Below are 71,303 nucleotides of genomic sequence, written 5' to 3' on the forward strand. Positions count from 1 at the left end.
CAAAATGGCTGGGATACAGTCGGTTACAACCAAACCTGATCTTCCGAGCCAATTGACTCCTTAACTTGGCTCGAAACTGTTTGTGGGAAGATCGGTAATTCACGCATTGGCGAACTGGATGCTCGTTCATTGTCACTACCGTCATTACCTGAAATATGCTTGTACAAGAGAAGTTCATAACTCCACCTCAGATGGAGCTATAAACTTCGGGTACAAGCACATTACACAATCTTTCAAGTCTTTGCGAAACATAATTATTTGCTCAGTTGGTGAAAAGTCGGAAGAAACTTTGGTCGAAGCCGAGAAGTTTACGTGCTAGAACTCAACTTGCTTTACATAGAGTTAACCTCAGAAAAATCTTGTCTATAGAAATTCATTCTTGAAAGCCATCCAAGAATCAAATTGTTTACATTTCAAATAGAATAAAAAGAGTGACTCGAACACCTAACGCTCCTCTCACAATCCTTGTCCAGGAAATGACGCTGTTTTGCATCTATTTTGTGAATGTTGACATTTGAGCGATTGTTAGAGAATGTGCAAAGAAGAAGCGAAGGCCTTGGAAAAATAGAACATAACATAGAAATATAGAAATGCGATCAATCTCTAATGAGCTCAGCTTTTGTAATCACAAAAAACCGAGATGAAGAATTATAAATGATCAACTTTTCCTTGCGTGGTCAACTGAAGGAATGCCAAGGCCCATTGTATGATCATTGATACCGAGTTACTAGTCACTTACTGGTAAAGTTTGTTCCACTTGAGTCGAACTCTCTTGAACTTCTGGCGGAGTTTAAATAGCTTCAACTGGGCTGGAAGAGAAAATAAAAATTAATTGCAAACCGAAGAAATCTTCAGCCGACTTCAAAACTTTCTCTGTAAGAATTCAGTGGCTTTCGAGAGGGTGAGATGTGATTTATCTTTGGCAATACAAAATTAATCAAACAAGCGACTTTTGGGAAATCTCGAAGGATGCGGCTGAAAACAATCTGAGATATTTCTAACGTGAGCTACGTAGATATTATCTCTAAGCTTAAGTCTGCTGCTCACAATTAATAACTAATGGAATGCCTTACTTACTACATGGCATTGTAATATTCCCTTATTTTTCCCATTTCAGCGACTCTTTCTGCATCAAAGGAGACAATCAGTGAGAAAGAATAAAAAATCAAACAGCTTACTTCTTCTCAGATTTTTAATGAGATCTTTATGTGTCTCTCTGAGAGAGACACGTATAAAGATCTGATTAAAAAATCTGACGATAGATACACGACATTTTCACAAGAGCCTGCAGAAAGCTGCAGACGATGTTGACAAAATCAGTGTAAGACCGGAGGTTTCTCTAGGTATGTGTAACATAGCAGGTTAATATTTGGTAACGCAAAATTAATCAAAACACGATTCTGAACAAAGGTAACTTATTCCTTTTTATTATTTATTATAATTCCTTATTATTAAGCCCATCAATAAAAAGAAAGAAAATTCAAACGAACAGGAAGAGACACCCAGAAAAGATAAAATAAAATCGGTGAAAAAACTGATCTTTGTTTATTTAAAGACTAACCGAACTAGCCGCTCGTGCATTCTCTCTAATTAAATTTGTCCTCAAAATCAGTTTCGCTATCGGGTAATTTCCTTTGTATTTCCTATGTATTTCCGGGAACTTTGAGGGTTGGAGCATGTATCTCGCCCGTTGAGTGGCTGTTTCAGTTGATAGAAGGCCTTTCGTGAAGGTTAAACTGTATTGAACATTTAGATCTTTTTAAACTAATAATGCATTTGATGAAAAATAGATTAAAGGTTAACATAGGTATAGCATGACTAGAATAGGAGTCATTCACCATATTAATGTACAAATCTGTTTAAATATAAAATATTTGTATTTGAAATTTCTTTGATAATCGGCAGAATTAGAAGAGCTGGCAATAACGAATTCCTCCCATAAACAGTGAGTGAACCAACAACTAGAAGAGCTAGCTCGTTAAAAGGCCGTTGTGAGGAGAAACTACTGATTTTAAAAATCAGAGTTTATGCACCAACTCAATGTGATAGCCACTAAAAAGCAAGCTGAATGGACGAGAGCGATACTATGTAAGCGGACCGATTTCATGTCTCAGCATGCTTAACATAGTTCCTAGGAGCATATAACTTCCTGGCATGACTTTTATGACTCAATAAACTTGCAACAAGAGGTAAAAGGTTTAACGTTCATATCAATCTATGAATGGCTTAATCAGCTTGGGTTCAACTCTGAAATCAGATCAATCATCAAGATTAAAATGTTTTTGCTTGTGGTGGGAAACTTTTTACTCCAATTGTTGCTAGTGCGCTCTGATGAAATTTTGAAAGCAGCTTAACTAACACAGAAATTCACATCCATTTTCATCTACCTATCGATAGAGCAATTCAATTCGGAAAAGCCGGACAAATTTCTGATTTGTTGTGATTTGCTTGTTGGCACTAACCAACAAATTCAACTGATTTTAGAAAAAAATAGTTTTCTAAGTAGCAAGGAGATGGAAACAGACATTCACATCCATTTTATCTACCCGTCGATAGAGCGATTCAAATCGGAAAAGTCGGACCAATTTCTGATTTATTCTGATTTACTTGTTGGCACTTACAAACAACTACAACTGATTTTAGAAAAAATAGTTTTCTACGTAGCAAGGAGACGGATATCTTACACCCTATCCCTAAAAAAAGTCGAGACTTTTCTCTTCTTTTTTTTCTTTTGGCAATATCTCAAATACATTGATTCAATTTGGATGTTAATGCCTTCAACTCTTCAGCTTTTCTCTCTGATTTACGGTCACTGTTTATGACGTTTTTGAGCTCTGTGCAAATGTATTGAATTTGGTGCAACGGACCATCAAATTTAAACGTTATAGTGTGGTTTTAACAAAGTGTAGCGAGCGAAAAGTAAAAAATTGTAATGCCAAATAAAACCATTGTACCTCCATTTCATTGTTTGAATTCCTGCTTCTTTCCAGAGATTTTGAATCCAATTTCATCGACTTTCCTCTCCAGATTACTAAGGCTCTAAAACGAAATAAAATGTTGGAAACTTCAATTCAGCTTTCTTCGCAAAGAGATCAATTAAATTCTCCAAATATGAATCCAAATACTCTAGACAAACTGCAGATGACAGCGAAAAATATAACCTTATGATTAATTTTGCTTAAGAGGCGCAATTTAACTTCAACAGCCAAAAAGTCAGTTTTTTCTCAAACCAACTAAAGAAAGTTCGCCTTTTTGGTATGCGCGAGTAAATTCAGTCGTGATCAGATTTGAAAAGTTTTCGATTAGCGACCGTTACAATCCATCATATATTCTTGCTCGCGCGCACATCTCGTGATCGAATATGCCCCGCTAAAACTGGGAATGTCCGAGGACATGCACTGAGTGACATTCGCCAATTATCAAACGTATAACTACCCCAATAAAAGAGTTCGTTGAAAATTTTATTACGGACGTAAGAGCTTTTAGCTATTATTACAAATGAAGGGACAAATTGGTTTGTTCATACCGTGGTACCAGAGAACACGGACAACTGTTCGTATTTCGGACCGGCTAATGCCCTCAAAATAAATCGCGGCTTTGGTTGTTTGCTTAAGATTCAGTTTCGGGCTAAGCCAGCTGAACTATCGTTTCTTGGCTCAAGATAAAAATTTGCATAGAACGAAATACATCTGCAGTGGTTTTGAGTGAATGAGTCGTTTTTTGAGAAGAAAGCTGATTTTCAAGTTTCCAACCATTCACTTCCTTTTAAGAGCGTTAGATATTCGGAGAGAAAGAGTCGATGAGATCGGGAAATAATGAAGTGGGTAACTCTGAGTGAAGTAAATTAAATTCTTGCGCGCAAAATTCTTGGCTGCGATCCAGGCTTCTCGCATATCTTTACTAAGTAATAGTATTGTTATGTTACGACATCGTGACGATACAATTGTTTACCGCACGTAACCATAGCAACTTCTCAGACAGAAATCATTTGCAATTTCGAGTGAAACGTGTATATCTTCGAGGGGAAAACATGAGCAATTCGTGGATAAACTACGTGTACAAACAGTTCACTGGAGAAGAAGACAATGAATGCGCAACCAGCTCATTGGATGTCCTTTCTAAAGCCAATATCTGGTTCACAGATCTTCCAACAAATAACTTAGGTCCGATTGAGGAATCACTCGGGGCGCGCAAGATGACTAAAAAGGTAGGTGCCTAACTTACACTTCTTTTCTTTTAATATATTATTTGAAGACTGTTTAGAGTTGAGGAGACTGATGAGACAATATGTCAATCAGTTTTTAAGTTTAGGACTTTGCCTTTTTCTTTCTTTCTTTCTTTTGTATTCAATTTTGAGATGAATCAAGCGCGCGGAAATGCCCTTCAACTACGACGCACCAATTTCGTTTTCTTTTGAACAACGTTATTGAAGGAAAAAGTTGAAAAAATTTCTCCCAACTATAACAAGTAAACAAAACAGGCTCTAAAGACTAGTTTGGTGATCATTTTGGTATGAAGAGTATTTAACCGTTTAACAAATCAGACTAAATTATAGCTGATTTTGCAACACACCAAACTATGTACATCCTTGTTCTTTGAAAACTAAAATTTCGTTTATTGTGTATTATGCCCCTTTGCAGAGTTCTCATGGTCGGCGTGCTTTAAAACGTCCTGGCTCCATATGTAATGTTCTTGCCGAAGACAAAAAAACAGTGACACAAAAAAATACTCGGAGTGCTTCTCTAAAAGAGGGATTTCATTAAGCTGTGCGGGATATGTGAAGAATTGTCTACTGGATGGCTGCTTACTTTGGTTTAGTGTTTAATACAAGAGAAAGATTAAAAGTTGTTATTGCCCGGTGTTACCAATTTCCAAACACAATGTTTTGTATGTAAAACGTCAAATGTACTTAATCTTATTGAACTAGGGTAAGAAGGAGAAAGAATTGGAGGAGAAGGTGGCAGTCCTTGAACAACAATACCTAGGTAAGATATCTATTTTTTCCAACTTTAATCCAGGCTGGTGGTAAGTGCGGACCAACGCAATAGTGAGTGGGCGAAGAAAACGCTGGAAACAGCAGAGATTGTTCCTCATATTTCTTAGCGCAACTCTCGCCGTTTTTTGACACCTCCCCCCCCCCCCTTCGACCTTTTTGCCTCCACTGACTGAGAACTCATTAAAGGTGATTGCTCTCAACAAAGTGGATAATCATCCAATATGCAGGCCTTTGTCTGTTTTTGTCGTCAAATCCGCGAAAAAAGAAAATAAAGTGGTGAGGGTGTATAACTATAGATTATTTGAAAGCTTAGTCACTTGCCGACTGAAATACATCAAGGTATTCGTGAATGATGTGCTGGTTATATTGAAACAACTGATTTGTCATTAAATAAGACTGACTGAGTCACTGACTGACCAAGTGACTGACTGAGTAACTGCCTGACTGACTGAGTCACTGCCTGACTGACTGACCAAGTGACTGAGTTACTGAATGACTGACCGAGTGACTGACCGATCGACTTACTGACTGACTGACTGACTGACCAACCAACATATGGTTTGACTTATCGACCGGATGACTTAAGAAAGGACCATGCTTATTGACTGTCTGTTTGTCTGTCTGTCTGTCTTTCTGTCCGTCTGTCTGTCTGTCTATTCAGCCGTGATCCCCGATTGGTATGACATGTGAGACATCAGAGCTTAGTCAGTTGACTATTGGCTCGTTGCTTATACTGACCATCTAACTTTCTAAAGCATATCAGAGCACCATTCCCTGAATTCGGTTTGCTTTAGACAATCTAAGACAATCATACTTTCAGAGGATATTTGAGACAAAAGTGCGGTTATTCACCACTGAGCTAAGCTTTTATAACTACATTAGAGAGAGAGAAAGAACTCCTAAAAAGGAACTCTGCCTTGGAAAATCAACTGAAAGAATCACGTGACAAAATGGACGATCTACGCATTCAGCATGAAAAGGAAAACGAGTCCCTCCAGACTGAAATTAAAGACTTGAAGTACACTCTCGGTATGAGAGAAAAGAGTCATACAAGACAAAAAGATCTTTTCAAAAAGATGGCAGCTAATGCCCAGAGTGAACTGGACAAAGCTCGGGCGGTCATTTCAAATCTCTCTGAAGGGATAAAGGCCTGTGAAGGTAAGTCTTATGCATAAGGTAAACTATTTATTCATTTTTTTTTTTCCATATAGAACTGATCATAAACCGTGCTTATGAACTAAATATTGTTGCGTTCAATCAAAAGTTTTGTAGATAAGCACAGAAAAGCAAAAAAAAAAAACGTTAGAAACGAGCAAACAACAACCTGTAAAAAGATATTTTATACTTCCCCTACATAATATGTAATAATTCACAACGTACGATACATGACAAAATGGCTTGGATACAGTCGGTGCCACCCCTCCCTGATCTTCCCACAAACAATTACGAGCCAATTGATTCCTCAATCGGTTCTAAATTGTTTGTGGGAAGATCGGTGACCCACACGTTGGCTTTAGAAAGGACATCCAATGAACCGAATGCTCGTTCACTTCTTGTACAAGCACATTACAGGCGAAGAAGACAACTTGTCCTCTTCTCCAGTAATCTGTTTGTACCAGAAGTTTATAACTCTACCTGACTTTTATGGTATCCACAAAGTACTCATGTTTACACCCGTAGCTATAATCGTTTCATTCGAAATCGCAAATCTTTCCAGTCTGAGCAGTTATAGTTACTCGCGGTAAACAGATGGCGTCGTCACTGTGTCGTAACATGATTATTTAATCACATCATGAGGACAATCGAGAAACCTGGGTGGCAGCCATGAAGTTTGCATCCCAGAATTCAATTTGCTTGACTTAAACTTTACCTAAACAAAATCATATTTTAAAAATATCATTCTTGAAAGCCATCTCTGAGTTAAATTATTTACGTTTTAAATAAAATGATCAAAACGATGGCGAACACACAGCGCTCCTTTGACAATCCTTGTCCAAGGAATGAAGCTGTTTGCGTCTATTTTGTGAACGTTAACATTTGGAAGATCGTTAGAGAATGTGCAAAGAAGAAGAGGAAGCGAAGGAGTCAATAAAATGGAAATATAGAAATACAAGTGATCTCTGATGAGCTAAGCCTTTACAATCACCAGAAACCGAGATAAAGAATTATTATAAATGATCAACTCTTCCCTGCGTGGTCAACAAAAGAAGATTTCATTGAGCTGAAAGAGAAAATAAAAAGTGATTGAACATACTGAAGAAATCTTCATTCGACGTCAAATCTTTCTCTGTTGGACTTGGCTTTCATTGTGGGAGATATGTTTATTTTTGGCAATACGAAATTAATCAAATATACGGTTTTATGAAAACTCGAAGGATGTGGCTGAAAACAATCTGAGATATTTCAACGTGAGCGACGTTTGTATTTTCTCTGAGGAGCTTTTAAATTCTGTGCCTGACTACTAGTAATAATTAAATGTCTTACTTACTAAATGGCGTTGTAATATTCCCGTATTTTTTGTTCATTTCAGCGACTCTTTCTGTATCAAAGGAGACAATCAGTGAGAAAGATCAAAAAATTCAACAGCTTACATCTCAGCTAAACAAATATGAAGATCTCCTTAAAAAATTAACGGTTGATACGAGAAATTATCACAAGAGCCTGCAGAAGGCTGCAGATGATGTTGACAAAATCAGTGAAAGACTGGAGGTTTCTCTAGGTATGTGTAACATAGCGGGTTAATATTTGGCAACACAAAATTAAGCAAAACACGATTTTTAACAGAGGTAGCTGGTAATTTATTTTGTTGCGTCCATCAAAAAAAAAAAAAAAAAAAAGAAAACCCAGACAAACAGAATTGTTAACAAAGAACACTTGCCCTGAGAACCAAATTGCTGAAATGGAAGAAGTCGTTTTTTCCATGTTAACTATTTGGTCCTCATGGCGGTGGCTGATGCCGATGAAAGAAATATAGGAATTCGCTTTTTACCAGTTGAAAAAGCGTTTTCTGTTCGTTAAGTTTGATTTGTTTGTTTTATTGCCATTTTCAGCCGTTAAGAAGAAACTGTTGAGGAAAAACAGATGCCTCGAGGAAAAAGTTGTCATTATGGAAGAAACAATGACTAATGCCGAAGCAAAAGTGAAGGAATTGTCAGGTGACTTTTTGTTTTCGTTTTTAGTACTTCCTGAAGTAATTTAAACTGTCTGTTTTGATGACATTTTTCAGACGATAAGTCCGATTTATTAACGAAGAACGCTTGCCTTGAGGACCAAATTGCTGAAATGGAAGAGACCATTTCTTCCTTGTTAACAGTTTTGTCCTCAAGGCGGCGGCTAATACCGAAGCAAACATGGACGAATTGTTTGGTGACAATTTATTTAACTCATTACTACTTGAAAGAGTGTCTTCTGTTCTTGAAGTTTGAATGATTTATTTTCTTTCTCCTTGCAGAAGTCAACTCTAAGTTGGTTGAGAAGATCAGTTTCCTTCAGGATGAGGACAAAAAGATGCAGTTTGATCTTCAAGAAAGAAGAAACAAGGAGAGGCTAAACGACAAAATGGGTATGATGAACCATTTAAAGGAAGATCTGAAAACAAAACGTACTGATGTGACAGTAGAAACACTAGGTTCGTGAAGCCATCTTATGAATAGATAAACGTAGCATAACTTCATTAATGAGACATGAGATATTTTCCGCGTGCGATTGGCATAACGTGACCGAGTTAAAGTGATGAATATCTATTGGTATTACGAGGGGGTGGTACCAAATTTTAAGAGAACGTCCAGTGCAATGAAGTTCGTTCTATAATTGTTGATTCAATCAGAAAGTTTTTGTCCTTGACACTAATAAGGGGATGAGCTTATTTGTTGACAAAATTGCTTTAAAATTTCAATCCCCGTTTTATAAAAGGAGTTGTTGGTAAACCCTTTGTGTCGAGAAAGTCTCTATTGGACTTAAAAATATGAAGGTTTATTTTTCCTTTCAGTGACAATATCTAAAACTCACAGTCTTCCTCAAAATTTGCTTCTAGCTTGAATATTTGCCCTTTGTAATGGATGATATCCGTGAATTAATATTCTGGTGCATTTTCGCACCAAATAGAGGATGAGATTTATAGTGGAGCTCGCAGAGCGTAGCCCCATAATTATACAAAATAGTAGTAATCCATTGAGCGGAAAAAATTTGGATGTACGACCGTACGACCGTACAGCCTTACGACCGTACGACCGTACGACCGTACGACCGTACAGCCTTACGACCGTACGACCGTACGACCGTACGACCGTACAGCCTTACGACCGTACGACCGTACGACCGTACGACCGTACGACCGTAGAAGGTGCTAATTTTAACATGCGTGGTCAATTGTACCGCGGGCACGTCAACGCCACGGCTTTGTTCAGTAGTCCAGTCGTCAGTGCACTGGGCTCCGAGTCGGACGACCCGGGTTTTAGTCCTGGCCGAGGCAAGGCGTTGTGCCCCTGAGACGTGCGGGAAAAAAATGCCAGCTTCGCTTTTAGGCTTGGCTAAATCTATATATTATAATTCATAAACTGGTACGCGTGGAACAGACTCCGATGAACATATGGGCATATTCGATGTTGGAAGGGAAGTTGTTGCATACGATATCTGTTAAAACTTAAAGAAGGGGTTTGTGTCGGAAATATGTCCAAGTTTTAATACGTTCAATTTTTTTTTCTCTAGCCGGTGTCTACGACGACCTGCAACCTACAGAGCTCAATGTGAAAAGCGGGGACTGTTTTCTCCCAGAACAAAAAAGTACTGTGCTTACAAAAGAGACAGAAACGCCTAAAGGCGATGAAGCAAATGTAAAGAAGACAGTAAAAGGTGTTGATAATTTAACATTTTGTTTTAATTGTAGTAACTTGTACTTTAGTTATTACGTAAGATATCATTGACGCCTCTTATCTCTTGTGGGGAGGGAGGGGAGGGAGGGGAGGGTGTGGGATGAGAATGTTGTCAGCATAGACTAGCCAAGTATTTATCGAGTAATATTGTTACAGGATTATTTCATTTCTCGTCATTTCAGTCAAAGAGAACAGCGAGCCTCGCCCGTCAATGTTATCATCTGCAGCCAGAGTCTCAACGAGTGGAACTTTAGTGCAGGACACCTGTCTGAGAAAAAGGCATAGAAGTGATCAAAGGAAGGGATTCAGTTACGACAGCAAAACAGCTGATCCGTTGTCCATGTCTACCGCAGGTAAGAGCAGTGAAACACATTACCAAAAAATAAACGAAGAAACAAAGCAAATGGAAAACGGGTTTTGTAAAAATCTACTAATCTCATTGGCGTCTCTTTCAGACAAAGGTGGCCCCATCAGGCACCATCAATCACCCCTCCCTCCCATATTTGCACGACTATCTACATCTGAAGTAGGCCGAGCTAAAAAGGATGACGACTGGCTGGTTAGGAACCAAGGAAACTTTCTACCTTTCTCCCAAAAGGGTAAGTGACATTTCTATGAAAATGCTATCTTCATATATTTTCCAGTTTACTACAAAAGTTGTCAGAGTTTTGAGGTTTTTGGATGCCTTTCTTTCTTTGCAGCCGGTGGCTTTGATTACGATCCTGATCGAACTCTGCATGAAAGCCATTTAGAAGAAAAAGATGAAAAATATTTTGCAATGAAAGGAAACTCATCCTTCGAGGCGGAAAAAGGTATAAAATGTTTTGATAATATGTACTTATACGTTTTTTAGTATGTCCCATGACAGTGAGTAAGAGACGGGTCATTATTCATCGCCTGAAGGGGTGGGAGCGGAGGATTTTGGTTGTAAATTTTAATTTTAAATACCCTAACTTTTACTCTGTTAGTGACGACTGATCCCCCTCCCCTCCCCCTCTAAAAAAATCCATGTGATTCCTGGAAAATCTTCCGAAACTCGGAGAAGAAGAAAGCATCAGCACGTCAAAGTTTTTTAATGTTTTATTGACTTTCAATTTTTGTAGACGGAGCCTGTCGATTAGTAGAAGAAGACCATTCTAAGTATGATGAAAAGTCGCATGATGAGTCCTCTGTTAAGAAAATGTCCTCTGCTAAGATACGAAACTCATCCTTTGAGGCAGAAAAAGGTAAGAATTCTTTGAAAATATCTTGTTATAGTTTTCATTTAGTATGTTCCATATCAGTGATATCAGTGACTTGGTGAGAAAAAATTTATACCTTGTGGAATAACTATAAGGTTGTTTGAAAATTTTGAAAACCCTGAAAAAGAGTTACGTTTTTCTTTCTTCCTATATTGCCTTTAAAAAATGTAACTCAATGGTGTAGTGTGAAACTTTTGAGAGAGTTTTATCTCGCGGATTAGTCATGTTTTATGTCTTCTCGCCTTTTTAGTGGGTTTAGAAAAGTGTGCATGGATATACTGACAAATTAGATTTACCTGACCCATTTGAAAAGTCAAAAGCAAGAGAATCTTGTCAAAAGTCATCCCCGTTGGTTCAAATTGTTTCACAATGTTGGTGGGAAAGTTTTCGGTCACAAATCTTCCAAAACTCAGAGGAGAATACAGCATCAGCACGTCAGAGTCTTAATGTCTTTCGATTTTTGTAGCCGATGCTTGTCGATCAAAAGAAGAAAGCCATCCGTCATGTAAGACAAATGATGAAAAGTCCTCTGCTAAGAAAGGCAACTCATCCTTGGAGATGGCAAAAGGTATGAATACTGAAACAGTGGTCTGTTAAAGAAGAAGAAAACAAAATTAAACCCTAGTTGTGTAACAATCGGAAGTCCTTGTTCGAACCTAATCTCGTTCCCAGATTTTCTCTTTCTCTTGTAAAGGAAAAGTGGACTTCAAGTGTAGGAGCGTTAGTGTATGTTAGTGTATGTGAGCCGAGTGCACTTCTGAACAAGCTGCGGAAATAATTTCAGTTATACGAAGAATTAATCGAACCTTAGACCTTCGGATTCCACGCTCCGACATTCTACCTAAGCTTCAGAGAACTTTATGCTTGTGTACTTATAAGTTCATATGTGACGCGCAAATCAGTAAGAATACTTCCAATTATGGCATAAACACTATATCTTTTACCGGTGTCAGAGCGAGAAACTTTCTCTAGATGAGTTGCGTCCCTCTACTGTGGAACGAAACTTTCGTTGAGGTGCGTCACTTTTTCGCATGTAAAAGATCTTTGGCTATTTTTAAGATTTGGGATTGTTTGATTCTTCTTGACAGAAACAATTTTTTCCAAATTTTTTATTGTTGTTATTTTGCACTGAACAATATAATGGTTCGTTTATAGTATTTTTTTTAAGGTTACCATTACCACTCCGTGTGTTTAGGGAAGTAGCTTTAAGTATCACAGTACCGTACAGTTGCCTGAGATCCTCTTAATTACTTATTCCTTTCTTTGTTTATGCAGAAGAGCAAGGATTCTTTGGCAAAGTATTTTTGGCATTTTTACATCACGCTTCCTCAAACCTATAGTTTTGTCCGCCTGTGTTTAAAACAACCTTCGTCCCCCTCAGGTACATCATCTTTTATTTTACTCTGGTATTCATCTATCTTCCCATATTTGTATTTCGTGGTTTCCCTCATTTCTATATGCTTTAAATGGCTCTTGAACACTTATTTGACAGGCTCCTCGACTACAGTTATTAGATACAGTAGTTGATTTCTAACATATGCTGTAATTTACGACGGTCGATTTCGGCTAATTCAGGTGATTGAGGGAAATACCTAAAAATACTTTAATTTGCTGCTTTTGATTCTTCGGGTCGTTTTGTTCACAGTTAGATAACATAACAAAAGTCTCACTTATTTTGGTTTTGTGTATAGCCTCGAGTGATCTGGTGGGTTTTGAAACGGTTCATTACCTTCTGCCCTCTTTCACTAAACTGTCACTCCTCCAGATACAAATGAATCATTTCCTTTAAGACATGCTGCTGATCACAGCTCATGTATCTATTTCCTTCTCTTTTGTGCAGGTTTTCTTGCTCCAGGACTCGTCCTTGCAATTATCAATTGCAACTCAGTTAATATTGTAAATAGTTGTAAAAATTTTGTGATATGAGGATTTGCAATCAGTATATATTGTAAATATTTATATAATATGATGGAAAATATGGGCATACACTTACATGCCATTCATGCAAATAAATTCTTTTCTTGTTTCATGATCTGTTTGATATGTGTTAAGTGGCAACATTCCGATGGTCTGGGTATAACAACCATTTTCTTTTCCGGGTTGAAAACAAGATGAACTTCTTCGTGTCATCAAGGCGATGTACTCTTCTGTCAAAATGATAAGCTTCAGTTTTTAGTCGAAATGTTGTGTTTTGATCAGTAGTGACGAGTAAGGAGCCAAGAAAGCATACATGTACTCCACTGGTCAGAGTTAATTTTGGGGTCGCCTTTACTACCCTTTACTGATACCGAAGGGGTCAAAACGTCCTATCTTGGAGACGGTGTAAGATAAGAAGTGGCTGGGACCTTCTGTTTATCCTGCTGAACTGGGTTCTCCTCTTCCCCTCCCCTCCCCCCCTTCAACACATTAATAGGAGAACATGGTATTCATGGACCTATGGGCGACACCACTGTTGATAATATGATAATACTTCATTTATATAGCGCCATTACCAGCGATGTCCAAGAGCGCTTTACAAAAATGTTTAAAATGTTACAGATATCACAAGTATTGTTCATAGGAATATTTAAAGATTACATTGCACCGAAACGGCTAAAATATAAAACAACCATTTAATAAAAACTTAAAATATAAAGCTGAAATATCAAAGGACTAATATATATAAAAACGACTAAAATATAAAAGGACTAATTTGAAAACGCTTTCCTGAAAAGATAAGTCTTCAGTTTTTTCTTCAAATCGTTCAGACTATCACAAGATCTTATTCCTAGTGGCATGTCATTCCACAACAGTGGTGACGCTACTGAAAAAGAACGAAAGCCATAGTTGCGCAGATTATATTTAAGATCAAACAGGCGATGGCCATTAGGAGATCTTAAGTTGCGCCTAGGAATATACATCGTAATTAGGTCAGACAAATATGAAGGTGCTATGCCATTTAGACATTTAAAAGTCATCAAAAGAAGTTTAAAAATTATGCGCTGTTCTACAGGAAGCCAATGCAGTTCCTGTAATACCGGTGATATATGTTCATGTTTGTGTATAAGCGCAACCATTCTGGTAGCTGCATTTTGAACATGCTGAAGGCGCTCGGTAGTTTGTTTCGGCAGTCCATACAAAAGTGAATTACAGAAGTCCAGTCTGGAAGTAATGAAAGCGTGCACAAGTATTTCTGCTGTATAGCGACTGATATATTTCCTTATACGGCTAATATTTCGACGGTGGAAGAAGCCAGCCTTACATACAGCTGTGACAGGATGTTCCATCGACATGACTGTATCGTACAGAAGACCAATATTTCTAGCTGTCGATGTCTTGCTTATCAACTCATCACAAACCGAAATTGACGTCAGGGGCGGAGGTGGGCGATGGCTGGAATTTAAGACAACTAGGTCTGTTTTGTCCCTGTTCATCTTAAGCATGTTTACTGTCATCCAAGCATCGATATCTCGCACACAGTCTTCTATCACTAATTTGGCCAGGTCAGCAGTGGATGATTTGAAGGTGAGGTATAATTGCGTATCATCGGCATACAAATGGAAATTAACTTTATGGTGTCTCATAATATCACCCAAGGGTGAGGTATGGAGCAGAAATAAGATAGGTCCAAGGACACTACCTTGACTGACTGACTGACTGACTGACTGACGGACAGATTGGCTGGCTAGCTGGTTGACTGACTGACGTACGTGACTGACCACATGATGGGGTCAATTTAATACTCGCTCATTGCTCACGTCTGGCTCTATAACTTTCTAAAGCCTATCGAAGCTTCATTCCCTAAATTTGGTTGGCTTTGGACAATTTAAAAAAAACATTCTCTAAGAGGGTATTTCATAAACAACGATGCGATTGTCCGCTTCTCAGCTTTGCTTTTATAATTACTTTAGAGAGAGAAAAAGAACTCCTAAAAAAGAACCCTACCTTAGAAAATCAGCTGAAAGAATCCTGTGACAAAATGAACGATCTACTCATCCACGGCAAGAAAATGTCAACGAGTCTCTCCAGACTGAAATTAAATAAATTTGCATAAAATGTACGGGCGGCTGACGTCAGTTTCATCTTTTTTAGAAAAATAGTGCCTTGCATGACACTATCTCTTATAACCAGAGTCTCCTTGAAGGAGACTCCGCTTACCAGAGAAATTGTCATGCAAGACAAAAAGATCTTTTAAAAAATAATAAATTACAAACAATAAATTAAATAAACAGTCGGTTACAACCAAACCCGATCTTTTGAGCCAATTGACTCCTTAACTTGGCTCGTAACTGTTTGTGGGAAGATCGGTAATCCACGCATTGGCGAACTGGATGCTCGTTCATCGTCATTACCTGAAATATGCTTGTACAAGAAGTTTATAACTCCACCTCAGATGGAGTTTTAAACTGCATGTAAAAGCACATTACACAATCTTTCAAGTCTTTGCGTAACATAATTATTTGCTCAGTTGGTGAAAAGACGGGAGAAACTTCGGTCGAAGCCTTAAGTTTACGCGCTAGAATTCAACTTGCTTTACTTAGAGTTAGCCTCAGAAAAATCTTGTCTATCGAAGTTCATTCTTGAAAGCCATCCCTTAATCAAATTGTTTACATTTCAAATAGAATAATAAAAAAAATGAGTCGAACACCTAGCGCTCCTCTCATAATCTTTGTCCAGGAAATGACGCTGTTTTGCATCTATTTTGTGAATGTTGACATTTGAGCGATTGTTAGAGAATGTGCAAAGAAGAAGAGGAAGCGAAGGCCTTGAAAAAATAGAACATAACATAGAAATATAGAAATGCGATCAATCTCTAATGAGCTCAGCTTTTATAATCACAAAAAACCGAGATGAAGAATTATAAATGATCAACTTTTCCTTGCGTAGTCAACTGGAGGAATGTCAAGGCCAACTGTATGATCAATTGATACCGAATTGCAAGTCACTTACTGGTAAAGCTTGTTCCATTAAAGTCGAACTCTCTTGAACTTCTGGCGGAGTTTAAATAGCTTCAACTGGGCTGGAAGAGAAAACAAAAATTAATTGCAAACCGAAGAAATCTTCAGCCGACTTCAAAACTTTCTCTGTAAGAATTCAATGGCTTTTGAGAGGGGGAAATGTGGTTTATCTCTGGCAATACAAAATTAATCAAACATGCGACTTTTGGGAAATCTCGAACGATGCGGCTGAAAAAAATCTGAGATATTTCTAACGTGAGCTACGTAGGTATTATCTCTAAGCTTAAGTCTGCTGCTCACAACTAATAACTAATGGAATGCCTTACTTACTAAATGGCATGGTAACATTCCCTTATTTTTTCCCATTTCAGTGACTGTTTCTGCATCAAAGGAGACAATTAGAGAGAAAGAACAAAAAAATCAAACAGCTAACGTCTCAGAAAAACACATATAAAGATCTCATTAAAAAAATCTGACGATAGATACACGACATTCTCACAAGAGACTGCAAAAAGCTGCAGAAGAGGTTGAAAAATCAGCCCAAGACTGAAGTTTTGTTTAGGTATGTGTAGCATATCGGGTTAACACGATTCTGAACAAAGGTAGCTGGTAATTCATTATTATTATTATGCCCATCAATGAAAAGAAAGAAAATTCAAACGAACAGGAAAAGACATCCAAAAGAGATCGAATAAAATCGGTGAAAAAACTGATCTTTGTTTATTTAAAGACTAACCGAACTAGCCGCTCGTTCATTCTCTCTAATTAAATTTGTTCTCAAAATTGATTTCGTTACCGGGCAGTTTTCTTTGTTCGCTCAACGTTAATGTACAATAGAAGTGATACGTGAATAATTTGGTCAGTGGGAACACTTGAACCGCACCCAACAAAAGTCACAAAAGTACAAGCCACACACACATTACCTCTATAAAGCAAACATAGATCTTACCAGTCCCATTCACATCCATGATAGCACTACAACAAATAACCTTTTTTTGTTCCTTGTAGAGATACTTTAAATACTTTAAGTTTGAATCGAGTGAAGGGTGGCGAATGCCGAAACAAAGCTTAAGGAATAGTCAGGTGATAGTTTTTTCCTTTTTTTTGACTACTTACAGGAAGAATTTAAACTGTTTGTGTTGTTGCCATTTTCAGCCGAGAAGTTGGTGAGGCAAAACAGTTTCCCTCAACTGAACAGGGTGCATTGATTGCAAGACTACTTAGTCCTGCAATCGATCTACCTGGTTTTTAAGGAGACGAATCAAAACTTAGAAAAATTGTAAGGAGACAATTTATTTCGCTTTTTTCTACTTGAGAGAAAGTTTTCTGTTCTTAAAGTATGACTTATTTGTTTTATTGCTATTTACGGTGTCTATGACGACCTGCAACTTACACAGCTCATTGTGCAAAGTTGGACTTGTCTTGTCCCAGAACAAAGAAATTCTGCGGTAATAGGGGAGAAAGAAGAAACAAAATAAAGGTTTACAAAAAAAAAACGGAAAAATGTGTTGATCGTGTAATATTTTGTTGTACTTGTAGTATCTTATACGTCAGTTATTACGTAAGAAATCATTGATGCCTCTTATTTCTTGTGGGAGGGGAGGAACGCTTTCTGCACAGACAAACCAGGCACATGTCGAGTGAAAATCTTACAAGACTATTTTATTTCTTATCATTTCAGTCAAAGAGTACAGCGCGCCTCGCCCGTCAGTGTTATCTGTCTGATTGAATGCGTGATTTACTCAGTGAAACACAAATTTGTAAAAGTTAAACTGTATTGAAAATTCAGGTCTTTTTGAACTAATAATGCATTTGATGAAAAATATATTTAAGATAAACATGAATATAAAATGACTAGAATGGGAGTCATTCACCATATATATGTACTAATCCGTTTGAATATAAAATGCCCGTATCTGAGATTTCTTTGATGATCCACAGAATTAGAACAGCTGGCAATAACGAATTCCTCCCTTAAACAGTGGGTGAATCAACAAATAGAAGACCTAGCCCGTTAAAAGGCCGCTGTGAGGAGATTTTAAAAATCAGAGTTCATGCACCAACTCAATGCGATGACCACTAAAAAGCAAGCTGAATGGACGACAGCGATACTATATATGTAAGCAGACCAATATCATGTCTCAGTATGCTTAACATAGCTCCTATGAGCATACAACTTCCTGGCATGACTTTTGTAACTCAATAAACTTGCAACTAAAGGTAAAAGGTTTAACGTCAATATCAATCTATGAATAGCTTAATCAGTTTGGGTTTAACTCTAAAATCAGATTAATCATCAAGATTAAAAAGTTTCTGCTTTTAGTGGGAAACTTTTTATTCCAATTGTTGCTAGGGCGCTCTGATGAAATTTTGAAAGCAGCCTAACTAAAACAGACATTCACATCCATTTTCATCTACCCGTCGATAGAGCGATTCAATTCGGAAAAGTCGGACCAATTTCTGATTTGTTGTGATTTACTTGTTGGCACTTACCAACAACTACAACTGGTTTTAGAAAAAATAGTTTTCTAAGTAGCAAGGAGACGGATATCTTACACCCTATCCCTAAAAAAAAGTCGAGACGTTTCTCTTTTTTTATCTTTTGCAAAATCTCAAAGTTGATTCAATCTGGATATTAATGCCTTCAACTCCTAAGCTTTTCTCCCTGATTTACGGTCACTGATTGTGACTTTTTTGAGCTCTGTGGGGAAGAAGACAATGAACGCGCAACCAGCTCATTGGATGTCCTTTCTAAAGCCAATATTTGGTTTTCAGATCTTCCAACAAATAACTTAGGTCCGATTGAGGAATCATACGGGGCGCGCAAGATGACTAAAAAGGTAGGTGCCTAACTTACATTTCTCTTCTTTTAATACATTATTTGAAGACTGTTTAGAGTTGAGGAGACCGATGGGACAATATGCCATTCAGTATTTAAGTTTAGGACTTTGCCTTTTTCTTTCTTTCTTACTTTTGTACTCAATTTTGAGATGAATCAAGCGCGCGGAAATGCTCTTCAACTACGACGCACCGATTTCGTTTTCTTTTGAACAACATTATTGAAGGAAAAAGTGAAAAAAAATTCCCCCATCTATAACAAGTAAACAAAACAGGCTCTAAAGGTTAGTTTGGTGATGATTTTGTTATGAAGAGTATTTAACCATTTAAGAAATCAGACTAAATTATAGCTGATTTTGCAACACACCCGATCTTTGTTGTTTGAAAACTCAAATTTCATTTATTTTGTGTTATGTACCTTTGCAGAGTTCTCATGGTCGGCGTGCTTTAAATTAAAACGTCCTGGCTCGATATGTTATGTTATAATATTATATCTTACAATGTTTTGTATATAAAATGTCAAATGTACTCGCTGAAAATGACTCGCTTATTAAATATAGGGCTGAACTTCAGAATACCCCGCAACTGAAATGAACTTTCAAATCCTGCTACCGCAGTCCCGCAGTCGACATAATTTACATACTATGTATATATAAACCTCACGAAATATACCGCTTTTTGCTTTGTTTACTTTGTTGGTACCTTGTTCTATTATCCATGAGCCGCAACGCAAAGCGTGCTACACATGAATATTCCTCGTTCTTTTATCCATGTGCTGAAACAAGCAAGTTAAACATGTATATACCTTGTTCTATTATCCATGAGCCGCAACGCAAAGCGTGCTACACATGAATATTCCTCGTTCTTTTATCCATGTGCCGAAACAAGCAAGTTAAACATGTATATACCTTGTTCTATTATCCATGAGCCGAAACAAGCATCTGCATATTTCTCGTTTTACGCAATACCAATTTTTCGAACGCTTTGAAAAATAATATATTACAACTTTTTTGCCTTATTAACATCATAAATTTCACAACAACAAATTTATACAACTTCTTGGCCTTATTTACATCATCTTATTTAACTTCAACCACAATTTATAACAGAAACCGGTGCAAGAATAATAACGAAGCTCATCGAGGCACGATTAACGCTTCAAAACTTTGTCGAAAATTGTCTATTACGCTTTAAGGAGGTAATGTTCTACACTTTTTCGAATATTGTCTAATACACTTAAAAGAATTAATGTTCTCTTGTATTGATGGCATACACTTTCTTTACATCGTTCAAAAAAACCCTAAAGAAATCTTCATCGCGATGCATGTATCGCCAAATGAATTCCGCCAAATACGTGGAGAAAAGGTGCTTTCGAACACCAAACTTAGGCAGATTCGACTTTGCATGCCTCCAGTGTCCTTCAATTTTATTGGTATGATCACCGTCTTTGTTCACGAATTCTACAGAGTGGTTCACTGTTCGGTGTTCATAGCCATGCGCCTCGAGTTTGGAGTACGCTTTCCAGCAGTCCCACACTATAATTGTTCCCGGTTCAATCCAGTCTTGAATAATGGCCAACAGTGTGTCTTCGTCTCGCTTCTCGACTGCCACCAGAAAACATTTCCTGCTTTCCTCCTCTATACCTCCAAACACCCACTGCCCTTCAACGTGATGTCCTCTGTGGTACTTTCTTTTGCCAAATTTACTTTCGTCTATCTGAACAACCTTTCCTTTTCCGCCTAGTTTTTCGCTATTTTCAAGAAGTGTTATTTGGCATACTTCAAGACAGAAACTGTCCCAGTCCACCCCCGTGCTTTCTCCAAGTCCAAGTTCATGTTTAATTTGTCTCTGATCGAGATCCTGGCACCACCAATAAGTCAACTTCAGAATTTCTTCTAAGGTCATCCTGCTCTTTTCGAACCAGCTATCCTTCCGTATCGACAACTCTGCTCTGTGTTTCTTAAAGTTAACTTGTTTTCTGCATTCCCACTTGAAACCATCCGATCGATCCTCGCACCTACTCAAACTCATTTCTCCAGCGCAAATCGGGCGCAAACGTCGCCATAACACCATTTTTGGTGTTCGCGGTTGCGTCCATAGCTGCAACTTAACGCCGTTCCACATTGCGTCCCTCGATCCTCTGTCTTTATTTGTGATGTTGTCTCGGTTTCACCACCAGCACTGGTTTCTCTACGTTTTGATCCAATTGCAACTTGAACCCCTTTATCGTTCATGACTGCGCAAAAAATTTAACACTACTCTTAACGCCCTTTTTCACTTTAACACATAACATCGCTCAAAATAATGCCATGTCAGCTTAAAAGAGCTCATACATTGAAAATGCGAAAACGCTTTCAATTAACAATAAAAAACTTAGCCGCCCTTTCAATTTACTCTCACAGAAAAAATCCCGCCCTGCACAACAAATCAAAACACGAATTTGTTGCCATCATTGAAATCGGCACGCTTCTTTTACGATTATTTCAATAGCCTTAACATGACAATTTCAATCATTTGTATCACACTTTCCCTGTAACGTTGACATCAATAGTGCTGTCAATTACCCTGTAACTGGAACACAATAACCTGTTTCTAAACAATTGATTTCGCAAACAAAGCCCAGATTTGCAGTACCGCCTTTGCCACAATTGCTCATATTTTGAATATAAATGAATGCCGCACCGCCATTGATTGGTTGAATCTGTATTTCCACCAACACTACTCCCTAAGGACTATTCCCTGCTCATTTCAGTTTACTTTCAGTCGATACTTATCAGTCTAACAGTGAGCATCAAAATGTATGCAGTAACAAAACTCAACAAACAACACGAACAAACGTGGATCAACCTTCAAAAACGACTCAACACTGTGCAGTTTCAGTATCAGAAGCTATTTCACGACTCAGACGTGTACGATTTTGTTAAGAATAAGGCAATCTCGGTTGGAAGCTGCGAAGGATACTTTGTACCGTCGTTGTTAACTACAACGAGCTTCATACTTGCCTGCAACAACGCAAAGGTCAATGAAACAACTCACAAGCAGCCACTTAATATATATACTATATTTGTTGGATATCCTGGGACGGGTAAGTTCAACCAAAATCAATTTTAAATATCTTTTTACTTCCCCTTGTATCTCGCATACGGCGCGCCAGTGCTTCCCGCACTTACACTCACTCACAGACAAAAGCAAACAACCTTCAATTAAATACGCTGCAATTCGGATTTTAATATCTTAATCTTCTCTCATACAGACAAGTCTTCTGCAATCCAATATGCTGCCCAGGATCCACTGGAGCAACTAGACCTCACAAACGCCATTATCAGCAAGACGACCTCGTCCGGACTGGTCAAACTGCTGGCGAACACGAAAAAGGCCATGATTCTCTCACCGGAGGTGTTTGACATCTTGCACAAGCTACTTAAATCCGATGAGGAGACCGCATCTGGCGACGTGCAGCTACTCTGCAAACTGTTCTCAGGGGAACGCTGCAGCTACCACTACTCTACCGAAGAAAGCAGGGTGATCCCTTCGAATACGCCTTTCTGCCTCCTTGGATCCACGCAACTGGTGAACGCGGCCAAATTGATCGCTCGCATGGACAAAGGACACGGCCTGGTCGACAGAATTCTTCTCGCAACCCCACTTGCCCTTCGCCCGACCCTTACCCAAATGGAGAACGCCACCGATCAGCTATCAACCGAAGTAGTGTCTGACTACACTGAACTGTTCAAAAACATTAATGGAGTGGACGAGAACGTGGAATTCGTCTTTGATGATGAAGGCAAAGAACTTCTGAGGGAGAAAATGGACCAGTTTGTCGCGGAGGTAAACGAAGCCATACGAGAGGGCAAAGTGCCGCCTAAATCGAAGACTTCGGAACTCATTCCCAGAGTAGCCTGCGCCCTGCACGTGTTTAACCACGCCATGACAGCTGTTGGCCGGTGTTCCAGCGACGCAACCAGACCCTACCATTACGAAAGCAACCCTGGAGAACGCTGCATCCTACGTAACTCACCTAGAGACGCAGAAGGAAATACTATGTCAGGTACGCATTCGTAAAAAACAACAAACTTCCTTTCTGGATTAATTACCTTTATTGCGCATACATAACAATCATGTTCTAATTATTAGCACCAGATACTTGCCGTGTTCTAATCGCTGATAGAAATTGCGCGCGCAAAGACCAACAATCTATTTAGTCATAACTTAGACAACTTTGCACATTTCGGTTTGCTTTGAGTTTGGACTTGTATTTATTTTTATTTTAGTGCAAAACAAAACCAAAACGAATCAGAAATCGCTGGCCAATTTTTCACATGCAAATTTCAACGGCTATACAGCTACATTTACCTGTTTCCCCGTTATTTTGGTTTTTAATTAGTTTCTTTCTTTTTTTTTTCAGTTTCTTAAAGAAGTCACCACCTCAGCATGTGACAAAACCATCGAACAACCCACTACACAAATGGTCCGTGACAACGTTTCAATCTCCCAAGGCCCAGTGGTGTCATATCGCTCCTTTAAACATGGAAAAAGATCAGCCCGAGAAATTGCCGAAGATGAATTCAATGCCGCCACGGAATCTTTGATGCAGAATGGTTTTGGAAGAATTGTTGAGTTCCGCGTTCCGCGCGCAAGAAGCACCTGCAAGGTATTTATAAAGAGCAAGCCAAATCCTTGGCCGAACAGTACCAATGTCAATTCAACCGAATTCGACACGGCATTTGCAAAGCCATTGCATAATGACATTACGGCACCAATGAGAGATTATCTGCAAACGAACAATTACATAACAAATTAACTGTAGCAGTAACAACTCCGTTTCATTACGAAAACGAACATGGACATATATCTTTCATTCATTTTCTTTACATTGTTCATCAATTAATTCCGGTAGAACACCATTAGTATTATAAGGAAATGTTCTAACATTTTAACTCATAGTAAAGAAACTATAGTTTTACAAATAGCTTGTACTAAATGAGCGATGAATCACAATTCCACAAACATGTTATGTCAATCTTTTTTGTACTAATTAATTAGGCGCCAATCATGGCGGCCACGTTTAGAGTAGCTCTAGTTTCTATCACTATTCTATCCTGTTTAAGCGCTGCATTTCTAAACCATTTATTATCCTTCGAGGCTACTTTTAAATCAAGGTGGGAACCCCTGCACACTGCTGTTCAACTCAAGAAGAAATGCACCTGTATCGTCAAAGATGGGTTTCATCGATCAAGAGTTCCAATGCAGAAGCACACTAAACACGGGTTTGTCTCCTTAGTCATCCCTGGCCACGACCCTCCATTGGACATCACGGTATACGTTGATATTTCGACCAACCCCGGTCCTGCTCAATCTATTATCGCCATTGGTAGCCGGCAGAGAGCCACTCGAGATTTAATTCGGCAGCTTGATTCTCCAATTCGCCAAACAACGACCCTACAGTACTCTCGGCGCGAACTGGTGTCGCTCCGGAAAAATTACAGCCTTCAGGAGAGACGGTCAGTTTTATTTAAGAACATTCGAGCGGATGGAATTTTTAAGTACCGAGGGAAACGGTCCGGAAGACTTACTAAAACAAAATTAAATACAGGCCGAAGCAAATATTCTTCAGAAACGAATGAATTTTCAACCTTGAATAATTATTCACAGTCGAACAATCACACCTTACCGGGGCTTTCAGTAATTCCCGTGAGAACAACCACACGCGCCATCTCCAGTAGTTACATAAGACCAAGAACTGTTAATTGCTATAACTCTTCCATCTTGAATGAATCTTTACGGTTCAATAATCACGCTTTACCGAGACTTTCAACAATTCCCGTGAGAGTAACTACGCGTGTTTCCTCGAGCCGTTACACAGAAGAAAGAGCCGTCAATTTCAATAATCTGGCTATTATCAAGCCTAAGAGAAACATCGACGCAAAGAAAAACACCTTGCAGTTCGTACCGTCAATAGCTGTGTCTAATGTAATGAGTTTGGCACCAAAAATAGACGAACTTCGTATTTTTTTGAACACCCACGAGTTTGATCTTTGTTGTATAACGGAGACATGGCTCAAAGATTCTATTGACGACAGCGTAGTTGACATTAGTGGCTACAACATCATACGCAAAGATAGGACCCACAAGCTACATGGGGGTGTGGCTCTATATGTAAAAGATTCCATCAAATTCTCAATTCTACGGGACTATGAGTTTCCTGACCCCGAGGGCCCTGAGGTTTTGTGGGCCAAAATCACGCCCAACCGATTGCCCCGGGGTTATAGCTGCCTTATCATTGGTACAGTATACCATCCTCCACCGCCTGCCAAAGATGAGCCCCTCCTTGATTACATGATGGATTCTCTCTCTAGGATAGAGAGTGATATCCCTGGCGCAGGTATAATTCTCGCTGGCGACTGGAACAGGGCGAATGTTTCACCAGTTATTAAGCAGTTCCGCCTCACGCAAGTCGTCCATTTTCCAACAAGAGGGGATCGTACACTCGACAAAGTGCTAACTAATCTTACAGAACACTACGAGAAACCTTCTCCATTCCCGCCCTTCGGACTATCCGATCATTGTACTGTTGGTTTGTTTCCAAAAATTAGATCGAAGGCCAATATTCCTGCAAACAGAACGGTTACTACACGTGCTGTTAACGCTGAGTCCAAACAGGCTTTTGGTCGTTATATGACGGGGGTCGACTGGTCATTAATCGACACTATAGATAGCGTCCAAGAACAGTATGCTCACTTCAGTGACCTCATTCACATAGGGTTAGATTCTATCCTTCCCAAAAAGCGAGTTAAGTTCCACCGAAACGACGCACCATGGATTTCACCCAAACTCAAGGCACTTATAGCACACCGTCAAAGAGCATATTACCAAGACAACAAACCATTGTTCCACTACTACCGGAACAAAGTAAACAGGGAACGGAAGCTCTGCAAACGCTCTTATTACAACACTAAAGTCAGCGTTTTGACCGAAAACAATCCTAAAATGTGGTGGTCCGAATGTAGGCGGTTATGTGGAATGAACAAAACATCTACAAGTGTCGCAAATCAGCTCCTAGCAAGTAAACCAGCTACCTCAATCAACCTTAAGATCTTGGCTAATGAAATCAACACAGCTCTGCTAGAACCTCAAGCTTCGTTTGACCCACTTTTAGATAATATCGAAACTGTGAGCACTGAGGGTTTTAAAACTCCCATTATTTCACTGGAAGCTACCTTCAAATGCCTTAGTACGGTCAGCTCCTCCAAAGCCGGGGGCCCAGATAATATCCCAAACTGGGTCTTGCGTGAATTCGCTCCTGAGCTCGCTCAACCTCTTCGTTGTATCATCAATTCCTCGATTAGTCAAGGGACTTTACCGGACTTTTGGAAATGTGCAAACATCACCCCTCTTCCCAAAACAAAGATAGTTGAGGATGCGGCGAAAGATTTGAGACCTATTTCACTGACACCAACGTTGTCCAAAATTGCCGAGCACTACGTCGTCCATGAACATGTGAAACCAGCACTTCTGAAACGCCTGGAACCCGATCAATTTGGGTGTATTCCAGGATCCTCCACTGCGCATGCATTGATAAACCTGATGCACAATTGGGCGCAAGCAACAGACGGAACGGGGAACACCGTGCGGATCTTTGCGTTGGACTATAAAAAAGCCTTCGATCTGATAGATCACAGCCTCTTGCTATCGAAACTCTCGACCTACAACATCAACCCTTACATCATTAATTGGATAATAGCCTTTCTTAAAGATAGGAAACAAAGGGTCAAACTTGCACATGATTGTCTCTCAGAGTGGGGATCGGTCCGAGCAGGAGTACCGCAGGGAACAAAATTGGGACCGTGGCTATTCTTGGTTATGATAAATGATTTGAAAGTACCATCAGCCAGTGATTGTATAAAATATGTACTAGACTTTGTAGTATCGTTTTATGACTGATTTCTCGACTGAAAATTACTTTTGCTTATAACAGGTTCAACTCGAAGACATTGTGTGCGAACTGTGCCACAAGAAATGCAAAAGCAAGAGCGGACTGAAACGACACAAGACAGTTAAACACAGAGATACGAGAGAAGATGTTGAGAAGCAAAAAGAAGGAGGACAAGAAAGCTATTTAACTTTTGTAGCTTACTCAAGAATTGTAGAAAAAGCTAAACACAAAATTGCTGACAACAAAATTTATCCAAAAACAATCAGAGACGAGCTAAGATGCTACACCCACAACAACGGTCTACAAGACATACCGGCTGAATTCTGCGACATTGAAGACCTATATAAACGCTTGACAAAGTCTGGAAATGCTGAAAGATTTTATTCTTGCTTCTACTCAACCATAGCTCTGAATGCAGTTAAGCATTTTAAGGGATTATCAAGGAACGCTGCTACTCTACTGTCTACCAAGGTTGCTGATTGTATGTTGGTACACAGCAAGGAGAAAATTGAAAGCACTTATACTTGCGCCACATTAACTAAACTTTCGGATGAAGAAAAAGCTGGACTACAGTATATTGGCGGTTATGTGCTTCATAAACTTCATACCAAGCATGTCGGTAAATCATTAGAAAGTGAGCAGGCAATCTCCATCCTTAAGGCTGGCAAATTAGAAGACCAGAATGCTATTGAATGCCAGAAGTTAACTTCATCCTTAAATCGTAGTGGTTTGTGGGCAATTACAAAAAGTGCTCAATCAATTTTTGAGAGAACTGAACATTATTTCAGGGATACCACTTCAAATACTACTGTGCAGAATATAGCTTTTGCTAGTATTATATCAAGATCTGTTCATGATGTTGAAGTTGTCTCAGCATACAATTCACTGTTATCCAATTATCAACTGATAATCAACAGTAGTGTTGCGAAAGATGTTTTGCACAACATCATACAATTGTATGTCAAAGTGCGGTCATTTTCTTTTGCGAAAGATATCATCCAGAAACATAAGATTAGACTGAAACAAATGAAATCCAAAGTACTTCGTAAGGATATTAGCAGAGCCTCCCATGAGTTTGATCAACTAAGGCAAAGCTAAACTCTAAAAATCATCATGCGAGAAACAATTTAATTTATTGACCCCTAGAACATATTTGTATATTCCTAATCATTTCTAATAAGTTGCTGTTGCATTTGTTGTTAAAAATTTTAAAACAATAACTGATTAAGAATAAAAAATATTTACATCCGCATGTGTTCGAAATATTTGCATAGAAAAATTACATGTCTACATAATAAACAATGTTTTCTTGTTTTCTTATAGAATACTGGAGTAAAACTGGGCTTAGTTCAGGGACAACAGCAGTAGCTGGTCAATCGACATACATGTCACAATGTAGATCTTGCATATCAGGGAGAGAGCCTATTTTCAACTTGCGGGGGGGGGGGGGGGAGAGGGGCTAAAACCCTCCGCTGGTTTCACTGTCCCTGAAACAATGTTATCCAGCCAATTCCGTATGCATATTATATTGTCCCCTCGATTAACTATGGTCACATTCAAAACTGTAATTGGCTTGTGTTATTTCTCACCTTTGCCATGAACACAACTCAAGTGAGTTTCGAGTCTTTGTTTCCTCGACAACTTTCGGCCACAAATCGTGCATTTATAGTACGATCGATTCTTGTCGGTTCTTTCTAGACAGAGTGAGCTCACATCATTGTTTATATCACCAAGGTATCCATCGTCCAGAAGCAGAGAACTGGTCGGAGAAGTCAGAATAAAGTTGTGCAGTCCATCGGCAAGCCAGGGGATTCATATTGCTAGCCAATGACAAGTCCTAAAAGATCCACGTGATCATGCCCTTGATCGGAAACAAAGAAGACTCCATTTGGCGCTTATTTTTGAATGTACTTTTCATCGGTTGATCGCTTTCCTCAACTGTTTTGCTTAATATAACATTTCTAAAGATAGCTTTTATTATGGTTCAATGGGAAAACGAGAACGCATGAATGTTGTAAAAGAAAAGAAAGTCGTTGGCACCGTGGAGTTAAAAGAAGGAACAACAATTGACATATTGACTAGTACAAACAAGGGTCGAGTGGCCATCTGTTAAGCTACGATTTTGAAAGTTTGTGGTGAGTAAAAATTGCGACATTCGTTACGTGATCAAAATCTTATAAAAGATTAGATGTAAAGGGTTGAATTAAGCTTACATAACGCTCGGCGCAACTGAAACTAGAATAATTCTGATAATCGAATCGGTCACTTGCATGCCGCAGTTTCTTAAGCTTATGCTTTACAATGAAATAAATCTATCAGTAAGGTTACAAGATTCCTTTACTCAGGTTTGGGAACATTCAAGATTCATAATAGGAACTGTTATTAAACAAACCTTATTACATGAAGAAGCCCTCCTTGGTAAAAACAAAATAATGTATTCTGCCCTTTTTTTAGTAAAATCTATGAGAGAGATGCACTAACTCCAATATAAAAGTCACTCAATATAACAGAGATTTCTCAGTTTGAGAATCCAATGAATGCCCTTTTCCTTATAGCTATCTAAAGGCCTATTTAAAGGCCTGGTCTGAGCTTTATATATAATTATACATATATATTTTATGTAATTTTTTTTTTTCAAATTCAGATGTCATGGAATCCAGATACAAAATGGTCAAGCTTCTTGTAGACAACCTCATTCAAGGCCAACTTATTGTGAGCCCAGGGGAAAAAATACAAACAGCAGCTAAGTTTGCAGTTTAGGATAACTTCATTCCAATTTATTGTTACAGTTACAAGATTTTAATTAAAAAATCAATTCTATTTAACTGCAATTAACCCTTTCACTCCTAAGAGTGCTTGGTTTTCAAATATAATTTAAGATATTGTATTTTATGGAAAAGAATCAACAGATTTTATTCACAATTTGTGTCAAACCAAATTTAATGATTGATTAGGACTATTTCATATGAATAACTGCAATTGAGGATTAATCCGTATGAAGTTTTCAAGAAAAGAAAAATATCCTTATTTATCCTAATATTACCACATGTTGATGTTAATAATTAATCAAAAATATTTTACATGTAAGCCTTCATTAAGCTTGTTAATAAATTTCATTGAATACTTGAATTTTAGCCAAGTTTTTTTAATTTAAAGTATTTATTTTATATCATTAGCCTCAAATTTTTGCTTAAAATTCCCAGTAATTCTTAAACATTCCTAGAAATTCCTAAAATTCCCAGAAATTCCTAGGAATTTTTTAGATTTACAGCTTTTCAGGGAAAGCTATTGGTTCTCTGAGTTGGAATTCCTAGGAATTCCAAGTCTTGTTGGCTATAAACTTGGAATTTCTGGGAATTTCTGGGAATTTCTAGGAATTTCTAGGTTTTTAGAACCAGAGTTGTTATGGTTGGAAATTCCCAGTCTAAATTTACCATGAAAATTCACACCTTTATTCCTATGAATTCCTATCAATTCCAAAATCCATTTTGCAAGGGATCTATTGTATCCGTGAATACTACTTGCATACTACTTAGGCAGGCCTTTGTGTCATGGATGTAAAAACTTTTCACCAAATTTGTTTATCAATAGTACAACTATATCCAGGGCTCGAAATTAGCACTCGCAAACTCGCGAAATGCAAGTGGTTTTTCGAAGTTGCGAGTCTAAAAAGTATCCTCAAGCAAACATTTGCTAGTTAGGTTCCTTCTTTTACTAGTAAAAAAAATCTTACGAGCAAAACTTTGCTGGTAGACAAAAAAGTTAAGTTCAAGCCCTGATATCCATCTCTTAAATCTGCAAAGGGCATATACATTTTAAGTTATAATAAGTCTAGAGGGATTTAGTCATAAAGATTAGTTCCTGAATAGACAACTGTTTGTTTTCCAGAGTTATTGCGCACTTAAGGTTTACACAAATTTTGTTGGGAAGCATATCTGGTGTTGCATTTAACCTACATATTGAAAATGGTTTTGGAAGGGATCCACTTAAGCGGGCCTTTGTGCTGTAGATGAAAAGCCTTTAAAGCATTGTGTTGATACACATTTACTGTTCGAATTTCTAGAGTGTTAAGCAAATGAAGGGTGTATCTGTTTGGTTATGAAATGTATCAATAACAGTGAGGTAAAACTCCCTCACGTTTGTTTTAAAGTGAGCAATCAATAATTGCTAAGAAGATGCACATGTAAAATACATCTTCTGCTCTTCTTTATCAACCAGTGTTTAGTTGGCAATGTGGCTGTCACTTAGGATTGAGATTAACAGAGTATTCTAAGGTTAATCACCATTATTCTCTGGAGGGAAATGGTAGGTAAGTGGGCACAACTCTTGCATCCCCAGCACCTGGATAAGTCAGGTAAAATACCATCTTTCTTTCGTTGTATTGTGAACCTCTCAGCACCTGGCTAGTTAATGGGTTGATAAAGGATTATGTTAAGTGAGAAGACGGCATTAAAAGAAAAAATGGCAATTTTTTCCCTCAAAAACTAACAGAACTCCTTATAAAGGTCTTTTGTAAGTAGATAGTGATTGAAATAAAATATTCTGATGGATGTGATCTTTTGGTTAGGTTGAGTAAGGAGTACTGTATGTGGCAGTGGGGGCAGATGGTGCGCCATTTGGCAAGGATGACACAGTCACTGCATACTTAGTTAGCTTTCTCAACCCGCTGAACAGAGTACAAAGTTGTGATAATAATTTACTCCTTGGGGCCAACTGTGAAGAAGATCATCCACTCATGAAATCTTACTCAAATCACTTGAGGGAAGAAATGGAACAGATTGAAGAGAAGACATTGACCACTAAGATAGGAGAGCAGGTTGTATTCAAATTTGAACTGATACCATCTGACATGAAATAGATTTCGTCCCACTTACGAGAACTAAACAATTGTGCAACCTACTTTCCACCTTTTGCCAATGTTTATCAAACACACAAGGGAGTCATGGTTTTATTGGTGGCCCTAAAGCAACATGGTAACCATGGCAGTACGCTGAGAGACTGGCCATTGCAGAGAAAGTGGAAAAGTCAAAGGAAAGACTTAAAGATCCCATGGGCAAACAAAGAAGTCATATTACAAATTTATTGCTCAAAACAAGTTGAGACAAGAATTTGTTCCTCTGTCGGGGAAGTATGTTGATTTACTCAAGGTGGAGCCTCTACATAGCACAAACAATGCTTGGCAGAACTGGTTTTCAGCTGCACTCTCTTGTAATGCAGTACACAAACCAGAGTCACCTCAAGGCAGAAACAACAGTCTCTGATCTTCTAGACAGTTCCCCTCTGCTAGCAGTTTTGAAGTGCCTGGAAGACAAGGTCAAGTATGGGAGATTACACAAGGCCTTTCTTTGGTGGTTCACTGAGAAGCAAAAGAAAAGTATTACATTCTCATATGGATTCACAAGGCTTGAATCAGTACTTTTGGTGGCATTTTGCCTCTTTGATATAGGAACTTCTGAAGATCAACTCTCTTTCAAAGGGGTCAGTTGTGAAACTTCACACTGGCATTTGTTGTCGTCGAATTCAGATGCAGTTTCTATTTACTCAACAGTCGAGGTGCACATTGAGCAAGTGGAAAAGCTAAAGACCTCATGCCAACACTTTTTCAATGCCAACTGTTTGTTGCTTAATGGTGTCACTTCTACTGTGAGGACAATTGGACACGAAGGGTAACATCTGGACAGGAAGTTCAACATCTGAGGCTTTGCTATGGATTAGGCCTCAATTCAATGCAGGGTAGAGAGACAAAGCATGTTAAGCTGGCTTAGTATGTGGAAAACAAATGCAATGCCAAAAAGAGCTTACAGTGGTGGAGAGTGTTTAAACACAAATTTGTCCACATGATGTGCCTGAGAGAGAGGGACCCCAACAGCATTGCTTATTGCATCAAAAAGAGGAATATCAGCGATTCTTACATTCCTAGGATAGTTTGAGATTGTGACCACAGGTTTTGCTATTGTGGACTTTCAAAGTCAACTGTTGATAATGAAGGGTGAGATTTGCTCAAGTGATGTCATGAAGGCCATTAAGCAGAGTGTTGCTAGTGGAAAAATTAGTCAAAACTAAAACTAAACTTGTTACTCAAACAATTTCTTTAGAATTAGATGTTGGTTATACAACGTTTCTACCATTATGGTGCAGTATCTAAACAAAGTGTCACTTAATTTCCACCAACATAACATTAAACTTGATTACAAAATTATTTCTACACATACATGTATGATCCAAAAAGAGACTTGACACAACAGGAACTGCTGTGGATTGCTGTAAAGCTATTGACAGTTATCTCTGTAACAGTAGGATGGCTGAACAGGCATGCACTAATAGTATCTAATAAAACTCTGTTTGTTTCGTTTCAAAACTTTTATAGCTAACTTCTTATTGAGTTTGATTTTCTATTGTCAAATAAACAATGTTGTAATGCGAATAAAATATTTGGGTTGTTGCCAGACTTGAAATTTGTGAGGGTGTTCTGAAAGACCTTCAAATTCTTGACAGATGCTTCCATAACATGATAATGAGCCATAGTCTGTTGAAGCATTTTTGGTTTTCGGATGAATTCTCGTCTTTGTCATGGCTAATTCCTATAACTTGACATGCTCTGCATACAATCAAATCATCATGAGTGATTTGAAATGAAACTGTTTACATTCCGATACATACACACTGATCAGAACACTGGATCAGAGGTAACTTGAGTGTTTTCTACTTTAAAAAGCTCAAACCACTTGAAATTGGTAACCTCAATTCTCAAGCCTTTTTTTTAAATACTCTTGTAATGTAGTAGTTACTGATAATTTTTCCTTAATTCTTATTCTTTCTTTATTATATCTTCAGAATAACTTTTTCCCTGACTGATTTATTTTTTAACACAACCTAAAACGATTTGATGATCGATAAAGAATATCCTTTTGATCAAACACAACCTTATTTCACTTATATAATTAACCTTTGTTTTGTCAGTGCTACACAACAAGTATAACAAGTGCTACACAACAAGTATAGAGTTCACAGATCTCAGGCGAAAGTCCAATTTTGGAAACCAGTCAGAACAAACTGTCCACAGTTGAACAAAAACTGGATAGTGGCATAGAACAAAAGTACATTATTCTATGATGATGTACTACTGCACATTTCAAATAACCCCTTATAGTTGAAAATACTTGGCTTGATTCGCAAGCATTACATCAGCTTTGAATAGTGATGAGGATCTTCACAATCTTATGAGGGTGATTCTATTAATATACTAATACAATCATGCATAGTCATGGTCTCCATACATCAAAAAATGGGCAAGGAAGAGATATCTTCAAAATCACAATGTAGGGAAAATTTAACAAAAGAATTGTCACCAAGTGTTATGGTCCAAACTTTGAGAAGATTAATGAATGAACAAAGGCATTTTTATCGTCGTTTTTACATTTGTAACTGTTCATAAAACATTGGACTCCAACTTGAAAGCATTTTGTGTGAACAATGTGTACTTCTTTGACAGCTCCTATCGGAAAAACTTCAAATTTCAATTATGGTTTTTGATCCAAAATTCAATAAATCTACATGTGCCAAGGGATGCTTCTTAGGCACTGAATATACCCCTCATGGGAGGTGGCAACTTTTCCAGCAGTGAGGCAGTCATGATGCATAGAAACATAGCTTCAATGACCTCAAATCATCTGAAGTCAAATTTTCCAAGCTACTTTTAGGGGAAATTTTATTGAAGGTTCATAAGAATGCAACTGATGTAAACCAATGTGGTAAAACATGGATTCAGCTTCCTCACAAATTCAGTCAACCCAGCCAAAAGACCACATCCATCTGAATATTTTATTTCAATTATTATTCACTTATAAAATACCTTTATAGGGAGTTCTGTTAGTCTTTGAGAGAAACCTTTCAGGATTTGCAAACTGCCATTCTTCCTTTCAATACTGTCTTCCCACTTAACATAATCTTTATCAACTCAGTTACTCCCCGAGTAATTAGTGGTTCACAATACAACAAAAGAAAGATGGTATTTTACATGATTTGTTCTGACGCTGGAGATGCAAGAGTTGTGCCAACTCACTTACCATTTCCCCCAAGAGAATAGTTGTGATTGATCATGGAATACTCTGTCAATCTCAATCCCAAGTGACTGCCAACTAAACACTGGTTGACAAAGAAGAGCAGAAGATGCATTTTACATGTGTATCTTCTTGGCAATTATTGATCGATCACTTTAGGACAAAGATGAGGAAGTTTTGCCACACTGTTATTGGTATAAACAAACAGATAGCACCCTCCATCTGCTCAACATTCTAGATACTCTAACAGTAAATAATTTGTATCAACACAATGCTTTAAAGTTTTTGCATCTATGGCAGAAAGGCCTGCTTAAGTCGATCTACTCCAAAGTCATTTTCAATATGTAAGCAGTATTCATGGATACAACACCAGATATGCTCTCAAAAAATTTATGTAAACCTTGAGTGTGCAATAACTCTGGAGAACAAACAATTGCAAAGAAAATAAAAACTGACCTTGACAAAACAATAGAGAATCTCGATAAGGGAACATCGAAGTCATCACTGAAAGTCCCACTCTGAAACCAGAAGTGCCAGCGCCCATCCAAGCAGAAATGGAAAAAGTTATAATCAAAAACAAAGCCTGCTTTTCTGAACATGGTACTCCTTATGCTGACCAATACATATTGCCCAGTCACAAAATCCCAATCCAACTTTAGTGGCTATTTAGCCTCCTGCTCTTCATTTGAACTATTCTTCAGTATTCTAAGTATTTTTTATTTTAAATTTGTAATGTACAACAGTGTATAAAGTATTACATTTATGCGTAAAAAATGGTCACTGAGTCACCAGGAACTGAGACCAATAATTTCAAACCTTAAATACAACTACCAGCCAGAAAAAGGAAACAAAAATTTGCTTCATATGCAATTTAGGCAGCAATCTGAAGGTCAGTACATCAAAGTAAACAAGTGAAAAAAACTTTGTAAAAGTGAACAAAGAGAACTAGATGATGTGTGCCATACATTGTCAGTAATGCATATGTCCCTTGGAAATTTAATGGAATGACACAGTTGCAGTAATGATAAACAAATTTAATGAAAATTAGACACCTAGGCCTAGAGAAAAACACTGTCTGGGCTATGTAAGTAGATTTTAAATCGATACTTTGAACTATTTTTATTCGACCAAAGAATTCTTTTTACTGGTCTTGATATCTTGATATTTACATGTTTGCAATGAAGATAAAGTCATACCAAGGGGTTAGACTTGTCTTTGTATAGATATTCCAGACTGTATTTTGATTTTCTCTACCATAATTTTAGCTTTTATCAATTTTTTACTTTCTTATTTGTAATGGATAATGATATAATTGTACATGGATGACATACATGAGTAGCACCATGCACAAAAACTTGCCATGCTGACAAACACTAAGAAGTTCAACACATCTCCCCAGCCCTGCAGGGACAAGGTTTCTCCTATTTTAAGAGACAGCTGCTAGTATGCAATGCCACACAGTTGCATAATGCTATGAACAGTCTTGAGCCCTCATATAATAAACATTTTGCTTTTAAATTCAAACATTTTCTTTAAGGAGGCATACTTTGCCTTAACTATTTAGGTCACCTCTAAAATATGTTATGAAGCCCAGATGTTAGTGTATAATCTCCTTTTTTTGCCATCTTTTCATCCCCTGAATTTCTGTTATTCCCATAAATGCCAAAGTAAACCACAAGGAATATATTCGTAATATGCATATCCACACCTTTTATTTAAATCTGCAAATAGGCCTCATGGTAAATTTCAATTCTCTGTTTAATTGTTACATAGTAGACAACTTCATTACCTTTCTTGAGTGATGATAATTCAGGTTGGTGGAAGACAAGTAATATTTCTTTGAAGCAGAGGTTGCATCTTTTGCTTGTGCTGTTGTAGGGTGATCTTCATGAAAGGATGTGCCATGAAATAAAGTGGTCAATGTTATTTTCTTGAAGGGTCCAGATATTTTTGCTGAGTTTGGTAGAGTTTCTGTGTTTTGTGTGTTAGAACGATGCAGTGTGGTTTCTGTATCTAGTCTTGAAGTCGTTTCCTGTAAGTCTGATGTATGTCTCAGTGGTGGTGTTCTCCTCACATGCGACAGTGGCTTGGTAGATTGGTGATGACTGGAGGCAGTTTCCGTTAAGTGGACATGTGATCTTCTGTCGGCAGCTGCAAGTTTTGCTGTCTTTTGTGTTAGTGTTATCTATGGTGTCATTGATGTGTTTGGATGAATTTACAATACATTTGTTGTGGTTGTCAATGATCTCTTAAGTGTTATTCATGCAACTGTAACTGATTTTGATTGTGTTACGATTAAAGATTCTTCTGAGTTTGTGGTATTTTGGGAAATACTTGTCTACTAGGGCAAAGAATTGGTGTCCAATATTGGTGCTGACAATTTTGCTGAATGGGGGGTGTACCTGAGTATGTTGTTCCGTTGTCAGCTTTTTTGTTGTGGGTGGTTCGTAGTGTAGAGTGTACCAGTATCTGCATTCTTCGAGTGCTTATTGATATGGAGCCGCCCCTCCATATCAAAAAGCATTCATCAAGTGCTTTTTGATATGGAGGAGCGGCTCCATATCAAAAAGCACTCAACAAATGCAGATACCAGTCCACTCTACATTATGAACCACCCATAACTAACAAACGAAAAGACAGTCAACAGAACAACATACTCTGGTACAACCCCCAATTCAGCAAAAATGTCAGCACCAATATCAGACACAGATTCCTTGCCATAGAAGACAAGCACTTCCCAAAAGACCACAAACTTAAAAGAATCTTTAATCATAACAAAATCAAAATCTGCTACAGCTGCATGAATAACACTAAGCAGACCATCCACAACCACAACAAACACATTTTAAATTAATCCAAACCCTTCAATGACACCGCAAATAACACCAACACAAAAGACACCAAAACTTGCAGCTGCCAACAGAAGAACACACGCCCACTTAACGGAAACTGCCTCCAGTTATCACTAATCTACTGAGCCACCGTCACACGTAAGGACAACAGCACCACTGAGACGTACATCAGACTTACAGAAAACGACTTCAAGACTAGATACAGAAACCACACCACATCCTTCCAACACACAAAACACAGAAACTCTACTGAACTCAGCAAACATATCTGAACCCTTAAAGAAAATAACAATGACCACTTTATTTTATGGCACATCCTTTCATCAAGATCACCCTACAACAACACAAGCAAAAGATGCAACCTCTGCCTCCAAGAAAAATTACTTATCTACCAACCTGAATTATCATCACTCAATAAACGTAGTGAACACGTGTCCTACAGTTTCTGTTTGACTGTGTGTATAAGACAGTAGGTACATAGTAGTTGATTTATTGTTTGGCAATGTTTGCTCTACTATAAATTACTTTAGTAATTCAATCAATAATTTTTTGCTTTCTGTTTGTTCTGTATATTTAATGCCCTACAATTTCCTTGAGGCAAGTGTTTTTCACATGAAAAAGCCAGTTGGAGGGCATGGCCACCTCAGAAAAACAAGTAAAGAAGATTCAGAGATACCGTGGTCTAACCCTTACACATAACATTCTGTCAACCTCAAATCCATCCCATAGTGACATAAATGTAGCTGTTTACACCATGAAAAAGAACTTGATAGCCATCTTACACCACTCTATCCAAGCTGGAGATTCAGAGAAACACAGATTTTGTCCCCCTGACAAAAAATCCTGGTTTGACTGGCAACAAGAACATTGACCGATAAAGAGATAACTGCTTGCCCCAGGTTTTTGTGGAGTTGTTGCACCCCACCCTCATAATGTTAAGTTACACAGAACTGAAATGAATGCATCAATTCTCTGGTTTGGGTTCAGTGCCCAAAGCATAAATGTCATGATGTGAACATGATTCCCTGTGCTGTGGTTTCTGCAGTGTTACAATTTTATCATGGAACTGTTAGCTGTCAAAGATATCATCAAATACCACCATATTTTCACTCAAACATTTCAATTTTCACTAGTTTGTACACTTTTAGATTTTAAAGCATGTTGTAATTCTAAATAATTTTATTTGTAATTTAGTCTGTACTTTCCTAATAACTATTATACTTAGCTTTGATAATCATTAATTGCAAGTTGACTCAGAATAGACTTCTAGGAGAGGAAATAAACTACTGCATGGTTACTCTGGGAGACTGGAAAGACACAAAGGAAAAGAAGGTTCAAGTTAACCAGCAAGCAAAGCAATTCTAATTCAGGCCAAACATGCAGATGAGAAATTAATGCACCCACCCAATCTCCCTACTTGGAGACTTGAGGCTATTAAGGAGCAAATGGTAGATCATGAAGACATTTAGTTAATATCATAAACTCATCTAAAAGTGGTATTCTTTTCTGCCACACTTACAAGTTCATACATATCTTTGCCTAGTGATCCTTTTTATTCTTTACATGCCCCTTTGGGAGAGCCTTCATGTGTCTGCTTTAAATGCCAAGGTTAAAGCTACCACTCAAGCCCCAAGCAAAGTACAGAGCATGGAAAACTCAAACCTTCCAAAGACTGCTCACAAGAATTGACTGATACAAAATTAATGTTCTTTTATACCATCTGTGTATGGCAAAGACAATTCCTAGTTTTAACTAGTCATAAACGATTTTCAATGAGTAAATATCAGTTTTACATAAACTAAGTCTTAATTAGTAAATTTGATACTAATAAACATAGATTTTATAATGCAAATTTTACCATGTATAGTAGTTTTTAAGGACCATGCATAATGTTAAATTTTTCCAAAATTACTTTAAATTTTCTGCAATTCAGCTTACTAGCTGCAATGTGATATTTTGTGCATATTTTGTGCCTGATAAATCCACTAAATTTATCAAATACTTATCCAGCTAAGAATTCGAACAAAGTTAATCCAACAACAAAGATAAATCCACACCTTTGCCCCCCTCAGACCGGAAGTAGCTTTATACCTTAACCAATCACAGAGATGCCATCAGTGACACATGTTGCGGCAAACGAACATCAAGGCTCGATGAAATACCAAGAAAATCGTGACCGGAGAAAAATGCCAACCAAATCCAGGGAATATATTACAGGGACATAACTTTAATCAATCTCGTAAACTGTAAACGAATTAAAAAAGGGACTTATATAATAGATTGTATTCAATTAAACACGTGGCGACTAAACAGCGTAAATGAATCTAACATAATAAAGGAACTAATAAATGAACCAAATGCTGGCTAAACACAAAATATACATACAAATAAGGACGAAAGAACTTGCTCGAAACGAGATAAACAACAAAAAAGCGAAAACAACTTACATATCAGTCCCTATACGCCGGTGGCTTGAAATCACACTTTATAAATTAACTTTGTATGCACTCCGAACATGAACAGGCGATTAATGAAAGCGGGCGAGAAAAACTATTTAAAGGAATCAAATGGCACAAAGGCCAACTGTAACGCAAATGTCACGCAAGTTCGAAAGTCACGCATTTACAACACACATGCCTCAGCCTTGAAATCAATAGTTGAATAATTCCACCGGAATTTTCAAGATCAAAGTGCCAAATTCAAGGTGGTATTAAGTAGCTGTGGTTCTGGCCACAACAGAAAATGCTGAAAGGCTGGGCAAAAAAGCTTGTTTAAGTCTTCCCAAAAGGGCAAAGAAAGAGAGGGAAAATGCCATAAATTTATCTTGAGGATAAAAATTCAAGAAATTGATTCAAGTAAAATTTGAGGTAGGCTATCCAGGGATACTATGACTCTATGTTCACAGAGCATTTGTTGTCTTTGGAATATTGCATGTTGTGACCTTGAAAGATCATTCACTCAAAAGTTTGTCTTTCCAGCTTGAGGTGTTTGTAATCTTAATTACACGCAATTTTTTGTTTGTTGCCAATTTCTTATACCACAGTCTTTAAAGCACTGATTTACCTGTGACAATGAAAGTTTCAGCAATAGAAGAGGCAGTTTCATCTATATGATGTCAACTAAAGCACATACTTGAGCAGTCATTTTTGATTCTTGTTTGCAGAATATCAGCAGCCACACTCCATTTCTGGTCATCACCTACGTTCCTGGCCTTCTTAAGATCCGAAGAACTAATTTCAAGACCTTACACTCCATTTCTGGTCATCACTTATGTTCCTGGCCTTCTTAAGATCCCAAGAACTAATTTCGATCGCACCTTTGCCCATTCCAGGCCACTTCTGTTGAACAAACTGCTGCTTGAAATTCAAAACAGTCAGTGTAGCCATCTATAAGTTGTTTTCACATTTTAAATAGTTTTAACATTTTAATATCTTTCATATTTTTCATATTTTATCGTTTAATTCCTTTAATATTTTAATTTATACAATATTTTGTAAGGTGCTTTAGAATATTTTTATAATTTTGGTGCTCTAGAAATGTTAATTATCATTATTATTATTATTATTGTCCAAAACACACGAAAGCAGTGTGGACCTATTTGTTTTGTAGAAGGCAAGATCAGGGAACACGACTTTCTACTCATTAAGAAGCAATTGATTTGACTATTTTAAAAAACTTTAAAACTTGTTGAATCGGTGACGAAAAAAGAAGGTACCGTGTATGGCCTTACATCAAAATGGTCACCTTTCATAGCAATGCAGATGACTCTCATACAGAGTGCATCACTGCAGTGTGAGAGAAAATCTACTAGTATCACCGCTATTAAATGTCGTCTTTAAACTTCTGTAAAGCCAGTGATAACTATTAAGATCATGGCGACACGTTCCTTGCTCATCTTTAAGAATGTTTAATTCTTTCACAAGAGCGAACTTAATACCTTTCAACTCCTTGACCTTAAAAATAAGACGCTTGTATTCCCTATAGAAACACTTGACACCTCCGCTTTAAATTAACCACCCTACGAGGGTAAGGTTTTTTAATTCCTTACTCCCTTAGCACGGACGACAGTCAAATGCACACGAGTCGTACCGGGCAGGAGGGGAGCAGGTTGAAACAACACATAAGCTCTTGTGCTTTATCATAAGAATTAGAATGTTTGTACGAATAAATTTAAGATAAATCAAATATTAGATGACTCGCCTCGTTTGGCTCACCAAGTGTCCGTATGTTCCCCAGACTTCGCCTTCGGCCACAACCACTGTAAACTAGAGGGAACTCACTCGATAATCATTTTTCTTCGGGGGTCTTCATCCTCGTGAGGCCGTCCCCGCTTCATTACGACCCTTCGCATCACCAGCTAAAACCCTAACGGCATGAAATCTTTACTTGAAAATGCTTCCCAAGTCAAGAGTCAACCGGCGCAGTACAAGATTTCCAAGATCAGAGACGTGAACAACCCTCCGGCACTTTGGAAAGATGCTGATTTTTCCACCAAAAATAGCCCATTCTCCGAGTTAAGAGCTTCAACTTTTCTTTTGTAAAAAAACCAAGAGACTTAACAAAAAGATTCTGCCAACATTACGATTGCTACGATGCTAACCTCATTACCACAAGACAGCTGTTCAACCTGACACGTTAATGCAGATTTCGATCAAGAGGCCAAGCCAGTATGTAAAATTCATTCTCAGACCTCTCGCATCATTGAAACCTTATAATTTCAAGGATTTTGGGCTTCATTGGGACTCGATAGACTAAGCGTAACTCTGTTTCGTTGGAGATTTATATGCCCCCACTTTTAACTTGCTAAAAGGTATAGATAATAGCTGTATTTAAAATTAGAAATTATCCACCTTAGTGCCTAGCGAGTTTTCCTGAATAGACCTTTTTTTGTGCATTTTATGTTATTTTATTTTTCTGAGCAATAGATATGGCCCTCGCAAGAGGTTCATATGTTTTTAATAGCGCTTTATGAGATATTCTTAAATCATGTAGTCACATTTTTTTTCATCGTAAGCAGGTTAGATTTAGTTTTCTATTTCTTTACTAATTGTAAAGCGCCATTGGGCTAAATGGAAATGGCGCTACATAAATTTTGTAATTATCATTATTAGTATTATTATTATTATTATTACTATTATTATTATTTCTATTTCAGTCATAAATAATGCTGATTACAGGGCCTGTTCCCAGACGTTCTACATCCTATGTAGAATAAGTACGTTTAGTCGTAAGCGCTGCGTGGTAGTAGGCAATATATTTGTATGGGTCAATCATCATTTGTAGTAAAGTTCAAGCCCTTTCCTGCGCTGACCGACAATACTATCCAACCAAATCTCCAAACCTTACAAAAAATCTTTATGAGCAAGTGGCATTTAGTACAGCAACAACCATTGCCAAGAGAAATCCTCAAAAAACCGATAATATCGTACAGAAACAAATTATCACTCAGACATACTCGTGAGAGAAAATTATGAGAGTGAGAAAACTGAATATACCATGGTGTTTCCTGTAAACATTTGTAGCTAATACAGAGAAAACTGGACGTACTACTGAATCATTTAGGCATGTCAACCTCAATTTACACGGGAGCATTAATTAAGCCCATTTCTAAAGCAAAGAAATACTTTTTATGAGCTCGCCTATACCTGTCCCAACCCCTATCGGGCATTCGAATCGGAGTATGTCCCGGTCACGCCTTCCTATCTTCATCCCGCATCTCGCCTTTAAAGTATCTCGTATTCCACATCCCGCCTCGATTTTAAGCCTCATCCTGCATCCTGCCAAACCTATGTTGGACCCTCTCTATCACTTTCATTCAGTATACGGAATTCATTGTTGGATTTAATACACTGAGCACTCAGGAAATCTGCGGAGAGCGCGTTAAAGTTGTTAAAAATGTTTTGATTACCTTTATAACTAATGCCCCATTCACACCAAAGCTTAAACATGTTTAAAAGTTGTTTTGTTAAACACAGTTTAATTTTTTTTTTCTTCATAGAAACTATTTAGCCGAATATTTTTGACTTGAGTGTAGCACATTGGAAATGCAAGTTAGCAAGTACTTGAATCCAATGGAAAATCAAGTTTTTCAGTTCTCTGTTTATAATTTTCATTCAATGAAAACCAGTTTAACAAAACATGTTTTGCTGGTGTGAATGGGGTATAAGATGCAGTCCTCCCTTGATTAGGCCAATTTCTGTGATCTTTAGATGCTGGATTAGGTTTCATCCATTCTGACGGCAGTAGCTCTTTAGATGTTTATTCGCATCTTTCACTGCTCTATTGAATTCATCCCTTGTGGAAGTAAGCCTCGATATGGCGGAGGTGGAGTCGGATGAATTTTCGATTTGTCTATGATCGATTCAGCATCTTGCAACTCTTTTTATATTTAAGGTTATTGGAGCCGACATAGAGAACGAATTGGTCCGGCGAATGCTTCAGGCTAGCTTTGAGGTTGGCCTTCATAGCTTTTGAGGTGGCCCTACAGAATAACTTGACCACTGCTCGATGGCCAACGGCTTTTTCTAGCTTTTTACAACATATATTTGTCTTTGTTAAGGAAGCTCCAATTGATAAGGTTGTACATCAGTGTTGTAGCCACAAATGCTCGTTACATGTCCAACTTCACTTCCAAAATGGCTAAACGAAACGAAGTTCAGAAATAAATACGTAACCGGTTGCAAGAAATGGATTACAAGTTATAGTTGTCACAATTCAAGGTAAAGAAATAAACAAACAAGAAAGCAAAAATAAAGGAAAACAAAAGACACTTACAAACGTCGCACGAGATCTGGGTCAACGTAAAGCGGCGTAAAGCGATCGACAGAGACGGCATAAGCAGTTAGACGGTTCGAATAGTTAAAAGGTTGATCCGAATGAATAAAATTCGCGGTAAAGACTAATACAAGGGACATAAACAAAAGGCAATTATGCAGGAAAGAGTAACAGAATATTGATGAAAGTTATGCGCACAGAACAAAAGGCATGAATGAACTGTGACAAAAGAAGAGTACGAATTTGTAATCAATCGAATTTTTGGCGGCAACAGTAATGGAATTATCGGAGACCTTTGCAACGGACTGTGTCCCATCTTCATTGTTCCTTTGTTTTTGTTTTTTAAATCTTTTTCTTTTCCTTGCTAACAACTTGCCATTGATTGTGCATTTGTATTGTCAGAAGGTATTTTTGACTCCTCCCCTTTACTTGGATTCATTGCCAGAAATGACAGACAAAATGGCGGCGGTGGTGGTTTGCTGCATGGGAACGGAGTATTTAAAAATGGCTGGAGCGTTACAATAACATGTGTGGTACAATGAACTAAATTGAAAAATAAAAATACCTCGAGATGCTGCACATGTTTCCCCGACCTCTCACTTTTTTTCAGAACATCTGACAAATTCGAAAATATAAATAGATAAATCAAAGAGACTTCCTTGTAAGGTCCAAATGCATATCAAATAGGGTGTTTTTTGCTCAAGTGTAACTCCTTCAAGTGTCTGAGATTTGTCTGAGATATCCTCAATCAAAGGTCGTAAGGTTAGGCGTCTTATGACAAAAAGTGGTTCCCCGACTTCGCATAACATTCTCCTGTTGTTGCAGATTCTTTTAGTGTATTTCGCGGCTTCCGCCCATGTAGGAAATAAGTTCCAAGGGAACTTAAAAAAGGCAAATTTTATCCTGTAAATACGTCTGCAAATGGACTGATGTGAGTGTGTGTGGAGTTCAAGAAACCACCGTGGTCTTGCGCAAAATTTCTTTACGACGGGCTTCCATTTTCTTTCTCCCAAAACAAACTTTGTAACCTGGCTTATTCGGCTGTATAGATAGGCGGCCAATTCGGTCGTGTTTGAATGAACCGTTCATCAGACACGTGCGTTCTAATACATCGAGGAACTGGGACTTGTTATAGAAAGCCTAGATTTACACACTTGTAAATTTGATTTCAGAAATGCAGATTTCCTTCACATAAAATATAAGGAACCCAAAATACATCACAAAAATGTCAGATGTAATTTCAAGGTACATGCAGAGAAGCTATGAATGGAAAATCTTTGTCCCAGAGCCAACTTTGTCATATGTAAAACAGGCAGTAAATATATCATACCTATTACTAAAGATATGGCATGAAAATGTTCAGGATGGACGTGATTATATTGAATTTCTTAATGCCACGGTTTCCAGATCATGGTTTAGAGTTAGTTGAGAGACAGGCTACCCTATCCAAGGCAGGCTAGAAAGAGAAGCAAGAGTTGTGGCAAGCAAATATAGGCAAACTAAAAGAAGAAAAAGGGAACAGGTTTAGTCAAAATATCTCACTTTAAGCATTCTATACAGTGAACTAGTGTCTATTGAGGGAGCGGAAAGGGACCTTCATCTCATAAGAGATGAGCTTTCAGACTGAAAGAAAAATTTTAATGATCTAGAGGAAGAAACGCAAAAGCTGATACATGAAATGACGGATTTGTAAAGAAATACAGAGGAAGAAAGGACTCTGCAAAATGAACAAAACCCAACTTATTTCTCTCCTTCACTAACAACAGGGGAGGTATTGCTGCACAACTTTTATTTCGCTTGACTTTTATATCTCTTTGACTTGTATTCACTTCAAATTCTGCTACCTTTCAAAAGCTGAAAACCAGGGGAAATAAATATCAATCAAAATGGTAACTTAAAAGTACCTCTGAGCACATTCAGTTTCATATAAAAACATAATTTAATATTATTGATGACAAGCATGTTGTATTATGAGTTAAATACATTCAAATGTAAAAACTGTATATCCTTCTTTAAAAGTACCTCCTCTAATGCCTCGTTGGTGTTACAAAAATTATTAATTAGCTAAAAGTTAAGTTGGTAAATATTCTTCAATGCATGCTTTAGTATTAATTGTGAGAGATACTATCTCAAGGGGCATTTTTGGTGCTTGAAGAAGTTTCCTTGCTTGCACAACGAAATGCTTTGGTGAGTTTCCTAGGTAAGCTTTCATCTTTAAAGGAAAATCATAGGCCTTTCCCTGGCCACGAGGGTCCAGATATATACCACCAATAATAGAATGCAGACAACTTGTTTTAAATATCATACAGTTTTGTATCTTTCTTCCGTAGATTCACCTTTCTAACGAGGGTGTATGTTGAGTATTCATTGCAAAATCGCTTTGTTTTTTAAATTTCCCTCTTTGGCCTGTCCGCCATTTTGAAAATTCGTAACGGAGAGCATGCGCATTACGTGGGGTTAGTGGTTGCGTACACCTAGAACCGAGAAAAACAAATGATCGTCGCACTGGGGAAAGAGTTTGATATGTAGCGTTGTGTTAACTGTAGTACTACTTGTACTTTCCTTTGACTTAAAATCGTGACATTAACTCGGATTCTCTTTTTCATCCAACAGATCATCTTCAATGCGGGCGACCCAGTCTTTTATCTTTCTAATTGCTCAATAACTTCAAAGCCGGGCGTTGTTCGTTACTTTGAGTTCGTTATATTTCATCGTCTTTTGAAAACTTTTGTGAGCAAATAAATTAAACATCCATGTCTAAAGGAACAAAGATTTCAATTTTCAAAACATCATTATATAAAGCTTTTGTAAATATGTATGTAGCATTGTCATATTTAATAATTATTTGGTGACTTTTGACCAAATTTGTCAAAGTTGTTCATCTCTTTTTTATTCAGATAAACATGTGTTGAGTTTACATTAAGCTGACTTTCAATAATAAGTTGGGAAAACAAGCAAACGTGACAAGCATCATAACTGGACCGGGGGTGGCTGCATTTTACTAAAGGATGACATTTTATAGAAGCCGGAGAATATTGAATAACCATTCCATGCTTTTTGATAGCAAACGCAGCAATGCTACTCTAGAAAACATAACTACGCCCCACGCGTAGTATCTGGTTTTCTAACCTTGTGAAAGATGATTAAAATGATAAAAGAAATCCAGTGGCTAAGATCTTTTCAAAAAGATGGCAGCTAATGCCCAGAGTGAACTGGACAAAGCTCGGGCGGTCATTTCAATTCTCTCTGAAGGGATGAAGGCCTGTGAAGGTAAGTCTTATGCATAAGGTAAACTAATCAATTTTCTTCTCAGTACAAAACTGATCACAAAACGTGCTTATGAACTAAATATTGTTGCGTTCAATCAAAAGTTTTGTAGATATCCACAGATAAGCAAAAAAAGAACGTTACAAATGACTAAACAACAACCCGTAAAAAGATATTTAATACTTAAAAAAAAACACAAGGTTAAAACTTCCTCTACATAATATGTAGTAATTTACAACGTACGATATTTAACAAAAAGACTGGGACACAGTCGTTCCACCCCTCCCTTATCTTCCCACAAACAATTAGGAGCCAACTGATTCCTCAATCGGTTCTAAATTGTTTGTGGGAAGATCGATGACCCACACGTTGGCTTTAGAAAGGACATCCAATGAACTGAATGCTCGTTCACTTGTACAAGCACATTACAGGCGAAGAAGACAACTTGTCCTCTTCTCCAGTAATCTGTTTGTACCAGAAGTTTAGAACTCCACCTGACGTTTATGATATCCACAAAATACTCATGTTTACACCCGTAGCTATAATCATTTCATTCGAAATCGCAAATCTTTCCTGTCTGAGCAGTTATTATAGTTGCGCGCGGTAAACAGATGGCGTAGTCACAGTATCGTAACATGATTATTTAATCACATCATGAGGACAAGCGAGAGACCTGGCTGGCAGCCATGAAGTTTCAAAGGAGACAATCAGTGAGAAAGATAAAAAAATTAAACAGCTTACATCTCAGCTAAACAGATATGAAGATCTTATAAAAAACTTAACGGTTGATACGCGGAATTATGCCAAGAGCCTGCATAAAGTTGCAAATGATGTTGACAAAATGAGTGAAAGACTGGAGGTTCCTCTAGGTATGTGTAACATAGCGGGTTAATATTTGGCAACACAAAATTAAGCAAAACACGATTTTTAACAAAGGTAGCTGGTAATTTATTTTATTGCATCCATCGGAAAAGAGAAAGAAAGAAAGAAAGAAAATCCAGACAAACAGAATTGTTAACCAAGAACACTTGCCCTGAGAACCAAATTGCTGAAATGGAAGAAACCGTTTTCTCCATGTTAACTATTTGGTCCTCATGGCGGTGGCTGAAGGCGAAGAAAAAAATGTAGGAATTGTCAAGTGACAATCTATATCGTTTTTTATCAGTTGAAAAAGCGTTTTCTGTTCTTTATGTTTGATTTATTTGTTTTATTGCCATTTTCAGCCGTTAAGAAGAAACTGTTGAGGAAAAACAGATGCCTCGAGGAAAACGTTGTCATCATGGAAGAAACAATGACAAATGCCGAAGCAAAAGTAAAAGAATTGTCAGGTGACTTTTTTTTTTCGTATTTAGTACTTCCTGAAGTAATTTAAACTGTCTGTTTTAATGACATTTTTCAGCCGATAAGTCCGAATTATTAACGAAGAACGCTTGCCTTGAGGACCAAATTGCTGAAATGGAAGAGACCGTTTCTTCCATGTTAACAGTTTTGTCCTCAAGGCGGTGGCTAATACCGAAGCAAACATGGACGAATTGCTCGGCAACAATTTATTTCACTCTTTACTACTCGAAGGAGTGTCTTCTGTTCTTGAAGTTTAAATGATTTATTTTCTTTCTCTTTGCAGAAGTCAACTCTAAGTTGGTTGAGAAGATTAGTTTCCTTCAGGATGAGGACAAAAAGATGCAGTTTGATCTTCAAGAAAGAAGAAACAAGGAGAGGCTAAACGACAAAATGGGTATGATGAACCATTTAAAGGAAGATCTGAAAACAAAACGTACTGATGTGACAGTAGAAATATTAGGTTCGTGAAGCGTTCTTATGAATAGATAAACGTAGCATAACTTCATTAATGAGACATGAGATATTTTCCGCGTGCGATTGGCATAACGCGACCGAGTTAAAGTGATGAATATCTATTGGTATTACGAGGGGGTGGTACCAAATTTTAAGAGAACGTCAAGTGCAATGAAGGTCGTTCTATAATTGTTGATTAAATCAGAAAGTTTTTGTCCTTGACACTAATAAGGGGATGAGCTTATTTGTTGACAAAATTGCTTTAAAATTTCAACCCCCGTTTTATAAAGTGAGTTGTTGGTAAACTCTTTGTGTCGTGCATTTCAAAAGTATACTGAAGAATAATAAACGAGAATGTCTCTATTAGGCTTAAAAATTTGAAGGTTTATTTTTCCTTTCAGTGACAATATCTAAAACTCACACTATTCCTCAAAATTCGCTACTAGCCTGAATATTTGCCCTTTGTAATGGATGATATCCGTGAACTAATATTCTGGTGCATTTTCGCACCAAATAGAGGATGAGATTTATAGTGGAGCTCGCAGAGCGTAGCCCCATAATTATACAAAATAATAGTAACCCATCAAGCTGAAAAAATTTGGATGTACGACCGTACAACCGTAGAAGGTGCTACTTTTAACATGCGTGGTCAACTGTACCGCGGGCACGCCAACGCCACGGCTTTCTTCAGTAGTCCAGTAGTCAGTGCACTGGGCTCCGAGTCGGACGATCCGGGTTCTAGTCCTGGCCGAGGCAAGGCGTTGTGCCCTTGAGATATGCAGGGAAAAAAATGTAACCTACAGAGCTCAATGTGAAAAGCGGGCACTGTTTTCTCCCAGAGCAGAAAAGTACTGTGCTTATAAAAGAGACAGAAACGCCTAAAGGCGATGAAGCAAATGTAAAGAAGACAGTAAAAGGTGTTGATAATTTAACATTTTGTTGTAATTGTAGTAACTTGTACTTTAGTTATTACGTAAGATATCATTGACGCCTCTTATCTCTTGTGGGGTGGGGGGGGGGAGGGGGGGGAGGGAGTGGGATGAGAATGTTGTCAGCATAGACTAGCCAAGTATTTATCGAGTAAAAATGTTACAGGATTATTTCATTTCTCGTCATTTCAGTCAAAGAGAACAGCGAGCCTCGCCCGTCAATGTTATCATCTGCAGCCAGAGTCTCAACGAGTGGAACTTTAGTGCAGGACACCTGTCTGAGAAAAAGGCATAGAAATGATCAAAGGAAGGGATTCAGTTGCGACAGCAAAACAGCTGATCCGTTGTCCATGCCTACCGCAGGTAAGAGCAGTGAAACACATTACCAAAAAATAAACGAAGAAACAAAGCAAATGGAAAACGGGTTTTTTAAAAATCTACTAATCTCATTGGCGTCTCTTTCAGACAAAGGTGGCCCCATCAGGCACCATCAATCACCCCTCCCTCCCATATTTGCACGACTATCTACATCTGAAGTAGGCCGAGCTAAAAAGGATGACGACTGGCTGGTTAGGAACCAAGGAAACTTTCTACCTTTCTCCCAAAAGGGTAGGTGACATGTCTATGTAAATGCTATTTTCATATATTTTCCAGTTTACTACAAGAGTTGTCAGAGTTTTGAAGTTTTTGATACCTTTCTTTCTTTGCAGCCGGTGGCTTTGATTACGATCCTGATCGAGCTCTGCATGAAAGCCATGTAGAAGAAAAAGATGAAAAATATTTTGCAATGAAAAGAAACTCATCCTTCGAGGCGGAAAAAGGTATGAATTGTTTAATAATACGTACTTATACATTTTTTAGCATGTTCCATGCCAGTAAGTAAGAGACGGGTCATTATTCATCGCCTGACGGAGTGGGATCGGAGGATTTTGGTTGTATCAGAATAAAATAAAATTTTAAATAGTTTTGCATGGATATACTGACAAGTAAGATTTACTTGACCCATATGAAAAGTCAAAAGAAAGAGAGTCTTGTCAAAAGTCATCCCTGTTGGTTCAAAAGTTCAAATTGTTTCATAATGTTGGGGAACAGTTTTCGGTCACAAAATCTTCCAAAACTCAGAGGAGAATACAGCATCAGCACGTCAGAGTCTTAATACCTTTCAATTTTTGTAGTCGATGCTTGTCGATCAAAAGAAGAAAGCCATCCGTCATGTAAGACAAATGATGAAAAGTCCTCTGCTAAGAAAGGCAACTCATCCTTGGAGACGGCAAAAGGTATGAGTACTTCAGTAAACAGTGATCTGGTAAACAAGAAGAAAATAAAACTAAACCCCAGTTGCTTAACAATTAGAGGTCCTTGTTCGAACCTAATCTCTTTCCCAGATTCTCTCCCTTAAAGGAAAAGTAGACTTGTAGGGCGTTAGTGTATGTAAGCCGAGTGCTCTTCTGTACTTCGGGAAAATCTGCATAACTTATTCGTTCTTCGTAATTCCGAAAGAATACTTCCAATTATGGCATGAACACTATATATTTTACCGGTGCCGGGGCGAGAGACTTTTTCCAGATGAGTTGCGTCCCCCTATTGTGGAATGAGACTTTTCTTGAGGTTCGTCACTTTTCCGCATGTAAAAGATTTTTGGCTATTTTTAAGATGTGGGATTGTTTGATTTTTCTTAGCAGAAACAATTTTTTTATCGTTGTTATTTTGCACTGAATCGTGGAATGGTTCGTTTATAGCATTTTTTTTTAGGTTACCATTACCGCTCCGTGCGTTTTAGGGAAGTAGTTTTAAGTATCACAGTACCATACAGTTGACTGGGATCCTCTACAATACTTATTCCTTTCTTTGTTTATACAGAAGAGCAAGGATTCTTTGGCAAAGTATTTTGGACATTTTTACATCACGCTCCCTCAAAGCTATAGGTTTGTCTGCCTGTGTTTGAACCAACCTTCGTCCCTCTCAGGTACATCATCTTTTTTTTTTTACTCTGGTATTCATCTATCTTCCCATATTTGTATTTCACGGTTTCCCTCATTTCTGTATGCTTTAAATGGCTCTCTAACACTTATTTGACAAGCTCCTCGACGGCAGTTACTAGATACTGTGGTTGATTTCTAACATATACTGTAATTTACGACGGTCGATTTCGGCTAATTCAGGTGATTGAGGGAAATACCTAAAAATACATTTATTTGCTTCCTTTGATTCCTTGCGTCGTTTTGTTCACAGTTAGATAACATAACGAAAGTCTCACTTATTTTGGTTTTGTGTATGGTCTCGAGTAATCTATCGGGTTTTTGAAATGGTTTATTACCTTCTGCCCTCTTTCACTAAAGTGTCACTCCTCCAGATACAAATGAATCATTTCCTTTAAGATATGCTGCTGATCACAGCGCATGTATCTATTTCCTTCTCTTTTGTGCAGGTTTTCAGGACTCGTCCATGCAGTTATCAATTGCAACTCAGTTAATATTGTAAATAGTTGTAAAAATGTTGTGATATGAGGATTTGCAATCGGTATATATTGTAAATATTTATATAATTTAATGGAAAATATGGGCATACACTTACATGCCATTCATGCAAATAAATTCTTTTCATGTTTCATGATCTGTTTGATATGTGTAAAGTGGCAACATTCCGATGGTCTGGATATAACAACCATTTACTTTTCCGGGTTGAAAACAAGATGGACTTCTTCGTGTCATCAAGGCGATGTACTCTTCTTTCAAAATGATAAGCTTCAGTTTTTAGTCGAAATGTTGTGTTTTGATCAGTAGTGATAAGTGCGGAGCCAAGAAAGCATACATGTACTCCACTGGTCAGAGTTAATTTTGAGGTCGCCTTTACTACCCTTTACTGATACCGAAGGGGTCAAAACGTCCTATCTTGGAGACGGTGTAAGATAAGAAGTGGCTGGGACCTTCTGTTTATCCTGCTGAACTGGGTTCTCCTCTTCCCCTCTCCCTTCCCCCCCCCCCCCCCCCATGGACGTATGGACGACACTACTGTTGATTCAGACAGTGATGAATAGTAAAGAAATTTTATCGCGCTCCTGCTGTTTTTTACCCATGGATTGCTCTTTTTGTAAGAGTGAGTAATAACGGCAGCATCGATAGAAGGAAGCAAAACGTTTTGGCTCCCGGAATGAATTAGACTGCGTTAAATGCGGACTTGAAATTGACTTGCTCGAGTAAAACTTGCAGGGATGTAGAAATTGCGCGGGTAAATGAAATTTGCTTTGCGAAATTTCGGCAGTCGGACAGAAGTAAGTGGGACTGTTTCATCCTGCAAAGTGATCAAACCACGATCTATAAAGTAGAGTTGAATGATCTTCTCAGTCCACTCAAACAATCAGTGATGCATATTTAGCCATTGTCAACATTGCCTTTGTCAACATTGTTGTGTTCAAGCACTAACTCTTGACTACTGCCTTTATTTTCCTTTAGAGAAAGAAAACACTGGCCTCTTTGTACATAGTATTTTCATCCATTTTACCTTCACCTTAATGCACTACATCTGCCTTTAACTAGTATTTTCACAATCCAAAAAGAATGGAGTTTAGTGCAAACTAAACAATGAATGAAGAAACTCTTGCTATTCGATTATATCTCTGTCTTTTCGGAGGTCTGGATGCTTATTCACTGCAATTTTTCTCATACCAAGAAGAGTTTCAACAAAGTTCTTGTTTCATTCTGAGAACTGATGTCACTTTATTTATTCTCTCAATGACAACATCGTTAGTTTAGGAGTCTCGGGAAGTGTTCTGCAACTTTCGTTCATTGAAATGTTGTGTTCTCTTAATAAATAACATAAATGGCTGGAGTATTTGCTCCTTTCCTCGGCACGATCTTCCTCGCCGGCTGCATAATACACGAACACGAAACGTATTTCGATCACCACTTCACGTTAACGCGGTTTTGACCTCTAAAAAAGTAACCAGCATCTAATTTCTCCTCACAATCACACATTAAGGTCTCGAGAATAAAGGAAAGGACCACAAACTAAAGCAACTGTTCATTGCTAAAGAAGTTCTCCTTGTCAGCACTTTGGGAAATGTATGGAGAATAGTGTGGAGAATATGGACAATGATATTGAGGTGATATTTCTCTGTTCAAAAGCCGTTTAGGGGCAATTTTCCTAATTCTTTTTAGAAGATTCAATCATAAAATTGTAGATAAATGGAATTAAACTGAATTTTCTTTGTAAAATTTCAGATCTGACATTAAATTTTGTCTTGCATGACACTATCTCTTATAACCAGAGTCTCCTTGAAGGAGACTCTGGTTATGAGAGATAGTGTCATGCAAGTAAGTAAGTGAGAGAGAGAGAAAGTGTCATTTTATGTAAATTTATTCACCTTCAACGAACAATAAATTACACAATGGCTGGGATACAGTCGGTTACAACCAAACCCGATCTTCCGAGCCAATTGATTCCTTAGCTTGGCTCGTTACTGTCTGTGGGAAGATCGGTAATCCACGCATTGGCGAACTGGATGCTCGTTCATTGTCATTACCTGAAATATGCTTGTACAAGAAGTTTATAATTTCACCTCAGATGGAGTTTTAAACTGCATGTAAAAGCACATTACACAATCTTTCAAGTCTTTGCATAACATAATTATTTGCTCAGTTGGTGAAAAGACGGGAGAAACTTTGGTCGAAGCCAAGAAGTTTACGCGCTAGAATTCAACTTGCTTTACTCAGAGTCAGCCTCAGAAAAATCTTGTATATAGAAATTCATTCTTGGAAGCCATCCCTGAATCAAATTGTTTACACTTCAAATAGAAAAAAAAAATGACTCGAACACCACAATCTTTGTCCAGGAAATGACGCTGTTTTGCATCTATTTTGTGAATGTTGACATTTGAGCGATTGTTAACGAATGTGCAAAGAAGAAGAGGAAGCGAAGGCCTTGAAAAAATAGGAACATAACATAGAAATATAGAAATGCGATCAATCTCTAATGAGCTCAGCTTTTGTCATCACAAAAAACCGAGATGAAGAATTATAAATGATCAACTCTTCCTTGCGTGGTCAACTGGAGGAATGCCAAGGCCCATTGTATGATCATTAATACCGAATTACAAGTCACTTACTGGTAAAGTTTGTTCCATTTAAGGTAATTTAGTGTTAACAACTGAGTTGAAAACGTAAATTAGCCACCGTAGAGGGTAAAATCTCTACGGTGGCTAATTTACGTTTTCAACTCATTTGTTAACACTAAATTACCTGCTCTACTCTCCCACCGACGCAGCACCACAGTTTCTTTAGTAACTTACCCCTTTATTCATTTGTTCCATTTAAGTCGAACTCTCCTGAACTTCTGGGGGAGTTTAAATAGCTTCAACTGGACTGGAAGAGGAAATAAAAATTAATTGCAAACCGAAGAAATCTTCAGCCGACTTCAAAATTTCTCCGTTAGAATTGGCTTTCGAGAGGGGGAGATGTGGTTTATCTTTGGCAATACAAAATTAATCAAACATGTGAGTTTTGGGAAATCTCGAAGGATGCGGCTGAAGAAAATCTGAGATATTTCTAACGTGAGCTACGCAGTTATTATCTCTAAGCTTAAGTCTGCTGCACACAACTAATAACTAATGGAATGCCTTACTTACTAAATAGCATTGTGATATTCCTTATTTTTTTCCCATTTCAGCGACTGTTTCTGCATCAAAGGAGACAATTAGAGAGAAAGAACAAAAAATCAAACAGCTAACGTCTCAGAGAAACACTTGAATCTCATTAAAAAATCTTGACGATAGATACACGACATTCTCATAAGAGACTGCATAAAGCTGCAGAACAGGTTGAAAAATCAGCCCAAGAATGAAGTTTTGTCTAGGTATGTGTAGCATATCGGGTTAATATTTCAGTGGCAAGGCAAAGTTAATCAAAACACGAATCTGAACAAAGGTAGCTGGTAATTCATTATTATTATGCCCATCTGTGAAAAGAAAGAAAATTCAAACAAACAGGAAAAGACATCCAAAAGAGATCGAATAAAATCGGTGAAAAAACTGATCTTTGTTTATTTAAAGACTAACCGAACTAGCCGTTCGTTCATTCTCTCTAATTATATTTGTTCTCAAAATTGATTTCGTTATCGGGCAATTTTCTTTGTTCGCTCAACGCTAATGTAAACTAGAAGTGATACGTGAATAATTCGGTCAGTGGGAACACTTGAACCGCGCTCAACAAAAGTCACAAAAGTACAAGCCACACACACACACACACACACATTACCTCTATAAATCAAACATAATTCTCACCAGTCCCATTCACATCCATAATAGCACTACAACTAATAACCTTTTTTTGTACTTGTAGAGATACTTCAAATACTAAAAAAAATATTATTTGTTTTATTGCCATTTTTCAGCCGATAAGTCTTATTTTATTAGAGATAACACCTGCCTTCAGAATCAGGTTAAAGAAATGAAGGAATATCTAAAAGGAACAAGAGGCGACAATCAGAAACAAATTATGGAGATGGAAACAACAGTGGCGAATGCCGAAGCAAAGCTTAAGGAATAGTCAGGTGATAGTTTTTTCCTTTTTTCACTACTTACAGGGGGAATTTAAACTGTTTGTGTTGTTGCCATTTTCAGCCGAGAAGTTGGTGAGGCAAAACAGTTTCCCTCAGACTGAACTAGGTGCACTGATTGAGGTTTACTTAGTTCTGCAATGATCTACCTGGTTTTAAAGGAAACGAATCAAAACTTAAAAAAATTGTCAGAAGAAATTTTATTTCGCTATTTTCTACTCTACGTGTCGAGTGAAAATCTTACAAGACTATTTTATTTCTCTTCATTTCAGTCAAAGAGTACAGCGAGCCTCGCCCGTCAATGTTATCGCCTACAACCACCGTTCCAATGTTTTAGCCACGTGTCTGGCACAATTTGTGTTTCACTGGGTAAATCACACATCCAATAAGATAGAGAAAAAGACATAGAAGTAAGAAAAAAAATTTCTCTATAAGTCGACAGTTTATGGGAAAAACGGAAATTGTTGAAATAATCTCACTGGCGTCTTTTTCAGACGAAGGTGGCCCCATAAGGTTCCATCAATCACCCCTCCCTCCCATATTTGCACCACTATCTACATCTGAAGCAGGCCGATTTAAAAAGGATTACGACTGGCTGATTAGGAACCAAGCAACTTTATATCTGTCTCCCGAAAGGGTTAAATTTGTATAGAAATGCTATTTTCGTATGTTTTCCAGCTTACTTTGAGGGTTGGAGCATGTATCTCGCCCATTGAGTAGCTGTTTCAGTTGAGAGAAGGACTTTGTGAAGGTTAAACTGTATTGGAAATTTAGATCTTTTTAATATAATAATGCATTTGATGAAAAATAGATTAAATGTAAACATAAGTATAGCATGACTAGAATAGGAGTCATTCACCATATTAACGTGCAAATCTGTTTGAATATAACATGCTTGTATTTGAGATTTCTTTGATAATCGGCAGAATTAGAACAGCTGACAATAAAGAATTCCTCCCTTAAACAGCAAGTGAACCAACAACTAGAAGACCAAGCACGTGAAAAGGCCGCTGTGAGGAGAAACTACTGATTTTAAAAATCAGAGTTTATGCACCAACTCAATGTGATGATGACTAAAAAGCAAGCTGAATGGATGACAGCGATACTATGTAAGCGGACCGATTTCATGTCTCAGTATGCTTAACATAGTTCCTAGGAGCATATAACTTCCTGGTATGACTTTTGTAACTCAATAAACTTGCAACTAGAGGTAAAAAGTTTAACGTTCATATCAATCTATGAATGGCTTAATCAGTTTGGGTTCAACTCTGAAATCAGATTAATCATCAAGATTAAAATGTTTCTGCTTGTGGTGGGAAACTTTTTATTCCAATTGTTGCTAGTGCGCTCTGATGAAATTTTGAAAGCAGCTTAACTAAAACAGACATTCACATCCATTTTCATCTACCTGTCGATAGAGCGATTCAATTCGGAAAAGTCGGACCAATTTCTGATTTGTTGTGATTTACTTGTTGGCACTTACCAACAACTACAACTGATTTTAGAAAAAATAGTTTTCTACGTAGCAAGGAGACGGATATCTTGCACCCTATCCCTAAAAAAAGTCGAGACTTTTCTCTTTTTTCTTTCTTGTTGCAATATCTCAAATAAATTGATTCAATTAGGATATTAATGCCTTCAACTCTTGAGCTTTTCTCTCTGATTTACGGTCACTGTTTGTGACATTTTTGAGCTCTGTGCAAATGTATTGAATTTGGTGCAACGGAAAATAAAATTTAAATGTTATAGTGTGGTTTTAACAAAGTGTGTAGCGAGCGAAAAGTAAAATGTAATGCGAAATAAAACCATTGTACCTCCATTTCATTGTTTGAGTTCCTTATGAGAGATTTTTAATCCAATTTCATCGGCTTTTCCTCTCCAGATTACTAAGGCTCTAAAACGAAATGGAATGTTAGAATCTTCAATTCAGCTTTCTTCGCAAAGAGATCAATTAAATTCTCCAAAAATGAATGCAAATTCTCTAGACAAACTTCAGATAACAGCTTAAAATATTATCTTATAATTTCATTTTGCTTAAGTGGCGCAATTTCACTACAACAGCCAAAAAGTCGCTTTTTTCTCAACTCAACTAAAGAAGTTTCGCTTTGTTGGTATGCGCGAGTAAATTCAGTCGTAATCAGATTTGAAAGGTTTTCGATTAGCGACCGTTACAATCCATCAAGTATTCTTGCTCGCGCGCACATCTCGTGATCGAATATGCCCCGCTAATACTGGGATTTTCCGAGGATATGCTCTGAGTGACATTAGCCAATTTTCAAAGGTATAACTACGACGATAAAAGAGTTCGTTGAAAATTTTATTACAGACGTAAGAGCATTTAGCTATTTTTAAAAATGAAGGGACAAATTTGTCTGTTCATACCGTGGCACCAGAGCATGCCGTGCATATTTTCGCGCCTAATGGTGGCTATTGTTCACTTAATGCCCGAGCAAAACCACACTTGCAATTGTGGATTCAATTTCGGGCTAAACCAGCTGAATTATCGTTTCTCGGCTCAAGATAACCATTTGCATCGAACGAAATACATCTGCAGTGGTTTGGAGTGAATGAGTCGTTTTTTGAGGAGAAAGCTGAATTTCAAGTTTCCAATCATTCGCTTCCTTTTAAGAACGTTAGATATCCGGAGAGAAAAAGTCGATGAGATCGGGAAACAATGAAGTGGGTAACTCTGAGTGAAGTAAATTAAATTATTGCACGCAAAATTCTTGGCTGCGACCCAGGCTTCTCGCATATCTTTACTAAGTTATAGTATTGTTATGTTACGACATCGTGACGACACAATTGTTTACCGCGCGTAACCATAACAACTTCTCAGACAGAAATCATTTGCAATTTCGAGTGAAACGTGTATATCTTGGAGGGAAAACATGAGTACTTCGTGGATAAACTACGTGTATAAACAGTTCACTGGGGAAGAAGACAATGAACGCGCAACCAACTCATTGGATGTGTTTTCTAAAGCCAATATCTGGTTCACAGATCTTCCAACAAATAACTTAGGTCCGATTGAGGAATCATTCGGGGCGCGCAAGATGACTAAGAAGGTAGGTGCCTAACTTACACTTCTTTTCTTTTAATACATTACTTGAAGACTGTTTAGAGTCGAGGAGACTGATGGGACAATATGTCAATCAGTTTTTAAGTTTAGGACTTTGCCTTTTTCTTTCTTTCTCTCTTTCTTTTGTACTCAATCTTGAGATGAATCAAGCGTGCGGAAATGCTCTTCAACTACGATGCACCGATTTCGTTTTCTTTTGAACAACGTTATTGAAGGAAAAAGTTGAAAACATTTCTCCCATCTATAACAAGTAAACAAAAAAGGCTCTAAAGGTTAGTTTGGCGATCATTTTGTTATGAAGAGTATTTAACCATTTAAGAAGTCAGACTAAATTATAGCTGATTTTGCAACACACCCAATCTTTGTTCTTTAAAAACTCAAATTTCAGTTATTGTGTGTTATGCGCCTTTGCGGAGTTCTCATGGTCGGCGTGCTTTAAAACGTCCTGGCTCGATATGTTATGTTATAATATCATATGTTACAATGTTTTGTATATAAAACGTCAAATGTACTTAATCTTATTGAACTAGGGTAACAAGGATAAAGAATTGGAGGAAAAGATGGCAGTCCTTGAACAACAATACCAAGGTAAGATATCTTTTTTTTCCAACTTTAATCCAGGCCGGTGGTCGATGCAGACCAACGCAATAGTGAGTGGGCGAAGAAAACGCTGGAAACAGCAGAGATTGTTCCTCATATTTCTTAGCGCAACTCTCGCCGTTTTTGGACAACTCCTCCCCCCCCCCACGCCTTTTTGCCTCCACTGTCTGAGAACTCATTAAAGGTAATTGCTCTCAACAAAGAGGATAATCATCCAATATGCAGGCCTTTGTCGGTTTTTGTCGTCAAATCCGCAATAAAATAAAGTGATGAAGGTGTATAACTATCGATTATTTGAAAGCTTAGTCACTTGCGGACTGAAACACATCAAGGTATTCGTGAATGATGTGCTGGTTACATTGAAACAACTGATCTGTCATTAAATAAGACTGACCGAGTCACCGACTGACCAAGTGACTGACTCAGTAACTGCCTGACTGACCGAGTCACTGCTTGACTGACTGACCAAGTGACTGACTGAGTAACTGAATGACTCACCGAGTGACTGACCAATCGACTGACTGACCAAGTGACTGAGTAACTGAATGACTGACCGAGTGACTGACCGATCGTCTGACTGACTGACTGACTGACCAACCAATATATGGTTTGACTTATCGACCGGATGACTGAAGAAAGGACCACGTTTATTGACTGTCTGTTTGTTTGTCTGTCTGTCTGTCTGTCTGTCTTTCTGTCTGTCTGTCTATTCAGCCGTGATCCCCGATTGGTATGACGTGTGAGACGTCAGAGCTTAGTCAGTTGACTATTGGCTCATTGCTTATACTGACCATCTAACTTTCTAAAGCATATCAGAGCACCAATCCCTAAATTCGGTAGCTTTAGACAATCTAAGACAATCATACTTTCAGAGGATATTTGAGACAAAAAATGCGGTCATTCACCACTGAGCTAAGCTTTTATAACTACTTTAGAGAGAGAGAAAGAACTCCTAAAAAGGAACTCTGCCTTGGAAAATCAACTGAAAGAATCACGTGACAAAATGGACGATCTACGCATTCAATATGAAAAAGAAAACGAGTCTCTCCAGACTGAAATTAAAGACTTGAAGGACACTCTACTTAGGAGAGAAAAGTGTCATACAAGACAAAAAGATCTTTTAAAAAAGATGGCAGCTAATGCCCAGAGTGAACTGGACAAAGCTCGGGCGGTCATTTCAAATCTCTCTGAAGGGATGAAAGCCTGTGAAGGTAAGTCTTATGCATAAGGTAAACTATTCATTCATTTTTTTCTCAGTACAAAACTGATCATAAAACGTGCTTATGAACTAAATATTGTTGCGTTCAATCAAAAGTTTTGTAGATAAGCACAGATAAGCAAAAAAAAAACGTTACAAATGACTAAACAACAACCCGTAAAAAGATTTTTTAATACTTAAAAAACACATAGTTAAAACTTCCACTACATAATATGTAGTAATTTACAACGTACGATATAGGACAAAATGGTTGGGACACAGTCGGTTCCACCCCTCCCTGATCTTCCCACAAACAATTAGGAGCCAACTGAATCCTCAGTCGGTTCTTAATTGTTTGTGGGAAGATCGGTGACCCACACGTTGGCTTTAGAAAGGACATCCAATGAACTGAATGCTCGTTCACTTCTTGTACAAGCACATTACAGGCGAAGAAGACAACTTGTCCTCTTCTCCAGTAATCTGTTTGTACCAGAAGTTTAGAACTCCACCTGACTTTTATGATATCCAAAAACTACTCATGTTTACACCCGTAGCTATAATCATTTCATTCGAAATCGCAAATCTTTCCTGTCTGAACAGTTATTATGGTTGCGCGCGGTAAACAGATGGCGTAGTCACGGTGTCGTAACATGATTATTTAATCACATCATGAGGACAAGCGAGAAACCTGGCTGGCAGCCATGAAGTTTGCATCCCAGAATTAAATTTGCTTGACTTAAACGTAACCTAAGCAAAATCATGTTTTAAAAGCATCATTCTTAAATGCCATCTCTGAGTTAAATTATTTACATTTTAAATAAAATGATCAAAAGGGTGGCGAACACACAGCACTCCTTTGACAATCCTTGTCCAGGAAATGAAGCTGTTTGCGTCTATTTTGTGAACGTTAACATTTGGAAGATTGTTGGAGAATGTGCAAAGAAGAAGAGGAAGCGAAGGAGTCAATAAAATGGAAATATAGAAATGCAATTGATCTCTGATGAGCTAAGCCTTTACAATCACCAGGAACTGAGATAAAGAATTATTAAAAATGATGAACTCTTCCCTGCGTGGTCAACTAAAGAAGATTCCATTGAGCTGGAAGAGAAAATAAAAAGTGATTAAACATACTGAAGAAATCTTCATTCGACGTCAAATCTTTCTCTGTTGGACTTGGCTTTCATTAGGGGGAGATGCGGTTTATTTTTGGCAATACGAAATTAATCAAATATACGATTTTATGAAAACTCGAAGGATGTGGCTGAAAACAATCTGAGATATTTCAACGTGAGCGACGTTTGTATTTTCTCTGAGGAGCTTTTAAATTCTGTGCCTGACTACTAGTAATAATTAAATGTCTTGCTTACTGAATGGCATCGTGATATTCCCGTATTTTTTGTTCATTTCAGCGACTCTTTCTGCATCAAAGGAGACAATCGGTGAGAAAGATCAAAAAATTAAACAGCTTACATCTCAGCTAAACAGATATGAAGATCTTATAAGAAACTTAACGGCTGATATGCGGAATTATCACAAGAGCCTGCAGAAAGCTGCAGACGATGTTGACAAAATCAATGAAAGACTGGAGGTTTCTCTAGGTATGTGTAACATAGCGGGTTAATACTTGGCAACACACAAAATTAAGCAAAACACGATTTTTAACAAAGGTAGCTGGTAATTTATTTTATTGCGTCCATCGAAAGAAAAAAAAAAAAAAAAAAAGAAAGAAAATCCAGACAAACAGAATTGTTAACCAAGAACACTTGCCCTGAGAACCAAATTGCTGAAATGGAAGAAACCGTTTTCTCCATGTTAACTATTTGGTCCCCATGGCGGTGGCTGATGCCGAAGAAAAAAATGTAGGAATTGTCAGGTGACAATCTATATCGTTTTTTATCAGTTGAAAAAGCGTTTTCTGTTCTTTATGTTTGATTTATTAGTTTTATTGCCATTTTCAGCTGTTAAGAAGAAACTGTTGAGGAAAAACAGATGCCTCGAGGAAAAAGTTGTCATTATGGAAGAAACAATGACAAATGCCGAAGCAAAAGTAAAAGAATTGTCAGGTGACTTTTTTTTTTCGTATTTAGTACTTCCTGAAGTAATTTAAACTGTCTGTTTTAATGACATTTTTCAGCCGACAAGTCCGAATTATTAACGAAGAACGCTTGCCTTGAGGACCAAATTGCTGAAATGGAAGAGACCGTTTCTTCTATGTTAACAGTTTTCTCCTCAAGGCGGTGGCTAATACCGTAACAAACATGGACGAATTGCTCGGCAACAATTTATTTCACTCTTTACTACGCGAAAGAGTGTCTTCTGTTCTTAAAGTTTGAATGATTTATTTTCTTTCTCTTTGCAGAAGTCAACTCTAAGTTGGATGAGAAGATCAGTTTCCTTCAGGATGAGGACAAAAAGATGCAGTTTGATCTTCAAGAAAGAAGAAACAAGGAGAGGCTAAACGACAAAATGGGTATGATGAACCATTTAAAGGAAGATCTGAAAACAAAACGTAGTGATGTGACAGTAGAAATACTAGGTTCGTGAAGCGATCTTATGAATAGATAAACGTAGCATAACTTCATTAATGAGACATGAGATATTTTCCGCGTGCGATTGGCATAACGCGACCGAGTTAAAGTGATGAATATCTATTGGTATTACGAGGGGGTGGTACCAAATTTTAAGAGAACGTCCAGTGCAATGAAGGTCGTTCTATAATTGTTGATTAAATCAGAACGTTTTTGTCCTTGACACTAATAAGGGGATGAGCTTATTTGTTGACAAAATTGCTTTAAAATTTCAATCCCCGTTTTATAAAGTGAGTTGTTGGTAAACCCTTTGTGTCGTGCATTTCAAAAATATATTGAAGAATAATAATCGAGAAAGTCTCTATTAGGCTTAAAAATATGAAGGTTTATTTTTCCTTTCAGTGACAATATCTAAAACTCACAGTCTTCCTCAAAATTTGCTTCTAGCTTGAATATTTGCCCTTTGTAATGGATGATATCCGTGAACTAATATTCTGGTGCATTTTCGCACCAAATAGAAGATGAAATTTATAGTGGAGCTCGCAGAGCGTAGCCCCATAATTATACAAAATAGTAGTAATCCATCAAGCGGAAAAAATTTAGATGTACGACCGTATGACCGTACAGCCTTACGACCGAACGGCCGTAGAAGGTGCTAATTTTAACATGCATGGTCAACTGTACCGCGGGCACGTCAACGCCACGGCTTTGTTCAGTAGTCCAGTGGTCAGTGCACTGGGCTCCGAGTCGGACGACCCGGGTTTTAGTCCAGGCCGAGGCAAGGCGTTGTGCCCCTGAGACGTGTGGGAAAATAATGCCAGCTTCGCTTTTAGGCTTGGCTAAATCTATATATTATAATTCATAAACTGGTACTGATACTGAACAGACTCCGATAAACATATAGGCATATTTGATGTTGGAAGGGAAGCTGTTGCATACGATTTCTGTCAAAACTTAAAGAAGGGGTTTGTGTCGGAAATATATCCAAGTTTTGATGCGTTCAATTTTTTTTCTTTAGCCGGTGTCTACGACGACCTGCAACCTACAGAGCTCAATGTGAAAAGCGGGCACTGTTTTCTCCCAGAGCAGAAAAGTACTGTGCTTATAAAAGAGACAGAAACGCCTAAAGGCGATGAAGCAAATGTAAAGAAGACAGTAAAAGGTGTTGATAATTTAACATTTTGTTGTAATTGTAGTAACTTGTACTTTAGTTATTACGTAAGATATCATTGACGCCTCTTATCTCTTGTGGGGTGGGGGAGGGGGGAGGGGGGGGAGGGAGTGGGATGAGAATGTTGTCAGCATAGACTAGCCAAGTATTTATCGAGTAAAAATGTTACAGGATTATTTCATTTCTCGTCATTTCAGTCAAAGAGAACAGCGAGCCTCGCCCGTCAATGTTATCATCTGCAGCCAGAGTCTCAACGAGTGGAACTTCAGTGCAGGACACCTGTCTGAGAAAAAGGCATAGAAGTGATCAAAGCAAGGGATTCAGTTGCGACAGCAAAACAGCTGATCCGTTGTCCATGCCTACCGCAGGTAAGAGCAGTGAAACACATTACCAAAAAATAAACGAAGAAACAAAGCAAATGGAAAACGGGTTTTGTAAAAATCTACTAATCTCATTGGCGTCTCTTTCAGACAAAGGTGGCCCCATCAGGCACCATCAATCACCCCTCTCTCCCATATTTGCACGACTATCTACATCTGAAGTAGGCCGAGCTAAAAAGGATGACGACTGGCTGGTTAGGAACCAAGGAAACTTTCTACCTTTCTCCCAAAAGGGTAAGTGACATTTCTATGAAAATGCTACTTTCATATATTTTCCAGTTTACACAAGAGTTGTCAGAGTTTTGAGGTTTTTGGATACCTTTCTTTCTTTGCAGCCGGTGGCTTTGATTACGATCCTGATCGAGCTCTGCATGAAAGCCATTTAGAAGAAAAAGATGAAAAATATTTTGCAATGAAAGGAAACTCATCCTTCGAGGCGGAAAAAGGTATAAAATGTTTTGATAATATGTACTTATACGTTTTTTAGTATGTCCCATGACAGTGAGTAAGAGACGGGTCATTATTCATCGCCTGAAGGGGTGGGAGCGGAGGATTTTGGTTGTATCAAAATGCAATGTAATTTTAAATACCTTAACTTTTACTCTGTTAGTGACGACTGATCTCCCTCCCCTCCCCCCCTAAAAAAACCATGTGATTCCTGGAAAATCTTCCGAGACTCTGAGAAGAAGAAAGCATCAGCACGTCAAAGTTTTTTAATGTTTTATTGACTTTCAATTTTTGTAGACGGAGCCTGTCGATTAGTAGAAGAAGACCATTCTAAGTATGATGAAAAGTCGCTTGATGAGTCCTCTGTTAAGAAAATGTCCTCTGCTAAGATACGAAACTCATCCTTTGAGACAGAAAAAGGTAAGAATTCTTTGAAAATATCTTGTTATAGTTTTCATTTAGTATGTTCCATATCAGTGATATCAGTGACTTGGTGAGAAAAAAATTATACCCTGTGGAATAACTAGAAGGTTGTTTGAAAATTTTGAAAACCCTGAAAAAGAGTTACGTTTTTCTTTCTTCCTATATTGCCTTTAAAAAATGTAACTCAATGGTGTAGTGTGAAACTTTTGAGAGAGTTTTATCTCGCGGATTAGTCATGTTTTATGTCTTCTCGCCTTTTTAGTGGGTTTAGAAAAGTGTGCATAGATATACTGACAAATTAGATTACCTGACCCATTTGAAAAGTCAAAAGCAAGAGAATCTTGCCGAAAGTCATCCCCGTTGGTTCAAATTGTTTCACAATGTTGGTGGGAAAGTTTTCGGTTACAAAATCTTCCAAAACTCAGTGGAGAATACAGCATCAGCACGTCAGAGTCTTAATGTCTTTCAATTTTTGTAGCCGATGCTTGTCGATCAAAAGAAGAAAGCCATCCGTCATGTAAGACAAATGATGAAAAGTCCTCTGCTAAGAAAGGCAACTCATCCTTGGAGACGGTAAAAGGTATGAGTACTTCAGTAAACAGTAATCTGGTAAAGAAGAAGAAAATAAAATGAAACCCTGGTTGCTTAACAATCAGAGGTCCTTGTTCGAACCTAATCTTGTTCCCAGATTCTCTCTTGTAAAGGAAAAGTAGACTTGTAGGGCGTTAGTGTATGTGAGCCGAGTGCACTTCTGTACTTCGGGAAAATCTGCATAACTTATTCGTTCTTCGTAATTCCGTAAGAATACTTCCAATTATGGCATGAACACTATATCTTTTACCGGTGCCGGGGCGAGAGACTTTTTCCAGATGAGTTGCGTCCCCCTTGTGTGGAATGAGACTTTCGTTGAGGTTCGTCACTTTTTCGCATATAAAAGATCTTTGGCTAATATTAAGATGTGGGATTGTTTGATTCTTCGTAGCAGAAACAATTTTTTTATCGTTGTTATTTTGCACTGAACCGTGGAATGGTTCGTTTATAGCATTTTTTTAGGGTACTATTACCGCTCCGTGCGTTTTAGGGAAGTAGTTTTAAGTATCACAGTACCATACAGTTGACTGAGATTCTCTACAACACTTATTCCTTTCTTTGTTTATACAGAAGAGCAAGGATTCTTTGGCAAAGTATTTTGGGCATTTTTACATCACGCTCCCTCAAAGCTATAGGTTTGTCTGCCTGTGTTTGAACCAACCTTCGTCCCTCTCAGGTACATCATCTTTTTTTTACTCTGGTATTCATCTATCTTTCCATATTTGTATTTCACGGTTTCCCTCATTTCTGTATGCTTTAAATGGGTCTCGAAGACTTATTTGACAGGCTCCTCGACGGCAGTTACTAGATACTGTGGTTGATTTTTAACATATGCTGGAATTTACGACGGTTGATTTCGGCTAACTCAAGTGATTGAGGGAAATACCTAAAAATACTTTAATTTGCTGCTTTTGATTCCTTGAGTAGTTTTGTTCGCAGTTAGATAACATAACAAAAGTCTCACTTATTTTAGTTTTGTGTATAGTCTCGAGTAATCTGGTGGGTTTTTGAAACGGTTTATTACTTTCTGCCCCTTTTCACTAAAGTGCCACTCCTCCAGATACAAATGAATCATTTCCTTTAAGACATGCTGCTGATCACAGCTCATGTATCTGTTTTCTTCTCTTTTGTGCAGGTTTTCAGGAATCGTCCTTGCAATTATCAATTGCAACTCAGTTAATTTTGTAAATAGTTGTAAAAATGTTGTGATGTGAGGATTTGCAATCAGTATATCTTGTACATATTTATATAACTTAATGGAAAATTTAATGGGCATACACTTACATGCCATTCATGCAAATAAATTTTTTTCTTGTTTCATGATCTGTTTGATATGTGTTAAGTGGCAACATTCCGATGGTCTGGATATAACAACCATTTTCTTTTTCGGGTTGAAAACAAGATGGACTTTTCGTGTCATCAAGGCGATGTACTCTTCTTTCAAAATGATAAGCTTCAGTTTTTAGTCGAAATGTTGTGTTTTGATCAGCAGTGATAAGTGCGGAGCCAAGAAAGCATACATGTACTCCACTGGTCAGAGTTAATTTTGGGGTCGCTTTTACTACCCTTTACTGATACCGAAGGGGTCAAAACGTCCTATCATGGAGAATCGTGTAAGATAAGAACTGGCTGGGACCTTCTATTTATCCTGCTGAACTGGGTTCTCCTCTTGCCCTCCCCCCCTCCAACACATTAATAGGAGTACAAGGTATTCATGGACGTATGGGCGAGTCTTAAGGTCCCAAGGAAAGATTCACATACAACACCCACACATCGAAAAGCCACGAAAGATTTCTCGATCCCTTTATAATATTAGCCACGAAAAGATCAAGATAGAAAGGAGGAAGAAAAGAGTCAAGGTATGAAAGCATCGCTACAGACCAAAATTATGAGAAATATCGGGGGTGAAGAATCACAATTGTCCAAAAATGATCGTAAAAATGATTTTTGTATAGAAAGTCGCGGTCGCTGATTTTGCCCTTTACAATAAAAATAGGTAGGGAATTTGATTGCAATGTTTCCCCCGGGGGGCAGGAATTTGAAGGAACCAATCCTCAAAAGTTCAAATGCTCGGGGGGTTGTCCGGGGTTGGATGTTGAAGCTTTGAATTGATCGTCGCATAGTGTCGAAGACGAAGGGAGACGGTTCTCGGCGGAAGTTGTCCGCTTATGTTTGCTAGATGGCGGTTTAATGGATAAATTTGAAGATTACGACGCGGTTAACTTTGTTAAAATTACCGCCATTTTTACTGAGGTCAATTATTGCTATGGTTTTATTGGTGCAGATGTTAATCTGTGGTGACCCCCGTAGTCCAGGCGATGTTTGTCCTTTACGTTGCCCATCATGCTCTGTATTCTTTTTTGCTCATGACGCTTTGCATCATGGATAATCTTGCAGTTTCGAAGATGGCGGCGGTTTTCAAACCAATAATTCGATGGGCTCAAAGCAAGGAGCGAATATTTTTAACACTGGAGTTGTCAGATGTTCAGGTTTGGTAATTGCTGCAAATAATTATTGTAGTTTATATCTAACCGTTCGTGGTATTCCATTCACAATTTGTGCAATTCCTCTTGCAGTATCCAGCTGTAGAACTGACTGGTAACCGGTTGGTCTTTCAAGGTAAGCAGGCCATTTTACATCATGTATTCCAAGGAGCGATGATATCAGTCCTTGTTCTTACTAAAACCCAAGTAGCTAACGGTGAAGAGAAGTATAAGAATTTGAAAATATCTCTACATTCATGACTTCGAAGCTGTACGTACACTGTACCTGTTGTAATTTAAGCTGTATCCATGCTGTTTTCTTTCGTTTCCCAGCCTGCTTAAAGTAATGTTGTTTTTATTTTTACAACACTATTAATCCTTAGCAAGGGTTTGATCACATTTTTTAAGTGCTAAGGCATCCCTATGAGATACATTTTAAAAAATTAAAACCAGAAGTGAACTCCTTCATGCCCCATGTGAAGTTACATGTGTGTTGTTAATGCAGGTAGTGAAACTTTTTTTATCCTGGTGCTGGTAACTAGGTCCTACCTTCTTATGAGAGCTGAGCCTTAATCTCCTAGATGTGGTCGGCATGTTACTTCTCCTTACAGTTTTATTATGTAAACCAGTAAAAAGTTGACAATACAAAACTAATTCATTAATAAGCATGAGGGTACCATTGACAGAGGAACAAATTCTCCTTACTCGCTTCTAAGGAGAGTTGCAGGAGCAAGAGCAGGTATAAATTAAGAAATTATCATTAGAACCCAGGAGTTGAATGGTGGTTAGCCTTAGATTTTGAGCAAAGTCTGTCCCTTTTTGATTGCTTTAATTTTGGTAATGCGTGCTGTTTCCTTCTCTTAATTTACTGAAGAATAATTTCAGGGTCTGTGAATATTTGTGTTACAGGATTTGGTCATGGAGCCAGAGGGGAACAGCAGTACCATGTGGACATTGATTTCTATAAGCCTGTTGATATTACAGTGAGTCTTTGTTGATATTTGTAGACATTTTTTTTTTACAAACTAAGTTAATTTTGATAATTGTGATTTACCTGTAGTGGAGAGTTTAGTCATGTTTTACTTACGTTGAAAACAATTATGGTTGTCAATTTGATAACTTGATTAATTTAATCATTGACTTATAGGCAAGCAGTCATAAAGTTCTGGATCGTCATGTGGAATTTTCCATTGCTAAGTTGAAAGGGCAGCAGGGTAGGTGCTATCACTAACAGCAGTCATCTTGTTGGAATTTAGTATGGAGTCAATGCATGTATTAAGAACTTTATTGATTTGTAGTGGACTTTATTGATTTTATGCACTGTTTGTGCTGTGCTCAGAGTTCTGGCCCCGTCTTATT

The 71,303-nt window shown here is 37.9% G+C and overlaps 5 protein-coding genes, 2 long non-coding RNA genes and 2 pseudogenes across 8 annotated transcripts in view; 6 read left to right on the forward strand and 3 right to left on the reverse strand.

Annotated features, from left to right (window-relative positions):
* Nucleotides 1-697: 697 nt before the first annotated feature.
* Nucleotides 698-3,246, reverse strand: LOC149046844 (uncharacterized). The gene is made up of 3 exons (XR_016186117.1): nt 3,162-3,246; nt 2,955-3,039; nt 698-809 (listed from the first exon to the last, which is right to left on the reverse strand). It is a non-coding gene; the product is annotated as an uncharacterized LOC149046844 (long non-coding RNA).
* A 2,330-nt stretch (nt 3,247-5,576) lies between these two features.
* On the forward strand, nt 5,577-12,858 carry LOC149046845 (uncharacterized). Its single transcript, XM_089204936.1, has 10 exons — nt 5,577-7,715; nt 8,047-8,151; nt 8,448-8,558; nt 9,704-9,847; nt 10,050-10,220; nt 10,323-10,466; nt 10,569-10,679; nt 10,971-11,093; nt 11,575-11,676; nt 12,384-12,858. The coding sequence occupies exons 1-10, from the start codon at nt 7,472-7,474 to the stop codon at nt 12,446-12,448; spliced, it is 1,320 nt and encodes a 439-aa protein (XP_089061062.1). The 5' UTR covers nt 5,577-7,471; the 3' UTR covers nt 12,449-12,858.
* Nucleotides 12,859-19,169: 6,311 nt separating this feature from the next.
* Nucleotides 19,170-28,838, reverse strand: LOC149046846 (uncharacterized). Of its 2 annotated transcripts, none has more exons than XM_089204937.1 (2): nt 28,406-28,838; nt 19,170-22,901 (listed from the first exon to the last, which is right to left on the reverse strand). In XM_089204937.1, exon 2 carries the CDS (start codon nt 21,005-21,007, stop codon nt 20,129-20,131), a length of 879 nt encoding a protein of 292 aa, XP_089061063.1. In that variant the 5' UTR covers nt 21,008-22,901; nt 28,406-28,838; the 3' UTR covers nt 19,170-20,128. The 2 variants fall into 2 exon arrangements, with proteins under 2 accessions (XP_089061063.1, XP_089061064.1); XM_089204938.1 differs by lacking the exon at nt 28,406-28,838 and adding an exon at nt 23,237-23,693.
* LOC149046847 (uncharacterized) lies at nt 22,481-23,693 on the forward strand (annotated as a pseudogene).
* Nucleotides 28,839-31,118: 2,280 nt separating the features above from the next.
* Nucleotides 31,119-32,508, forward strand: LOC113682325 (uncharacterized; annotated as a pseudogene).
* Nucleotides 32,509-38,891: 6,383 nt separating this feature from the next.
* LOC149046848 (uncharacterized) lies at nt 38,892-42,680 on the reverse strand. The gene is made up of 2 exons (XR_016186119.1): nt 40,176-42,680; nt 38,892-39,972 (listed from the first exon to the last, which is right to left on the reverse strand). It is a non-coding gene; the product is annotated as an uncharacterized LOC149046848 (long non-coding RNA).
* A 17,944-nt stretch (nt 42,681-60,624) lies between these two features.
* LOC149046849 (uncharacterized) lies at nt 60,625-62,023 on the forward strand. Its single transcript, XM_089204939.1, has 2 exons — nt 60,625-60,711; nt 61,659-62,023. The coding sequence occupies exons 1-2, from the start codon at nt 60,684-60,686 to the stop codon at nt 61,949-61,951; spliced, it is 321 nt and encodes a 106-aa protein (XP_089061065.1). The 5' UTR covers nt 60,625-60,683; the 3' UTR covers nt 61,952-62,023.
* Nucleotides 62,024-63,715: 1,692 nt separating this feature from the next.
* Nucleotides 63,716-68,139, forward strand: LOC149046850 (uncharacterized). The gene is made up of 9 exons (XM_089204165.1): nt 63,716-63,984; nt 64,281-64,457; nt 65,468-65,611; nt 65,818-65,988; nt 66,091-66,234; nt 66,336-66,446; nt 66,745-66,867; nt 67,349-67,450; nt 68,032-68,139. The coding sequence occupies exons 1-9, from the start codon at nt 63,846-63,848 to the stop codon at nt 68,094-68,096; spliced, it is 1,176 nt and encodes a 391-aa protein (XP_089060291.1). The 5' UTR covers nt 63,716-63,845; the 3' UTR covers nt 68,097-68,139.
* A 1,688-nt stretch (nt 68,140-69,827) lies between these two features.
* The window catches only part of LOC113672916 (very-long-chain (3R)-3-hydroxyacyl-CoA dehydratase), a 7,942-nt gene continuing 6,466 nt past the window's right edge, over nt 69,828-71,303 (forward strand). The window contains exons 1-5 of the mRNA XM_027189259.2: nt 69,828-69,950; nt 70,038-70,080; nt 70,854-70,927; nt 71,092-71,158; nt 71,284-71,303. The exon at nt 71,284-71,303 is cut by the window's right edge and continues 108 nt beyond it. Coding sequence (XP_027045060.2) covers nt 69,828-69,950; nt 70,038-70,080; nt 70,854-70,927; nt 71,092-71,158; nt 71,284-71,303 — 327 coding nt within the window. The remainder of the gene's footprint in view (nt 69,951-70,037; nt 70,081-70,853; nt 70,928-71,091; nt 71,159-71,283) is intronic.

Source organism: Pocillopora damicornis, chromosome 4, assembly GCF_964200805.1.
Source record: "Pocillopora damicornis chromosome 4, jaPocDami1.2, whole genome shotgun sequence".
Lineage (NCBI taxonomy): Eukaryota > Metazoa > Cnidaria > Anthozoa > Scleractinia > Pocilloporidae > Pocillopora > Pocillopora damicornis.

Bases quoted from the DNA above. Each gene is read 5' to 3' on its own strand.
- LOC149046845 (XM_089204936.1), top strand. From the start codon at position 7,472: ATGTCTTACTTACTAAATGGCGTTGTAATATTCCCGTATTTTTTGTTC. The intron at 7,716-8,046 runs GTATGTGTAACA...TGCCATTTTCAG, and splicing joins AAGACTGGAGGTTTCTCTAG to CCGTTAAGAAGAAACTGTTG. The intron at 11,677-12,383 runs GTATGAATACTG...TTGTTTATGCAG, and splicing joins ATCCTTGGAGATGGCAAAAG to AAGAGCAAGGATTCTTTGGC.
- LOC149046846 (XM_089204937.1), bottom strand. From the start codon at position 21,007: ATGTGGAACGGCGTTAAGTTGCAGCTATGGACGCAACCGCGAACACCA.
- LOC149046849 (XM_089204939.1), top strand. From the start codon at position 60,684: ATGGCAGTCCTTGAACAACAATACCAAG. The intron at 60,712-61,658 runs GTAAGATATCTT...TAACTACTTTAG, and splicing joins CCTTGAACAACAATACCAAG to AGAGAGAGAAAGAACTCCTA.
- LOC149046850 (XM_089204165.1), top strand. From the start codon at position 63,846: ATGTTTGATTTATTAGTTTTATTGCCATTTTCAGCTGTTAAGAAGAAA. The intron at 64,458-65,467 runs GTTCGTGAAGCG...TTTTTTCTTTAG, and splicing joins TGTGACAGTAGAAATACTAG to CCGGTGTCTACGACGACCTG. The intron at 66,447-66,744 runs GTATAAAATGTT...CAATTTTTGTAG, and splicing joins ATCCTTCGAGGCGGAAAAAG to ACGGAGCCTGTCGATTAGTA.